This window comes from Adiantum capillus-veneris, chromosome 17 (genome assembly GCF_014529385.1).
Source record: "Adiantum capillus-veneris isolate H3 chromosome 17, ASM1452938v2, whole genome shotgun sequence".
In the NCBI taxonomy this organism is placed as follows: Eukaryota; Viridiplantae; Streptophyta; class Polypodiopsida; order Polypodiales; family Pteridaceae; genus Adiantum; species Adiantum capillus-veneris.
In genome coordinates this window covers 37,408,941-37,481,029 of record NC_140947.1, presented here as the reverse complement: position 1 = coordinate 37,481,029, position 72,089 = coordinate 37,408,941, and the positions used below count along the sequence as shown (strand labels likewise).

General features: G+C 42.2%; 1 protein-coding gene across 2 annotated transcripts; it reads right to left on the bottom strand.

The window, feature by feature from the left end:
* Window positions 1–13,932: 13,932 nt before the first annotated feature.
* Window positions 13,933–49,409, bottom strand: LOC147437078 (protein REPRESSOR OF SILENCING 3-like). Of its 2 annotated transcripts, none has more exons than XM_086486525.1 (4): window positions 49,129–49,409; window positions 15,792–15,988; window positions 15,085–15,392; window positions 13,933–14,887 (listed from the first exon to the last, which is right to left on the bottom strand). In XM_086486525.1, the coding sequence occupies exons 1-4, from the start codon at window positions 49,348–49,350 to the stop codon at window positions 14,385–14,387; spliced, it is 1,230 nt and encodes a 409-aa protein (XP_086342651.1). In that variant the 5' UTR covers window positions 49,351–49,409; the 3' UTR covers window positions 13,933–14,384. The 2 variants fall into 2 exon arrangements, with proteins under 2 accessions (XP_086342651.1, XP_086342652.1); XM_086486526.1 differs by having other exon boundaries at window positions 15,085–15,265; window positions 15,782–15,988; window positions 49,129–49,407.
* Between the last annotated feature and the right edge of the window lie 22,680 nt (window positions 49,410–72,089).

Sequence of the window (72,089 nt, the reverse complement as noted above, 5' to 3'; positions counted from 1 at the left end):
CATTGTATATACGCCCATCACTCTAGGGCTAACTTATCTTTCCATTGCAACTAAGTAATACACTCTCTGTTGTGTGCCTTGAGCTTCCTTCATCTTCTCCAAGCTATGTGTGTTTTCTTGCAACCCTAATTCCAACAGTTTAGCCATCCTTTCTTTGGCTTTTGCTTGTGCTTCTTCAACAATCCACTCCTTCTCTTTAGTTCATTGTTTTTCTGTGTGAATCTATTGTAGCACATCCTGGGTTAGTGGCATATGATACTTCTTGAGACTGCTTCCACTAATCCAGTTAGGCATTTCTTCTCCTTCTAATGTCGCAAGCTTGTTGGCACGACTTGACGATAGATCCTTAATCACAAAAGGATTTTTAGCATGTTGTTAGGGTATAAACCAAGACATAGTCGCCTATTTCAAATTCCTTTGACCACACTTGTGTGTTGAAGAACTCTTTTTGTCTTCTTTTACTAGCATAGATAGATACTACTACTTTAAATCGTAGCTCATCTACCTTTTCTAGGTCATCTAATCTAGAAGAAAATTCATGACTTGTCCACTCATTGTTTAGCTACTCTCAAGGTTGGGATTAACAACTCGATAGGCAGAATGGTGTTAAGACCAAACACCATATTGTACGGTGTTGCTCCAATGAATGTCTTATAAGCCACTATATATGCCCATAAAGCAGAATGTAACTTTTGCTCCCAATCTGATCTTGAATCTATCACAATTTAGTGCAAAGTGTTTTATTAGTAGCTTCTGCCTGACCATTGGCTTTTGAGTGATATCGAGCAGACTTGTGGATGATTATGAATTCCTCAAGAAGACTTTCAATAACTTCATTTATGAAATATGTGCCTCTATCATTGACAATTTCTATTGGTAATCCATATCTTGCAAAGACATTTTTGTATAGAAATTGTGCATTGGTTTTGGCATCAGCTTTTTGTGTGGCTTTTGCTTCAGCTCAGTTCGTGAGATAGTCTGTGGCAACAATGATATATTGGGCATGGGATTTGTATGTGGGCGGTGAGATAGGTCCCACAAAATCTAATCCCCACTTAACAAATGCCCTCGCTCCCATCATTGGTCGTTATGGCATCTCATCTCTTTTTATAGGTACCTTGGTACGCTCGCAATCATCACATTGTTTCACATATTCTTCTGTGTCCATGTGCAATGTTGGCCCCCATATTCTAGAAGTTAAGACAAGTTTAGTTGTCTTATCTCCTGAGAAATGGCCTCCACTAATTCCTCCATGTGATTGCTCTAGGATAGGTAGATATTCATTTTTCGTTGCACATATCCTGAGTTGGTAATCTTTTCCTCTTTTCTAGAGCTGGTTCTCAATTAAAGTGAAGTCTTTAGTCTCCGATTCAATGGCTCTTTGTACGGTCCTTGTTGTGTTTTCAGGGAATGTCCTCGTTCTTAAGTAGTCTATCATATATTGACTCCATTGAGGTGCAATGGTGGCATATTCCACAGGTGGATTGTTCTTGCATGTAGCACAATTCATGACATATCTATGTACATCAACATGCATATCTGGCCAATACACTCCAAGTTTCTTAGATGTTGGTGTTTCTTTTTTTGGGAGCAATGGAAGGGTATATCCTATACATGGGCTTCCATGACATAACATTCACATTACTCTAGACTTATGCATACTCACAATATTTTGTATGAAACCAGATGGTACAAGCGTCCTCATATAGGTTGAAAGTTTTTGGCTTGCCTAATTGTGTGTTGTTTAAGGTCCTATTCTCTCCTATCAAGTGTGCTTCCATAGGTCAAAAGTGTGACTTTAGGAACCATATCGATGTTGAAGAGGTATGCATCAGGCATGTCATCATCTACCTCTTCTAGTGCTTCTCCGCTTGGTAACCTAGAGAGGTGGTCCACTCTAAGGTTTGTTTTACCATTCTTTACCACTACCATAAAGTCAAACTCTAGCAATGTAATGAACCAACAAACGAATCTCCCCAATTGCATTGCAAGGTTTGTTTACTAGATACAAGAGGGCTTGATGGTCTGTAAAAAAAAACAAAATGCTTAAATTTCTTTACGGCATATATCATACCTAACCCTTCTCATTCTAAGGTTGTGTAGTTCTTCTCTACACTATTCAACTATCTACTAGCATAGCAGATCAGGAAACCCATTGTACCTTCTCCTAGTTGAGCCAAGATACAACCTACTGCAAATGTCGAGGCATCAATGGAACATGGAATATTTTATCCCAATCTGGTATTTAAGTATCGGTGTTAATACAAGTGCATCCTTAATTTTCTTGAATGAATCCTCACATTCTTTAGTCCAACCAACCAAAGACAACTATTAACCTATACAGGGGTTGTGCAATGACTGCATACATGTATATGAACCATCAGTAGTACCCACCACAATGTCCCATGAAGGATTACACTTGCTTGGCAGTAGTTGGTTGTGGCATTTCTACAATCACCTTGATCTTGTCAAGATCGATAGATATCCTATTTTTAGAGACAATATGTCCCAAGATTCTACCTTGTCTTACTATGAAGACACATTTTTCCAAATTTAGGCAGATTCTATAAGTCATGCACTTCTCGAATACCTTTCAAAAATGTTCAATGTGTTTTACCCTAAGATTAGAATGAACACAAAGATCATCCATGTATATCTTGAAGAATATCCACAAGTATTCTTTGAAGGTGTGTGTCATTAGCCTTTGGAATGTAGCAAGGGCATTGGTTAAGCCAAAAGACATCACTATATAAGCATATATTTCCCATCCTGTGGTGAATGTTGTCTTGTATTGATCTTCTATAGCGATAGCCAATTGGTTGTAACCTGAAAACCCTTCTAGGAATGAGTAGGCTTGCTTGCCAATCACTCGCTCGAGCACATGCTTCATGGTTGGTAAGGGATAGTTATCCCTTTTTTTTTCAACATTCACTTTCTTGAGATTTACACATACACGTAGTTTTCCACTTTTCTTGGGGACAACCACAAGGGGTGATCCTAGTATTTGTGTTCAATCTCATAAATGAACTCTGCCTCCTTAAGTTTGCGGATTTCCTCTTTAATTGGTTTTGCAAATGTATCACTATAGGTATAGGGACGTTGTCTACATGGTTTGGCATAGGGCTTCGAGGGGATCGTATGTTGACATATTGATGGATCCACTCCTTTTATGTCCTTATATGTCCATGCAAAAACATCTAGATTCCTTGAGGATTCTGATGAGCATCTATTCTTCTTATGTGCTCAAATATACTGCTATGTAGACTTGTCTCGCATCTTTCTAGGTTCTGCTAGGTTTTTTGTTTGGCATTTTCAGGGCCATTATATAATTCATTTCCTTTTTTCTCCCTTATTGGCTATGTCATCACTATTTTTTGATCTTGGATGGTGAATTTCTGATAGTAGGAAGGGACACTCATTTTTTCATTTCATGTGCTCTCTTCCCCTTTGCTTTCTATCTCCATCATCCATACTTCACTCAATGTTTTCTTGAATTCCTGGTATTTCTTCTTACGCTCCACTCTGGTCCATTTTGGTTCCCTAAACTCATCCCTTTTTGGTTCTCTTGAATTCTTATGTTTCTTCTCCTTTTCTGTCTTTTGAGCTTGTTTCCTCAAGCTCCTAACGCTTTCTTTTATTTTTGTGTCCTGAGCTTTTGTGAATTGACCTACGATTTTGTCTTTTACACAATCTTCAGCTTTTACAAGCATTAAAAACTATGTTTTCCCTTTCACTTTCTGCATTGGATTTTCTATGGCCATGTTTAAAGCTCTCTTCTTCATAGAGTGTTGTTGCCATCTAGGTTTTTGGTTTGGAAAGTCATAAAACCTGACATCCACTATGATCTTCTATTGATCACTAGGGTTGCAGAGCACTCATTGTTTGCATCATTGTCGCCTTCAAATGCTTGGTAGAGTCGTAGAATGGCTCTTCCTCCTCTTTTTCATAGTGTTCTATCATTTTGGATTCATTTGAGGTTTGATCTCCTCCTTTAATTGCAGTAATATGGTTTTACATCATAGCCATCCTTGTCATAGAACTTTGTCGTGGGACCATCTTCAATGGCACACACATCCAAGGTTGCCAGAATATGTTCCCATTCCAAAGGCTCTAGTGCTTCTTCTGGGAGGGGTTCTAGGATAGAGTCTTTGTCTTCTAAATCCCTTTCTAGGATACATTCCTCTCATTTTAAGCTACCCCAATTTAAAGCTCCACGCATCCATAGTTGTTTGGATTGACCTAACCATGCTAGAAGTTTAGATCCGGCTAATGTAGCTAAATCAAACTCTTCAATAGGGGTTATTGTCACATCCTTGTAATTATGGCCATTTAAACTTATTTTGGTTATGGTCTCCACATTTCTAAGGTAAATATGGTCATACTTGCAATCCTGGACCATTTTTAATTGTCTCATGAATGGTCTTCCAAGTATGATGTCATAGTCGTTCTTCTTGCCAAAATCAACAATGGCAAATGTATACTCATATCCAATTCTGCAAGAGGTGACAACTATTTTCTCTAGTATTCCTAGGGGTTCTCCATATATTCATCTGCGAGCTAAAGTTTCATTTTGGTTGCTCTCAATGCCGGTTTTCTCCATTTTTTCCACGATTCTTTTGCAACAATGGTTATCTAGCCCCACTGTCAAGAATTGCCATGGTGGTGACACCTTGAAATTCCACAGGAAGAGTCGTGTTGCTTCTCCTCCCTCGTACTATTCTCCGACTTGGTGTTTAGGTGAGGCTTTTCAAGTTCTCCGATTCCCTCTTGAATTTGTGATGAGGATCCTTCACACCAAACTTTTCTAGACAGTCTCCTACCATTGTCAACATGTTAGGTCATATACGTAATAGCTGAGCTAACGTTATTGTACATGTCAATGGTATTGACAAAATGCTTATTACACCCCTAGAGTCAATGAATTTCTTGGAAGAGAGTCTCTGTAATGGGACTGCAACAACATCTAATTTGGCCTCGTGCTCTCCCATATAAGACCGGTAGTGTTCTTAGAAAATGGGGTTGCATGTCTATAGATTGAACAGATCCTTGGTCTCCCCAATACGATTGCATTCTAGATTTATTTGAGATCCAGCCTCAAATTCCTCTATTGGTGGAAGAAACACTCCTCTCCCATTATTGGTCCCATTTATGCATTTGCTTAGCTCATTAGCTTCGTTGGCCTCTCTGACATGTTCCACAGTTCATCAAGACCATCTATTTCTCTACACTCCTCTAGTATGCCTGGGTGGAATTCATTGGAAGACTGATTCGTGGTATTCATCACTATCTTTGGCCCTTGTGCCATTTTTTTGGGCTCTAGTTCGTGCGTCTGACTAGTATCTGGCTCTATTCGCTCATGGTTTGGTGGAGTTACTAGTGCTTGTGGCACAATTTTCACCTCTTTTGGTTTCCCAATTGGAGGTTCTAGTTCGCATATGGATATGTCAACCATCTCTATTATTGAGTTTGATTGTCTTTGAGCCGTGTGTCATAGGCTTTAAGAAGGGCATCTAATGGTTCGATAACCTTTTCTACCAAAACCGATGGTCCGATGATCTGAAACTAGCATTTCTTCTTTCAACAGTAGCCGCAGAGATGACCTAGATGTCCATATTTAAGCATTTTAGCAGTATGCTGATCTAAAGGATATAGACAAAGATGATTGGGTGAGTATTTTCCACAAACCCTGAAAGATAATGCACAAAAATGATACTATCATTATCTAGCATAGAGGTTTAGAGCATACAATATGAAGAAAGCCTGCTAGAATACAGTGAAAAATCAAGGGGTTGAGAATATCATCTGTGACCTACATAAAATCAGGCAAGGTAAGCTTTTAGTTAGGAGTTATGTGGAGAAGATTAAAGAGTTGAATAGACAATTGAATGAGCCACCTTTAGAGAAATGTATGCACACTTGTTTTGCTAGGCAGGAACCTAATAGAAAAGTAAATGATGTGCCAAAAGCTGTGAAACTGGAACAACAAGCTAAGAAGGAGAAGGGTTGGAGAGGAAAAGCAAGCTCTAGTTCCAGTGAGTCAACAATGAAAGAGTCATCAACCAGCTTTAGTTCTTCGAATGATAAGGACTCAGAAGACACACCCAAAAGCAAGAATAAGGGATCATGGAGTAGAAAGATTGAAGACTTTTCCAAGTAGATCTCCAAGATCTCTAGGACCAGACATCTGGTGGGGGAAGTAGAGATGTGGTGCAAAATTTAAATCCAAAGAACATCAGTCCAAGGAATGTTTCTAGTGTGCCTACTATTGCAAAACTTTTGGGCACCTGAAAACTACAATGTTAGAATCCGTCACTTTAAGGATGGGAAGGATGTCTCCATGTTAACATTGACCAATCTAGAGCACGAGAAGATATTTGAAACTACGTAGAGCAGAGCCAATACCATGGGATGCCTAGAAGAGCATGTACCAATTATTTTTTTTGGTCGAGGACGGGGTAGGAGTGATTTTTTTGGACAAAATTTTAGTTGCTATACGTGTGGAAAGTACCAGAACTTTGCAACACAATGTCCAGACAATGTAAAAGCTGAAGTGGCCAAGGGAAAGGTGGCAGAGCCAGTAATGGTGCGTGTGATCACTAGGAGAACTCACATTGTCATCAAAGAGATATCAAATGAGTTGATTAGTGAAATGAATAAAAGTGAGGAGGATCAAAAGTGGAAGAAACAAAGGGCTGTTTGGAAAGCTAAGGGAAAGGCCAAGCAAGTGGATGAGTGACACACACAATGGTTACTAGTGACACAAATCAGTCAGGATCTGGAGTAGACTAGGCTAGAGACACCAGGGTGCTCAAAATCCCAACCTATTTAGAGGCTTTTGTCGATAATCTGAGAAGCTCAGAGAAAGGAAATCTCAACTTCTAGATCTAGTAAGAAGAATGTTGCAAATGCAGCTAGAGGGTCTGATGAGTACATTGAGAAAGAGGTACATCAATTCAAGGCTAATTTATCTGAGGTCGTTAAAAAGGATCAAGGAACAAAAAATGCTCAGAGGGAACAATCTAAATCTCCACTTAAGAATCCATCAGCTAGAAGACGTAGAGGGCCAATATAGGCATGGCATTGTGAGGAGAGCTTTCCAGAGGAAAGTCCATCCTGTTCAAATAGAATTTTTGGAAACAAGAAAAACGAGATTTATGTCAAAGTATGTAAAAGGATCCAAAAGGTGACTATTGAACTAGATGACAAAGAAGGATGTTACCTGAGGCTGCTAAGTTCATAAGAAAGCAAAGACAAAAGCAATCTAGAGTAATGGCAACAATGTGGCCTGATATTAAGGACAACGAGGTATCACTCATTCAAATTGACTACAAGGTGAGGAAACATTGGGAGCCACTGTTAGGAGTCCTTTTGAATGGGGGTATAAGAGTGAATATACTAGTTGACCATATCAAATAGAAGTTGAAATTGCTAAAATAAAACATGCCCCTTTCAAAATAAGGATGGTAGATCAAAGGATAGTACAAACTATTGGATTAGTTAAAAATTTGGAGATCAAGGCAGCTTTCTGGTACTGGACATGCAAGGTGCCTATAGCATGTTGCTGGATAGACCTTGGCTCACCTTGGCTCAAAAATGTAGGGGCCATACATGACTATGCTTGATACAAGGACCAAATAGAAGGATCCATGTCAAAACAAATAACAACAAAAATTAGAAATGAGCCATGCGACCATAGGAATTATGGAAGAAATATGGAACCAAAAAGATAAAAAGAATGCTAGGCTCAGTGAACATATTTTCTATTGTAGAAATAGATTTGAAGACAATACTACTAGATCAGAAGCAGACCGGAATTCAAACTAAGAAACAAGCTGAATCCTAGGCTAGAAAAGAAGGTGGGATGCCCAACTGGTTATTACCATATGACCAAGAAAAAGAAGAATGGAGCCCAGGCTCAGAGTCAACTCTCGGAGCCAGATCCAAAAGTCAAAAAAGCCAACAAACATTTGAAGACGGAGATCAAAGAGAAATCTAGGTAGTTATTCTAGAAATATAAAGATTTTTTTGCCCAAGAGCACATGGATTTAAAAGATGTCGACCCAAAAGTATGCCAACATCAAATACAACTGAAACTAGATGCTTGATCGGTCTGATTATAGAGATACTAGATGAACGCAAACTATGCAAAGAAGGTCAATAAGAAATTTATAACCTTCCGAAGGTGGGATTCATCATTGAAGTTTCTAGTACTGACGAGTTATTTTCAATTGTGGTGGTTTTGAAGAAGGATGGGAAACTTGGGGTATGTGTTGATTACAAGAAACTAAACGCTCAGACGATTAAAGACCCATTTCCAATACCCTTTACATACATGATTCTAGATGAGATAGTTGGACATGAGATGTGAAGCTTTCTTGATGGGTATAGTGGCTATACCAGTTGAAGATAGCCCCAGCTCATGTATATGGTAATGTCATTCGGTCTATGCAATGCTTTAGCAACTTTTCAATGATGTATAGTGGAGATTTTTAGTGGGTTCTTGCACAAGTTTGTGGCAATTTTTGCGGTTGACTTCACAACCTTCTCATTTGAAGACATCCATCTCCTATTTTTGAACATGGTATTCAAAAGATGCAAAGAGAAGAGGATCTTCTTGAAGCCAGTACTCATGGTTTAGAAGGGACAACTATTGGACATGTTGTGCCCAAAGATGATATCAAGATGGAAGATATCCTATCCAGAAGCATGGAAGGTATCTCATCAACTTCTTTAAGAGATGAACCAATAGATATTGAATTGTTGTAGAGAATGACTATGGAGGGTCTAGATCCAGAGTGGCTGGATGTGTATGATTTTTTGCAATATGGTGGAATACCATAGGAGTGGTCACAATCTAGTAAGAAGGCCCTCATTCTAAGAAGTCTGAAAGTTTACTCTCATTGCACGGTCTTTATAGAGACTGGGAATTGATGGAGTTATGAGAAGGTTCTGGAGATGTGCAAAATGACTACAGAAGTCAACTCAAGCTACCTTCCCTTGATGGTCATAGTAGTTGTGTCTGGGTTGAAGGTTTCTACCACTTGTTCAATTAGCAACATATCAATGGGGATTCATGCTACCTCTAGCAGAAGTGGCATACCCCAATTGTTTAGTAGTTGCTTCTCTTCATCTTTCTTAGCGTACTTTCCTATGGCATGATAAGAGATGTTTATTTGATGTTCTGTTGTTTTTTGTAAGTTGGAATACTTCTATGAGCTCCAATTGTTGTGCTGCCAATTTTACATGCATAGCCATGGCATTGTTAGCTCTTTTCACCATTTGAAATTTGAGAAGTGCCTTGCGTCGAGAATGAGAACTCACTAGAGAAGCTTGGTGATGGAAACTAGAAGTGAATAGGGTTGCTCACTTGGGCAGAGGACTCTTGTCCCACTCTTGTGCAGAGAAAGTGTGTCTACAAGAGGAGATGAAATGGTCTTGGTTGCACACTCTTCATATCCTAACTCTAATTTGGGCGATGAATGCCCCACTCCTATGGCACCTCGAGGATATAACCATTATTGACGTGTTGTGCATACATTCACCAATCCTTGTAATCATTTAAGTCAGATTCCCAAAATGATTTGGTCTTTAATACTTTGCTTGTTATCATTAGGCACTTCAGTCTCTGGTTCCCTATTTACTTTAGATATTGGTTCACTCTCCAAATGTTCTCAGTCCCATGCATGATGTGTTTTAAATTGGTACCACCCTAAAAATCCTTGTTGCCTTTGTTTAGATGAGATTCCATCATGAATAAATTCATGACCTTAGTTTTTGAACTTGATGTATTTGGTAATTGAGTTGGATGCGTGTTCTAGTGCTGAATTGTAAGGCTTTATCTTGGCCCCATTATACACATCACGTAGCATTAGTCCAGATAAATCCTTGAGTCTCATTATTCTGTTGGAAAATGCCCAATCCAATTCATAGGGTCGTGACCATGCTATTTTCAGTTTGAGTTTTGTGCGTTCTAACTTAGACTAATATAGAAAGACCTGATTTCCTTTCTGGAACTCCCTCACCTTCAACTTGCTACCATGAGAGTATTTCCTCCTTTGCTAGACTACATTATGTTTCGGCATTGCTTTCTACCTGATTTTATCTAGCTACAACATTCATCCAATCTCTTCTTCATATTTTAGTTATGGTTCATATCATGGGCTGTTGCAAGTCTAAAACCAAAAAAATTATCAAATTCCATTGGTGCGGTGACCTCCGTTCCATACACCATTCTGAACGGTGGCATACCACTAGTAATCTTGTATGCTGTTTCATATGCCCATAGCACTGTGTGAAGCTTCTTGTCCCAATTGTGGAATCTCTTTTGCACAATCTTAGTCAAAATATTCTTGAAAATCTTGTTGCTACTCAACTTGTCCATTGCATCTAGGATAATAACAGGTTGACTTTTGATGCTTGAAGGAAAATATTTCAGTCAAGATCTAAATAGTATCATTTATAAAATGAGTCCCCTGATCTGAAACTATCTCTAGAGGACAACCATACCAACATATGATATGCTTGTGTATAAATCAGGCTCTGTGGACTTGTCTATATTGTTAGGGATTGCTTTAGCTTCCACCCATTTATTGACATAGCATGTTGCCATGATTATATACTTATTATTTTTGGGTGTCACTTTCTTGAAAGGCCCCATGGAATCCAAAGACCAATTCATGAATATTCCCAAGGGTTGAATATTGATTAGAGGTGTGATGTCTTCTATTGTTGGCCTGCCCATTCTTTAGCAAATGTCACATGTCTTGCAAAAAGCTCTCATATATGATATCATAATCTATTCTTGTAGGCGATGTCATTAGAGAAGGGCCAACCCAAGCTCCTAGTGTGAGCTTCAGTAATTACTTGCATCTTACCTTGCATTGGAATCCTCAAACATGAAAGTTGACAATTTCGAATATACAAAGTCTAGGAATTCAACTAGAAGTCTTGTTGGGCAATAGACCAGCTTACAGGTGTATGTAGAATACTCAGATCAAAGTCAAAGGGACACTGTTGAAATTACAAATTGCTAGAAGGGTCTTGGACCACATAGTAACTACCCTGCTAAAAAAAATGTATCCATCAGCAAAGGAAAACTCACTAGAATGGCCATTAGAGAGTAAGAACAAGCCCTGAAAAGTTTATTCCATCTGGTCACTTAGAAAGATGATGTAGCAGGAGAATTAAATTGTGGTGAATTAGATTAAGGCTATGACAAATTTTCTTGTTCTGATTGTTCCCCCTAACTATCAAGGAGGATAATCTCTCAAGGTTTTATCTAGCTCTTTTACCCAATATATAATGAACCGACATATAAAAATGAGATATATCTAGATTGTAGATCATATCAGAGAATGGTATGAATAGAGCACTACCTTATGGGTGGCATGGAAGTCAGTGCTTAGTGACAATGAAAAGAAGGACATAGTCTCAGAGCTCAAAGATGACCTATAAACTTAAAAGGCATGATGACCCAATAGATATCCCCGGTCAACTAGTTGATAAGGCACACAAATGAATTACTTCAGTTGTCAGTTGAGGCTTTGAAAATCCACAAAACTAGCTTGCAAAGCTAGTTTAGAGCCACAATCAAAAGAAATGTCTGAAGTCCTATTTGAAGCTTGCATCAAAGATAATTAGTCAGACCTTGTTGGGTGAATCCAACTTGCATCCATCTACCATAAGTTGGCTAGGGCAAGAAGACATTTTATGATCCAAACATGAAGGCGTGGCATGCCCTAACATTCTATGAAGTGGAGATGTTGATAGAAAGGAAGGAGCAACTGGAGCAAGAACAAATTTATTGAATTATTCAAAAGGACAACACGACCTCCAACACTTCCTAGCAGCAGCTAATACTGGATAGATGTGTGCAACCACCTGTTAAACATGTCCAAATGCTCGTAATGAAGAAGGCTTGAGATAAGTGGAAGCCTAAGCAAAAGAGGGGCCACATCCAAATCTGAAATTCTGTACATTACAAAATTCAAGAAAGGAAAGGAGGATGTAGAAGGTGGGAACTAGTTCTTAGACATGCCTTGCACATGGGTTTACTCGAATGAGTTACCTGGCGGAGTTACCATTAGTTACCCAATTCTATGTGGCTATGTGACCAATCGTATTCCAGCGTAGAAATCTATAAATAGGATCCATTAATTCCATTTTGGGGATGCTAGACGCTCTTGACTCTTGACTCTTGACTCGAGGCTTTGTATTTCGTAGAGCTTAGGAGCACTCAGTACTGAACCTGGTAACATTTATACCTTCACATTAATCTTTGCAGAAACCTTGTATCTGAACCTAATTCTAAACTTAAATATATTTTTTCACTTGTCTCATTCCATGTATGTAATGTGAAGTCTTTCAATTAATTCCTTTTGTTCATCTGGTCTGATGTCAAGTCATCTAAAGTATGAAGCTTTCATCTAGTTATTTGAGAGTTTGAACTCATTCAGTACTCTAAGTCTAACTTTAGAATAGATGTCAAAGCAATCCAACTCATTCCAACATGTATAGCCGTTCTAATATAATGTACTAAAGGCAAAGCAGTACAAGAACTTCTACATGAAGGATTTGGGCAAAGTGAAGCATATCTTCGTATGTGCATTATGGGGACTGTTCTAAGAAGAGTCTTAACAAGTCAAACAAAGTATACTTATCGAGTTGCTCAAACATAGAGAGAGTAATAAGAGATGTACTCCATTGCCTCCATATGAAAATCTTAGCAAAGCAAGTTGTATGAGAAAAGGGATGCAATGGCCAAGGGTCTGTGATGTACGATACGAATGGGACTCATGTAGACCTTATGATGGGAGTTAAACAAATTCATGGTTGACCATTGCAAGAAGCATTAAGGTGTGATGAAATGCTTTGATGGTATAAATGAGTTGTACATTGTTTTAGGAGGCAAAGAAGCATGTGTCATTGCAAATGACAAGGAATGTGGACAACCAAAGGTGTACTTTAGGCTATTCTTGTATTCACTAGTGACAACGGATAACCGAAGGTCTACTTTAGGCTATCCTTGCATTCACTAGTGATGGTGCTATTTCATAATGATTTTGATTACAAGATCGCACATTACAGACTATCACAAAAGTTTACATCAAGCTGAGTATGTTGTTGCAAAAGAGCCTGTCAAGAAATGCTTATACATTTTGAATCCCAACCTGGCACTTGCATCTACAAAATGCAAGCCATTGCCACCAGCCAATCGAGTTGACCAAGGAAGAGGAATAGCTTTACCTTCACACCTTTATGGGATTGTTCTTTTGTTTACATAGCTACATGCAAAGCTTGTTTAGTATGACTGAATGACTTTTCATGAAGAATAGCTTTTGCAAGTATAAAGGCAATTGGTATTAATTGGACTTCAAAGGTATAAAATAAGCCACATGGTAGTTTAAATTGTTACAAAAGCTAGGCTTGTGCAAAAAGGTTATGCTTTAAAAAATGGATTCAATTGAAGAATTATGAGACATCTTTTTGTTCGATTTCTCATCGAAGATGTGGAGAGAAGGGGAGAGCACACGACAATGTTGTTGGAGCTACTTGCAGCAGAATCTTGATGACTTATTTCATTCATTTGTAAAGAATGAGCTAATTTGAGTTAGTGCGATCGATAAGAAAGTCAGCATCATATCCTTTATCCAATAACCTTCCAGTTAAAGCAATGTGCCTTTAAGCCAACTATGGACGTGATCAAAGTGTGTAGGTCAAGCACCTTCCCAATGACGTGATACTTGACAAAAGTGTGCTTTATATTTGCATAAAACACTCGACTCCAAGCCAGTTGAATAGCACTAACACTGTCACAATACCAACAGAATCTGTGGTATGTACTAGATGAGTGAGCCATATAGCATTGCCATGTATTTGCATGAAACCAACCAGACTAGATAGACAAGCTTGCTCAATTTTAAAACACAATAATGAAAGAACTAGACTAATTCATTAACTTGCATAATTCATCTTATCCTGCTGTCACCAATCGCAACTAATTTATACAAAGACAAAAGTTTTAAACAGGCCCCAATCGACATGCAATCTCATTGATATGCCAAAAATGCAGCTGCTTAATGTCCGGACCTCTTGAATAACTCTTAAGGGCCTCTTTTGGCTTGCAGTATATCCAATACAAAGCAACCAATAATACTCTATCGTAGCATTACGTAACTTTCCTTTTAGCTTGCTTCTATGGGAGGCTTCAGGAATTTCGAAAGCCTGAAAGATCCATATCCGGTACCGCAATCAAGGAGGTAAAATTCACTGCATCAGTCAAGAAGCAGGCTAAGCGGTCAACCTGTAGGCCAAGACATGAAATTTGAAGCTGCTCTGCAGGTCAATTGCAATTTTTTTCATGAGCTTCCAAAAGCCTCAATTTGTTAATGAACTCCATCCTTACGTGCTTGTTCCAGAACACTTCCCAAGCTAAAGGGAATTTGACCTGTTCCTCCGACTAGTGATTTCCACGGTGCCTTTTGGACCCAGCTCCTACCTACTGTGTTTCTAGAAAATCCAGTTAGCTCCTCTCCCTGCAGCATTTGATCTGTCCCCTCGTCAATTCCACCATGCCACCCATCTTCCTTCCCTCGTAAGGAGTCCTGTTCAACCTTTCGACGCTTCCTTTGTCCATGAATAGCTCTATCCACCTTCCTTAAGGCCTCCTCTTTGTGTGACGCTTGCTCATCTACATTCTTATCTCTTCCACTATTAGATTCCAATCCAGTTATATTGAAAATGGGAACTTCGTCACTGCCCCATTCATCCCCACCATTTGGCTGTCCTTTGAAGACCTTGTTTCCCTTCTTTCCAGATTCACTGTAGCTCAGCTGGCTTTGGAAGATCGCTTCATTCCTCGATGTTTTGACAGTGACACTTTCAGCATCTGAACAGCAATATGGCAATGGACATTAAATTTCCAGTATGTGAAATTGCCATACCAGCAAGACTACTTCACTGTACACAAGCAAAACAAGCATCACTAAACTCTCTATCCCTAAACATAAAGCCAAGCCCCCACCCTAGACATGCTGATTATATAGAACCACCTTAACACAAACAAGACCTTTTTCAATAGCTTACGTTGCCTGAATTCCTCCCTGTCCAGACCCGAGGGCTCTTTTTTTGCTAAGCTTTGGTAACTGCAGGTAGTCATGCACTCTTGATCGCAATTGCAAAGCCGTAGTAGAGAGTGCGGTAGTGATTCCACGCGCTGAAAGCTGCGTTTGTGCTTTCCAAGGCCTTTCTCTGGGATTTTCTTAACCTGCATCCGTAAGAGACCCATCACACAAACGGAGTGCCCAGCTTGTTTCAGTGCTAGTGTTAAGTTTTCATGCAATGACAGTTGCTCCTTGCCCATGAGCAAATGCAGCTTGTACTGGTCTCTGCACCTATAACACAACGTACATTCAATGAGTAGATTAACAACTGGGACAAGGGCAAGAGCTGCAGTATGGCTCGTTTAAAGCCGACACCCTCCAGCCCCCCCAATCTACCAATGCTTATTTCCTGTCAGAAGCACTTACCCACAGTATAGCTTATTTTAGTTCCTCTTTGGCGATTAAAACCTCCCCAGAATCATGTAGATGAAAAGTGTTAACAGAATACATAAACTTGCTAGATAAAAATCGAATCCTCTTCTGAACGCTTGCCAACTTGGCACTAGTCAGCTTAGAACTACCTTATCTCAACTGTCACTAAGAATCCCTAAATCAGTAAAGCGTTTTTGCAATAGGCAAAATCATTTCACAAAAGTGCGAAGGCAAAAAAACGAACAAACCTTTCTTAACCTTGGAAAATATATGTTGAATCCACTAGACTTTTTGAGATCTGGAGCAATTCTTGTTGGAGATGCTGAACCAAGTTTTGACTCATTCTGATCTTGTGGATGATCACGCTCTTCCCATTCACGATGGAGCTTATCCATGTAAAACTCTCGTGCTTTCTCAAGTTTGAGACAGCCTCCTTTCCACATGCAGCCATTGTACTGATATTACCAAAAAGAAGGATGAATCAAAACAAATATCCCATGTTAATTTGAAAAAAATTAAAAGCTAGTCAAAGATTGATTATCCAAAAGACTTTATAAGTATCACAAAGTAGCAATTCAAGGCATTCGTCCTTGAAAGGTTGCTGAAAAAACGTGATTTTGGGATCCCCAAATTTTGTAAGGTCTTTGACCTCTCTTTTTTGGCCTTAAGAGTAACCAGAGTTTTGGCCCAGTCTTTTGCAGGTTGTAGGTTTTGTGTGTGCAAAGCCTGAGTTCAGAGCACTGCTCTCTCTCCCTCTTGAATAACAGGTCTTGAGAGGGCGCTGTGCAGAAGTTGCATAGTTCCTAGAAAGGTTGCTGAAATGCAAAACGTGATTTTGGGATCCCCAAATTTTCTAAGGTCTTTGACCTCTCTTTTTTTGCCTTAAGAGTAACCGGAGTTTTGGCCCAGTCTTTTGCAGGTTGTAGGTTTTGTGTGTGCAAAGCCTGAGTTTAAAGAAGTTGCTCTCTCTCCCTCTTGAATAACAGGTCTTGAGTTCAACTCTCCTCGTCGAATAGATCTTTAAGGTCTCTTGGGATAGTTTCCTATGACGTTAGAATTCTCTTCTTCTCGTGGAGGGGGTGTGCGCGTGTGTGTGTGTGCGCTAATAAAAAGAGGAAAATGGTATAACCTTTCTATCACCCAAGAGGGGTAGATTGGTTATGCCATTTCCCTCTTGAATAACAGGTATCGAGTTCACCTCTCCTCGTTGGATAGATCTTTAAGGTCTCTTGGGATAGTTTCCTACGACGTTAAAACTCTCTTTCTGTGGAGGGCAAATTTCGTGGGAGAAGAATTTATTGTAGCTTTGTGGATTTCCGCAAAGCTTTAGATATAGTTCCAAGGGGCAAATTGATGCGCAAACTGCGCGAGCTTGGAGTGCCTGTAGAGTCATATGGGGGATCATGGCCTTGTACTGGACAGTTGAAAGACGAGTGTGTATGGCCCAACGTATGTGATTATTCACTCCACCATTGGGTAAAACAGAGTTGCCCACTATTCCCCACTCTTTCTGGCATGTATGTAGATGAGGCTTCAGACTACATAGTAAGGGAGGGCGTACTATTGTTACTTGTATGTGGATGATATTGTGCTTATTTCAGATTCTCCCCAAGGGAAGCAATGCCATCTTAATGCTTTTCACACATTTGCGCGAGATACTGGTATATCTGTTAACCTTGGGAAGACCAAGGTTACGGCAATCAAAATTGCAACGCAATGGGTGAGGCGATCAGCACCAAGGTTTACTCATGGAGAGGACCAAATATGCAAATATCACCTACCTTGGCGTGGTTCATAGTGGCCCGATTTTCCATGAGGAGATTAGAGTGACTAAAGCATACACAATTTTGCGAGGTTTGGAGAGGATGTGTTCACACGTTCAGTTCCATGAGCCTCACACCAAGCTATGGGTTTTTGATAGTTTGGTTGCCTCAAGTATGCTATATGGAGTGTAGATAAGGGGACCCTCAGTAGATCATCATAGTCGTCAACATAATCGTACATATGGATGGTGAGACATGGAGAGGCCACTTACCTCCATAATCTCCAGGATGATCAAGGCCAAGGCTTCAGTTCTTCGTGTGATTGTCCGAGCAGTGCTGGCTACTCCTCCTCTGATGGTGGAGGCTCTTACGAGATCAATGACATTCATACACAGCTTATGGGAGCTCCCACGAGATCATTATGCTTGGCTGGCTATAGAGTCCTCACGGCACTTAACAACATAGGGAGATACATCATGTTGGTATGCACATATGGCAGCAACATGGTTTGAGCTACATGGTTTCTCTATGGACGGGCTCCCCCCCCTTTCAGTATTCTCTAGATGCACCTTCTCTCTCTCTGACACAGAGGGAGGTCACGAGATTTGCACGACAGGATCTGCTTTAGTTGGATACCTAGAGGACATGGATATAGCCTATACAGGAGCTGGGCACAAAGATGACTATGTACAGAGAGCATTTTCTCCAACTCACATAGGATGGTTTCTTATCTAGGCCTACCTACATTGACACACACTTCTCCCACAGCTTACGATGTGCTCTGAAACAGATTCGAACACATCACACCAGTTGGAGATTAAGACTGGCCGATTTCGAAGCATCTCAACTGAGACTGATTTGTGCAAGTTATGCCAGAAAGAGCCCAAGATAGAGCTCCACTATATACGCCACTATATAGCATACTATGAGATACGTGGCCGCTTTCACTACCTCTTTAGAGAGGCTTTTGGGCCTCTATCTAGAGTTATGAGATACCAGGATCACAAATGTCTTGGACTCTTATCTATTGGAGATTACGAGAGAGAGAGAGAGAGAGAGAGAGAGAGAGAGAGAGAGAGAGAGAGAGAGAGAGAGAGGCCCACAGACCAGGAGACACACCCAAAGACAGATCACGGTGTTCTTCAATATACAAGAAATATGAGATAAACCTTGAAGAATATACAATGACATCATAGGGGAAAACACCCATACAACCACTCGATACATCAAGGATAAGATACAATCAATCGTGAAGATAGAGTAGAACCTAAACTGGCTGTAGGAAGCCTACAAAAATCTGCCACAAGCTATGTCTCCCTCTGGCGGTGTAACCAAACCGTGTAGTCCAAAAAACCAAAATGATCTAGCGGATCTACTAGGAAAAACCATTTTGTGGCAGCTCATAGGAATGAGAAGCCCCTTTCCTGTGCCTCCAAATTCATTTGCATCCACTCCATCAAGATAGGATGTGATACATGACGCGACAGGCACCACGTGCCAACGGAAAAGAGCAGGCTGAACAACTTTAAGCACTTCAAATAACAACTGGACTGAAAGAGATGGAGACGGGAAGTGGCGGAGTGTCACCCCGAGAGAGCATTGGCCCCAAACCCTGGCGCCCCTTTCGATAAAGCCCATGAGATTGAGTAACCAGCGGTGTCCATTGATCCAAAGAAATTTGCTTTACCTTACCAGGAACCGTTTGTGAATGGTCAAGGGAGTAATGAACACGCCATGCGTCAGACCCTTCCATTACCTACTTCATATCCTAGCTATTTTGGAGGTGGTTTAGTGTTTCAAGCTATGGTTGGACCTTCCATAGGTTTGCAAGGTTATATGCCAGGAAATGTGTTTGGGAAAATGCAACCAGGCATGGTTAAACCTATGTATGGGAACATAGGTGTCCAACCAAGTTTCTAGGGTGCCTATGGCCATTTTCGAATGCGTGGAGCACACTTTGGTATGGCTTGTTTTCACAGCCATATGCCCAAAATGCAGATATGACAGGTAAAACGGGTAATGCAAGTGTTGAGCACCACTTTTACGAGCACCTGTTTATGACAATTTGACTCCTTTGAGTCAACCTAAAGATTACAAGGAAGGTGGGCATGCAATGAAGTTTAAAACTTTCAGGGAAACAGAGAACCAATTGAAGGCTTTGACCTTCATAGAGCAGTTTGATGCAACTTATGCTGAAGGAAGCTTCATAAAGTCTTCAAAGACACGCAAGGCTGCCAATTTCTTGAAAGGAAAGGCGCTTCAATGGTGGACCGCACAGCTTTTCGCACTTGCGGGGCTTACAAACACTTTTAAAGTGGATGTGATGACAACATGGCACGAGTTAAACACGGCAAACTGTGCGAATCTTGAAGAGTACAATAAGCAGTTTTGGGCAACCCTGGTACTAGTAAGCTCCTACAGGTTTGTGCCATTTTCAGAACAAACTGAAAAGTACTATTGTGGATTGCCCAAGGGAATCAACGACTGCTGCACAAAGACTATTGTCATGAATATCGCACAGTTGATTGAGAATGTGAGAGAGGCCAGTAAGCTGGCGAAAGGAAATTCCGATGAATTTAAGGGCAACAAGTGAGAGTCCTAGGGCAAACAGTTTTCAGCCAAGGGCAATGTTATAACAAAGCCTTATGTGCCTCCCACAAAGAAACCCTCCACTAATGTAGCTGACACGTCCAAGGAGCAGTTTAAACCTTGTTTTGGGCAATGACAAGGACAGAAAAGGCATTTTTCTAGCAAATCTTTTGAAGAAAGGAAAGCTCTAAGAGAGGCCAAAAAATGCTTCGTTTGTGAACAAAAGGGACGTTTTGCAAATGAATGGCCACAAAGGAAGTCACAAGATAAGAATGACAAGTCAGAGCATAAAGGAAAGAAGCCAAAGCCCAGTGCAAGACTTGTCCCAGATTTAGTTGGTGATCAGCCAAACATAGATGCGACAGAATTGTGCAAAGCTTGGCGTAAAGTTAGGGACCAAACAACATTGGTTTTCTTTGATTTCTTTGATCCAGGAGCCCGTGCAAATTTCACATCACCAAAATTGGCATCAAAGTTGGGCAATCGTGCGAAGATGGGCATGATAGGTGAAGTGGGTTTGGTATGTCCAGGTCATTCGAGACCGGTTACTCCCATGTTAGGGAAGCTTTGTTTGCACATTTAGAGTTATGAGGATGCAAAAGAGTTTCATATTATGTCACTTGAAGGCTTTGATGTGTTATTGGGTATCCCATGGTGTTACAGGTTGCATGCTATGGTGAATACTTACAACAAAAAGATCACCGTTGTACATAGAGGAAAGCCTCGTGCTTGATGTAAAGCTTATAGGCGAGTCTGTTCTAGTTGTTTCTGCTTCTAATATTTCATCTATAATAAAGAATCGTCTTTCTACGTATTTGATCTTTGCAAAAGAAGCACATGAAGTTGTATCTAATTGGTCTACCTTAGATAAAAATAGAACAACTTTCTAAAGTGTTTTTTCAGACTCTTTGCCAGGGGAGTTACCTCCTGAGAGACCTGAGAATCATGACATAGATCTTGTGCCAAGTTGTAGTCCACCGAACATGCCACCGTACTGGGTTAATGCAGGCCAGTAGAAAAAGATTATGAGACAAATCAATGAGCTTTTAGAGAAGGGGCTGATTCAGCCCAGTTCATCCCCTTTTTGTTCGCCTATACTCCTAATGCAGAAGAAGGATGGTTCATGGTGCATGTGCATTGACTACCGCGCGGGTTGAATAAGAATACCATCAAGAACAGGTTCCCTATATCGAGGATAGATGACATTCTTGATCAGCTTGAGGGAGTGTCACTATTTAGCAAGATAGATTTAAAGACCGGTACCAGTACCATCAGATACACATTAGGCCAGAAGATGTTCATAAGATTGCTTTTTGGACAACATTTGATCTCCGAGTTTCTTGTCATGCCATTCGGTCTCACAGATGCTCCTTGCCACGTTCAATAGAATGATGGACAAAATATTTAGACCACGTAGAAACTTTGTGGGTACATTCTTTGATGACATGATTGTCTTTTCAAAGTTTGAAAAGGAGCATAAGGATCACTTAACCGTAGTTTTCAATGAGTTGCGCAAGAACAGGCTACTCGTTAATGCAAAGAAGAGTGAATTCGTTCTGGAAGACATTCATTTTCTTGAGCACATTGTTTCAAAGGATGGGGCACGTACGTCAAAGGTGGCAGCAGAAGATGCAATGAAGACAAGAACTGGCTCGTGATCGGATGGGTACCTAGACTCCCATCTAGAACACTTGCAACGCCAAACAAATGAGCAAGGCACACCTATGGAGAAGAGAGATCACTGAGGTAGAGAGAGGCAAGACATCCGAGAATGAGAGAGAGAGAGAGAGAGAGAGAGAGAGAGAGAGAGAGAGAGAGAGAGAGATCTGGGAAAGGCTCTCCATGCTGATAACAATCTGCTCATACAAGTGACCAAGGGTAGTCCGGCATAGAACTGACATGCCCAATGGATAGACCCGAGGACACACAACTACAACTGCTGTTGACACTGCCAACTGCTCCTACACTCGAGACCACTGCCACGGTCTCGACATGGGCTAGGCTCCCCAACACAAGTCCATCTCCTTGTAAAGTGTGAGCTTTGTCCGAAAGTGGGAGTCAAGGATAGAAGAGTGGAATTATCCCACATGCTGTGGTGCAAGGCTGTAGAGCTACTTAAAGCTCATTTCATGAATGAATAAACACAACTCTATTTTGCATTACATCTCCCTTGTTTACAGTGAGCTTGTGATGGGTTAGCAAATACACAAGATCGTGTTTACGAGTCCAAGTTAATTGATCTTGGAACCTAATTCACTTGAGTGATAATCTAGCCACACACTCACTTGTGTGCACGATGTTTCTCTTTCATCCACCCTAGCTAGCACGATCCCATTCCCATCAAAGTGGTATCAGACATAGTTACCCGGAACGCGGAACGGGAACGGCGACGGGATCCCCGCGGAACGGGGGAACGGCTAGGGGTTCGGAACGGGAACGGTGTGGAACGGGAGGTATAAAAAACACCCAAATAGTGCATTTTTTAGCTTCTTGTGTTTAAATACAAGGAGTATTAGAGTGCTTTGACTCTAATACTCACAAAAAACTCGTTTTGAAGACCATTCAATCTTGCTATGACTAGATGATGTGAGAGAGAGAGAGAGAGAGAGGGAGAGGGAGAGATTTGAGAGAGTGGGAGGGAGAGGAAGAGAGCTTGAAGGCTTAAAGCCTTGAGCCTTGAGAGAGTGAGTCTTGAGAGGGAGAGATCTTGAGAGTGTGAGAGGGAGAGAGCTTGAGCCTTGAGGATTAGCTTGTGGAGAGAAAGGGGGAGGGGGGTGCATTTTATGAGTCCTTGAGGCCTTGCACACTTCAAAAAGAAGCCCAAACATTTACTTCAATTTTTTCAATTTTTGCCAAATTTGTTTGTAGCCGTTGGCCGTTCCAAGGGCATTCCGGAACGTTTTGGGGGCGTTCGGAACATTTCGGAACGGCCGTTCCGGTTTGCACTGGCCACTCGAAACGTCAAACGTTTCAGGGCGTTTCGGAACGTTCGGGAAGGGAACTGCCCCCCCGGAACGCCGGAACGGGGGCTAGGGGGCGTTCCCTGGTAACTATGGTATCAGAGCTATGGTGTGCTAGCTAGGCTCATTGCTATGCATTTAGTTTGGATTAGTATCTCCCAATCTCATCTGATCCTTAGTATAGCATGCCTAATGAAGATTAGTGCTTCTCTAGTTAATGTGAGCATGTTCTTGGGTTCTTCCCCTTGAGCCACTACTCTCTTGGCTAGTAGAGGGATTAATACTTGATTAATGACATCTAATAATCTTGTGTGTGCGATTTTTCACTTTGTTTTGTATTCATTTTTAGCTTATTTTGCCTCACCATTACTCTCATAGAGGGTACCATTGGCTAGTGCAAGTTGTGTGTGTGCGAAGTGCTTTCTGCGGCCATTCCATAGAGCCCTCACGCGCCTAAATCCCACCTCATTTGGCTCCTCAATTAAGCTCTCAAAATTTCTGCTTTTTCAGCCTTTAGAAGCCTGCTTTACCTCTGGACTTGAGTCAATATTAACACCCTTTAAGCAGTTGACCATTATTAGGTGTGTGTGTGTGTGGTTGACCGTTTGTGGCTTGTGTATGTGTGTTTTAGACTTTCGTTTGCTATCACTTCGGTGGGACTGCCCTCTTTGAGGAAGTCAAGCCTCAAAGGGCACCGTCCACACACACAAGGGACCCTCCCAAATCGGGTGCCATTGGGCGGACCTCAGCCTGGCGGAAAACTGCCCTGAAGTTTTTTTTCGAGTCCATTTGGAAAGTGGCCGACCGCCTTGCCTTGCCCACGCCGTCTGGCAGCCTTGCTTGCCGACCAATCTGACGGCGACACAGGCGCTTAAAACTAGTCCGTCTAGCCGCAACCTACCCGAAGGCTGCCTGCTACCTAACGCTGTCACGTGACACATCCCACCCCTATGTGTCCATGGACAAGCTACACCATAGCAGGGTTTCCGTCAAGTCCAGTCAAGTTAGATTAGAAGTGATCTGGCACTTTTGTGAGTCTATTCGTAGACCGTGCATGCCTAGTCACTCAGTGTAGATGCATATCCTCTGGTTGCACACTGCATAAGAATAAGCATTTCCATCAGATTCCATCAGAGTCAGTTTGGGGATTTTTCAGATGACTTTATCCCATTTTTCCCTATTTTTAACATTTTTCACTTATTTATTAAGTGACTTTTGTTGGGTACTCAGTAGGGCAAATTGGGTAAGTTAATATATAAGCAAACCCAAGTTAGCACAAATTGGCAGATGAGCAAAGGCACAGCAAGCTTCCCCAAGCAACAGGTGTCCCTCCCTCTCTCAGCAAGACCCTCCTCAATATCCTTGGCGAGGCTATTCCATCCATTGGCGTTTTCCTCATTGCATGCATCTCCATCCATTGGCGTTTTCAGAACCAGCCATCGCCATCCCAAGTTCTCACTTGCCCTGGCGTTTTTACCTTCACTGGCAGCAGCTCCAAAGTCCTACTAACGCTAGCCAACAGTTGCAAATCCTCATCGATTTTAGCATCAAAACGCAGCAAGATTCAGCCCTTCAATCTGTATAAAAACCAGGGTTTATCCTCAGCGATTCAGCCATTAAAAACGCAGCAGACACTCAGCGTTTTCAGCCGGCAGCAGTTCCTTTAAAAACACAACAGTACCCTACACACATCAGCGTTTTTTATCTATCATTTCAGCCCCTACAAGAACAGTCAATTTCAGCCACAAGTCAACAGGGTAAAGCAGTCAATTCAGCCCCCAAAGTAGCACCGATTCTCAGCCTTGCCCCTTTGTGGACAGCAGATACAAGAAGATCCAGATCAGCCCTAAAGTCATCACCATCGTCGTCATCGGCATAGTCCAAATTGCATCAGTCCATTGCATTCGCATTGTACACCTTTGTGCAATCAAAGTTAGACCACTCTCGCCGACGAGAGTGGGGCCTTCGGAGGAGGGTTTTACAACCTCTTGGGTGTCGTACCTCTTCTCTCTCCTTCTCTCAGTCTCATTCACTTGCACGCACAATATCCACTCACTTTGTTCGTGATCACGACACTCTACAAGACGGAAGGCTCTCTCCTTCCCTAAGAACTAAAAGGAACCTCGGGCAGTAAAGATCACTAATCTTGAGAAAATACAACATTCATTCCGCTGCACCTTACATTGGTATCAGAGCTTTGGAAGTGTTCTACATTACTCATGGAAAGAACCACAAGAACCACAAGAATTTTTTTTGCTTGTTGCGGTCGCACGAACCCAAGGTTACTTGGGCGTGGCGATTCCTTATCGTGTTTTGTTGAAGAGTGACAAGAATCCCAAGAAAGAAGGGCTTGTCCAGCCTCCCCTTGTGTCTCTTTTCACTCATTGAGAGCGGACCGTGCACTAAGGGGCCGGCCAATCGACGTGAGGTGGGAAAAAGCAACCTTGGTGTGAGCGCAAGGCCGCCAAGGGGTGCGCCCGCAGAAAGGAGTAGAACTCGGGTGAAGAGAAGATCCTTCTCCAACGCGATTAGCAAGCGAAAGAACACCTCAAGAACCTTAAGATCCTCAAGAACCCAAGATTCTCCCGAATCAAGGACCTCAAGAACCTCAAGACCCTCAAGAACCCAAGTTCCTCGCAAGCTTAAGACCCCAAGATTATAGTGCATGGTCGTCACCCGAAGCGGAATGGATACTTCGCATACAGGTGATGAGCATGAGAGAGGCGACAACGACTCGTCCCCACCCGGAGATGAGTTCTTCAACCCTCCCCCTTCGCCATCTACGCTAAACCCTATGGAGGCAGTGGTCAAGCAGATGATGGCCATGATGGATAGACAAGAAGCAAATCGCCTTGCTCAGGACCGTGCGCCTTGCTCAGGAACGTGAGCGGATTGCTCTTGCCGCAAAACAAGAAGAAAATCAACTTGCTTTCGAACGCGAGCGCGATGAACGAGAAGCTCAAAGGGAGATTCGTCATCAAGAATTCATTTCCCACATGCTAGCCTCGAAGACCGAACCACCCAAAGATTGTGGAAGTTCGTCAAGTGGCGCAAGCCACGACGCGGATTCCAACCATCCAGTCACAGAAAAGTTGACTTTCAGTAAGTATGACTATAAGATGGATGCTACGGTGATTCATTCTTGGTTCCATCAATTTAATGCTTATTTTGCGACAACTAAGAAAACAGGAAATAGCAAAGTTTTGACGGTAGCTATGTACCTTGCCGGTGATGCCATCAATTGGTACCATGCATGGCAAGAGGCACAGCTAGCCGCGCACCTAGAGGCAGCCGATGATTTCACGCCCCTCTCTTTTAGTTGGGCTGATTTCCAAGACAAGCTCAAGGCGCAGTTTATGCCACCTCAGTACCTCGCACGCTTGAAAAAGGATTGGCGTAATCTCAAGCAACATGGTATGCCAGTCATGTTTTTTTCTAACCGTCTTTTGCAGCTAGGCACTCAATTACGCAAGTCGGATGATGAGCGCAAAGAGGCTTTTCTCTTTGGGTTAGACGAATACATCAAGTTTGATGTTGAAGTCTTTGACCCCGCGGATCTCAACAAGGCGGTAGCAATCGCTCTCGCCCAAGAGATGAAGCACAACAAGGGAAAGCCTAAGGAGAACAAGTCTTCTCAAGGGACATCTCAGAATTCTCAGAACACACAGAATGGTAAGAATGGTAATTCTTCTAGCCCTTCTTCCTCTAATTCCTCGGAAAAGAACTCTAACAATGAATCTAAGGGTAAAGCTAAAGCACCTGCAAAACCTAAGCTAACCCCTGATGAAAAAGCTTCACAAGGAATTATAGGAGGATACATCACGGCTGAAGAACAAGTGATTTTTGCTAAAGAAGGTAGATGTTTTCAATGTCACGTTAAGGGTCACATTAAGAAGAACTGTCCTAAGACAGTCCCACCTAAAGAGCCAAAGACACCCGCAACTACCACAAACTCTGTCACAACACAACCTGCATCTTCTCATGACTTTGACACACACATTGATGAATATCTCATGAAGTGTTATGGTCATGTAAAAGGACAGCGTTTTGTCATATTGTTTGATCCAGGCAGTATGCATGATGTGATTAGTCCCCCTCTTGTTGAGAGAGCCCGCTTAGAGGTTAGTCAGAAATCTTCTCTTGGCCTCGCTCTTGGTATGGACTCTCTTATCATGAAGGAGTGCCTTGATGTGATGTTTACCGTTCAGCAAGCTTCTTTTCATAGGAAATTTCTTGTGTCTCCTCTCTCAGGATGTGATATGATTTTAGGCATTAAATGGTTTCGTGAACTTGATCCTGACATTAAATTTAGTGCTAACGCGATCACTTTACATTCCGATATTAATTCCCCCCTCATCATTCATGCTGAGGAGGGCTTGCATTCTTTGCCTCTCATCTCGCATGTGCAAGTAAAGCGTGAATTACGACAAGGAGCACAAGCGGCATTCATCTATGCTGCCCCAGTTTCCCAGAGCATTCAGGCTCCAGGTAAGTATTCGGAGTTGTTTACGAAATTTAAACATCTCTTTTTGCAGGATGATCTTCCACCTCGTCTCCCACCGGAGCGGCCGGAGGACCATCGCATCGAGCTTATGGAGGGAGCGCAGCATGTCAGTAAGGCTCCCTACCGTTTGAACAAGTCACAGGAGGAAGAGTTAAGAGCGACAACTCACGGAGTTGGCGGCTAGAGGATTCATACGTCCTAGTGTAAGTCCTTTTGCTGCCCCTATTTTGTTCGTTCGCAAGAAGGATGGTTCGTCTCGTTTGTGTGTTGATTACAGGGCATTAAACAAGATGACCGTCAAGAACAAGTTTCCGATGCCTCGCATTGAGTATATTCTCGATAAGCTCAATGGGGCAAAGGTTTTCAACAAGGTCGATCTCAAAAGTGGATACCATCAGGTACGGGTATTCAAGACTGCCTTTCGCACCGAGCGAGGGCAATGGGAGTATATTGTTATGCCTTTTGGATTGACAAGAGCCGTGGGTACGTTCAATCGTCTCATGGTAGGTCGTTTCGGCGATATGGTAGGTGTATGTGTGTTCATCTTTTTAGATGATATTCTCATTTTTTTTGCATCGTCGGAGCAACATGAATTAGATGTTGAAAGGGTACTAACTCGTTTGGATGAGTGTCAGTTGTACATTGCAGCTAAGAAGTCTGGATTTTTTCTTACTGAAGTCACTTATTTGGGTTATATCATTTCTGCAAAAGGCGTCAAGCTAGACCCCGCGAAGGTGGAACAGGTTCGTAATTGGGATTTGCCCAAAACTCCATATGATGTGCGCTCTTTTCTTGGGTTATGTCAAGCATATAGTTCGCACATAGAGAATTTTGCACGCATTGCTGCACCTATGATTGATGTTTTGAAAGGGGTAAAGACTCGCCGTCAACACGTAGACTTGCCCGAGGCAGCCATTGAGGCTTTCGCAGCTCTTAAGGTTACGGTGACAGAAGCACCGTGTCTTATCCTTGCCTCTTGGGATGACCCCTTTGAGGTATGGACGGATGCGAGCAATGTCGCCATCGGCGCTGTGCTCCAGCAGCATGGTCGCCCAGTAGCTTTCCTTAGCCGAAAGCTCAATAGTGCAGAAAAGAATTATTCAGTTTATGATAAAGAACTTTTGTCTGTCGTTCACTCTCTTAAGCATTGGAAGCATTTTTTGTATGGTAGAGAGTTTACAGTGCGCACAGATCATCAAGCCCTCAAGTGGCTCCAATCTATGCCTAGTGCACATTGGAGTGATCGCCAAGCGCGGTGGTCATAATTTTTTGAGCAATTTGGCGGTTTGATTGAGTATGTGCCTGGAAAAGCTAACCCTGTTTTTGCAGATGCGTTGAGTCACAAAGGACAGATTTTGGCTCTTGAGTCAAGAACCACATTTTCTATACAGGGTGAGTCTTTTGACAGCATGAAGAATCAGTATGCAGATTCGGAGTTTGGTAAGTATTGATTGCAGGCTCTTGCTTCCCAAGGGCCCAGCAACTATCTCATTCGTGATGGATTGTTATTTTTTCGTCAGCGTCTTTGTGTGTTTCCCTCTCTCAGGCCAGCCATATTGCATGATGCACATGACTCTCTCACGGGTGGGCACAGGGGAATGAACACCACATTGGAAAAGATTGAACGATTTTTCTATTGGCCTAAAATGCGAAAAGATGTGTTTAGTTATGTCACACATTGCACTATATGTCAAAAAGTAAAGCTCCTCGAGGTAAGCAGCAAGGCCTCTTGCTTCCGCTGCCTATTCTCGAGGGACCTTCTCAGGATATCTCTATGGATTTTGTGACTAACTTACCACCAAGTCTACATTCAAGGAACACTCAATGTTTAACTATTGTTGATCGTTTCAGCAAATTTTGCATGTTGATTCCTTGTAAGGCCACAGTTACTGCACAAGATGTTGCACGATTGTTCGTAAAGATTGGTACCCCCTCTATGGTTTGCCAAAATCCATTGTTTCAGATAGGGATGTTAAGTTTACGTCCAACTTTTGGCGTGCACTCTTTGAAAATTTTGGCACAAAGTTGAATTTTTCATCCGCTTTTCATCAATACTCAGATGGTCAAATGGAAATTTATAATCAGTTGGCTTTTGATGTGTTGAAGTCTTATGTTCATGATCAGCAGTCTCAATGGGAGCTCTATCTCCCATCGGTTCAGGCTATCCTCAATGATTCCTTCTCTTCTGCTATTGGTCAAACTCCGTATGAGGCAGCTTTGGGCCGCCGATTCCAGTCACTGTTGACTCGATCGGTCAGTCAAATGCCTGATGCCAATGCTGAAAGTCAGTCCTTGGATGAGATTTCTGAGAGTGTGAAGCTTCGGCTAAGCAAAGCTCAAGAATCTTATTCTCGACAGGCCAACAAGCATCGTCAGGAGGTCTCGATCAAGGAAGGAGATTGGGTGTATCTACGAATCATGAAATAGCGTCTTAAGCAAGTTGGAAAGAAATGTCCTAAGTTATCTTTTCGTATGTATGGTCCATTTCCAGTCATCAAAAAGATTAATGAGGTTTCAATGAAATTGAAGTTGCCTAACTCATGGTCAATGCACAACGTTTTCCATGTTTCTTGGTTGAAAGAACTACTCCAAAGGACGTTTCGGAAGAAGAAGAACCGGAGATCATCGATGAAGCAGAAGTCATGGAGCTGGAGCAAGTCTTGTTGCATCGGTTTCGTCATGGTTCGAAGATACAAGTACGACAATATTTTTTGAAGTTCAAAGATCGAGGAACCCATGAAGCGGTGTGGGTAGACGAAGAGTTCTTCAAGGATTATCCAGAGTTGTTGGCAGACTACAAGGAAGCCATGCAGCTCGGTACCAGTACCTCACTTTAAAAAGGAGGGGATGTCACGTGACACATCCCAACCCTATGTGTCCGTGGACAAGCTACACCATAGCAGGGTTTCCGTCAAGTCCAGTCAAGTTAGATTAGAAGTGATCGGCACTTTTGTGAGTCTATTCGTAGACCATGCATGCCTAGTCACTCAGTGTAGATGCATATCCTCTGGTTGCACACTGCATAAGCATAAGCATTTCCATCAGATTCCATCAGAGTCAGTTTAGGGATTTTTCAGATGACTTTATCCCATTTTTCCCTATTTTTAACATTTTTCACTTATTTATTAAGTGACTTTTGTTGGGTACTCAGTAAGGCAAATTGGGTAAGTTAATATATAAGCAAACCCAAGTTAGCACAAATTGGCAGATGAGCAAAGGCACAGTAAGCTTCCCCAAGCAACAGGTGTCCCTCCCTCTCTCAGCAAGACCCTCCCCAATATCCTTGGCGAGGCTATTCCATCCATTGGCGTTTTCCTCATCGCATGCATCTCCATCCATTGGCGTTTTCAGAACCAGCCATCGCCATCCCAAGTTCTCACTTGCCCTGGCGTGTTTACCTTCACTGGCAACAACTCCAAAGTCCTACTAACGCTAGCCAACAGTTGCAAATCCTCATCGATTTTAGCATCAAAATGCAGCAAGATTCAGCCCTTCAATCTGTATAAAAACCAGGGTTTATCCTCAGCGATTCAGCCATTAAAAACGCAGCAGTACCCTACACACATCAGCGTTTTTTATCTATCATTTCAGCCCCTACAAGAACAGTCAATTTCAGCCACAAGTCAACAGGGTAAAGCAGTCAATTCAGCCCCCAAAGTAGCACCAATTCTCAGCCTTGCTGTAACCGGCCTGTTCAATCCAAAAAGGGCGGTAGACTTTACTTTAAACCTTGATTTAGCTTTCACCCATTATTAGTCGTCTATTTTACCTGTACTTTCAAGACACTGCAAAGGGGAGAGGGATACAGGCTGCTAGATTGCACCTGTATGAGTAGACGGACACCAGATTGACCCCTAACTTAGGCGCCCCTTTCGGTATTTCTTTATTATTCAAAAGAGGGAATAAACGCTGTGGTTCCTACAAGCTGCCCCGCACAAACTCGGATGAATTTCCACTGTTCCAGCCCGATTTCGGCAGCATAACTGTACTAGAACCCTTCACGGTCAGTATTCCCACGCATTGACTAACTTTCCCGACGCATACGGGCACTTTGCAAAACCTGGCGAGAATCTGCAGCACGCTGAATTCTCTGTTTTCAGCCCTGAAAATGCTCCAGATCGCCTGTACAGCGGTCCCCTTGCGTCCCCGAACCTCCTGGGGGTATTAGGGTCCGTTTAGGGCCAAAACCCTAAACCTGCAAAAATACACAGCAGGCTGTAATTCACTGTTTCGGGCTCCGTTTCGCGTGCCGGTCGCATCCCTAGCAAGTCCTCGAGCTCCCGCACCTGTAGGGCTACTTGCCCTTTGAATCGGACGAGATTTCTGGCGTGAAACCTCTCCGAATTCACCTGTACCTGCGGGGGGATTAGCCGCTAGCTAATCCAGTACCTGTGCAAGAGGCTCTTGCCTCGGCAATCGCGCATGAACCCACACAACTGTACATTGGTCAAATGAAGAGCCCACTAGAGGGGCATAACATACTGCCAAAGGGGAGAGAGAGGGCAGTGCGTAGCGTGCAGGGCATCACTCTTGGCACCGCACTGTGCATAAGAGGGAAAGCAAGCACTCCATAGCTCTTAACCTGTGACAAAATCAGCAAATGAGCCCTTCTTCCCTTCAAATTCAGCGCCAACTCTCTCTTGCATTAGAAACTGCACCAGAATGTGCCACTTGGCACATTTACAAGCATTTTCCCGTTTCGGGGTTGCCACCTAAAAATATCCCAACCGGTTGCCCAGTTGACTTCACGGCAGAGTAAGAAAATGTTCCCTTTGTCATTCCGGAGGTAATGACGCCAACACATTTTCAGGTCCCAAAATAGCAGTTCCCTAAATTTTAGGAGATGCTGCCATTATATCTTTCTAGGTCATCCGACCCTCTTTGTACACTGTGGCCACATCCAAAACTGAAATGTAGCCTCTGTAGCAAAGGATTCCACTTTGGCTAGTCAATGACCCCACTTGGCTAACCATAGTCCTTGTCCAACCTTAGTGCTCTCTTGCCCTCAGGCCTGGACTCCCTCTGGACAGTTCCACACTAGCTATGCAATGCAGGGCAGTTAGATTTCCCGAGGAGTGTTTCCAAAAAGTGAAAGTAAATAGATAATAAGAAAGAAATCAACAAAAAGGATAGATAGTAGTCACACGCTGGTGACATACCCCCCTCTTGAAATCTCAAACGTCCTCGTTTGCATCTATGTCGTACATGCTCACTGTCAACACTGATGTATTCAACACCTGTTGACACATATACGACACATACATGCTCATTGTCAACCCTGGTGTATTCAACACCTCGTCGACTCATGTATTGCTTGCGTGTGAACCCTGTCCCAATGACATAGTGGTAGCTGCACACTGTGCCATTGCTTTGAGTCACTAACTTTCCAATGACAAAATGGTAGCTGCACATTTTGCCACTGTCTTATAGTACACGTTGGATCCCGTAACACTTTCGAGCATATCCAAACCGACAGTTTAAGAATGCAGTTACACATGTACTCTTCAATAGAAGCAATCACTGTATCCTTGACAAACTGACAAGAAATACTCACTTCTATAGCACTAATCAAACTTTTGGACATTCCATAAGAGCAATTGCCAAACTGACAATCTGTACAGCTCTAACATTCATGTAACAGGTATTTGATTTGAGCTCACTTTAAATACCATGTACATCATTTGTTTCAGAAGCCATTGTCACACTGACAATCCATTTAGCTTTGAAACTCAAGGGGTCAAGGTAGGTTGCAAATCGAAGGCTTCCAGGTAAAGTGATAACACAGTTGGTGACTCTGCAAGTTCACCTTCTTCCATCCACTTAGCATCCATTGGTGGATAGTTTCTGAACTTTACCAAGTAACGCCTGGCAACCTTGCCTTTCACTTTCCTTTCTTTGTGTGCCAAAATCTGTTCAGGGAGCAAGATCTCGTCAAGTTCCTCGACTTCCGGCTGATCTTCAGCTGGCATATCTTCTGGCACATCACCCACATAGGGTCTGAGAAGACTCACATGAAACGCATTGTGAATCTTCCAACTGTCAGGCAATTTCAGCCTATATGCAACATCATTGATTATGTCGCACACTTGAAAAGGCCCATAGTAACGCATGCTGAGCTTTGGAAACAGTCTTTCCTTGCCCTTCATCTTCTTTAACCTTGCCTTTTCAAACCGTAGAAGCACCCAATCACCAAGTGAATATACCACTTCACGACGGTGACGATCAGCTGCTTTCTTTTGCTTTGCCTGAGTCCTTTCTAAGGCCACTTTGACCTTCTTGTACATTTCATCCATGTCTTGAACATACTTATCTGCTTCAAATATCTTGTCCTTTGTATGCAGTATGGGAGGAACTTTCTTGCCACCTTCAACTATCTCAAAAGGTGCCTTGCCAGTTGATGAATGCACTGTATTATTGTATGCATACTCCACCAATGGCAAATACTGCTCCCATTTTCCTTTATGCTCTGACACATAGCACTTCAGCAGATCTAGGACAGTAGAATTTGCCTCTTCTGACTGCCCATCTGTTTGAGGATGAAATGACGAAGAGAATTTGAGCGTTGTGCCCATATTCTCAAACAAGCCTCTCCAGAACAAACTTGTCATGCGTGGATCACGGTCGCTAACAATCGACTGTGGCATGCCATGATACTTGAAAATATTGCTCATAAACAAGCGTGCCATCTGATCTGGCTTTATCTTCTTCCTGACAGGAATAAAATGAGCCTGTTTGCTGAATCTGCAAATAATGGTCCAAATACCATCGTTTCCTGTCTGCGTTCTCGGAAGATCAAAGATAAAATCCATAGCAATACTTTCCCATGGTTTATCTGGAATAGGTAGTGGTTGCAATAACCCTCGTGCCTTTTGCCTGTCAAACTTGACCTTTTGGCATATTAGGCATTCTCGCACAAAGGCATCCACATCCCTTCTCAATGTAGGCCAATAGAAGAATGTCTGAACCGCTTTAACTGTAGCATCGATACCACGATGCCCTGTATACGGTGGGACATGACTCTCTTCCATAACTTTGCGTCGCAATGGCTTTGTGACACACAATCTGCCATGCATCATCATGAACCCGTCTTTAAGAAGATAGTGTTCATGACGTTGTCCTTGCATTAGCTGCTCAAAGACCCTTGCAAAATCTTCATCATTTGCATACTGTTCTCTCATATCATCAAGTTCATGATGATAAGGAATCGACACAGCTGAAATTTGTGGCTTCCTTGACAAGGCATCAGCCACAACGTTCTTCTTGCCTTCCACATGCACAATCTGAAAATGGAACATGGACAAAATATTTGCCCATCGCATATGCTTCTCAGATAACTTTGTCTGTGTCAAGAAGTATCGCAAGGTCTGATGATCCGTTTGGACAACGAAATCTGCACCTAGCAGGTAGTGTTTCCAACTTAAGAGCGCATGAATCACAGCCAGTAACTCTTTCTCATAGACCTGCATAGTCATCTCTGGCCCTTGCAAAATTCTGCTCTCATAGGCTACTACCCTGCCATCTTGCATTAGCACTGCACCAATGCTACTACCGCAGGCGTCACACTGGACCACAAATGACTTCCTAAGATCTGGCAACACAATGACTGGATCTGAAGTCATCTTTTCCTTTAAGAGATTAAAAGCTGAAATCTCTTTCTGTGTCCATCTAAAGGTGACTGCCTTCTTTTGAAGAGCATGTAAAGGTGAAGCAATCTCAGCGAAATTTCGGATAAGCCTTCTGTAATAGGAGCATAGTCCCAAAAAGCTTCGGACATCATGCACCGTCTTCAAATTTGGCCATGACTTGATCGCTTCGACTTTTGCAGGATCCATTCTGACACCATCCTTTGAGACAATGTGTCCCAGAAAGTGAATCTCTTCCAGAAAAAACTCACTTTTCTTTGCATTGATGAGCAACCTATGACTGCGTAGCTCTTTGAACACAATGGCCAAGTGATGCCTATGCTCCTCTTCATTCTTTGAGTAGACTATCATGTCATCAAAGAATGTACCAACAAACTGCTGGTGTGGACGGAAAATTCTGTCCATCATCCTATTGAACGTAGCAGGAGCATTTGTGAGACCAAAGGGCATCACTAAAAATTCGTAAAGGCCAAACGTTGTTCTAAAAGCAGTCTTGTGCACATCCTCTGATCTAATGCGGATCTGATGGTACCCACTCTTTAGATCTATCCTGCTAAACATAGTTGCTCCTTCTAATTTGTCCATAATATCATCAATTCTAGGTATAGGGAACCTATTCTTGATGGTATTCTTGTTCAGTGCACGGTAGTCGATGCACATACGCCATGAGCCATCCTTTTTCTGCACCAACAACACTGGAGAACAGAATGGAGATGAACTGGGCTGAATCAGCCCCTTTTCTAACAACTCCTGTACTTGGCCCATTATCTCTTTCTGCTGAGCCGCACTAACCCTGTACGGAGGCTTATTTGGTGGGCTACTGCCTGGCACCAAATCTATCGCATGGTCCTCGGGTCTCTCTGGCGGTAATTGAGACGGTAATGAATCGGAAAAACAGTCACTATACTGTTGTAAAAACATTGACCTTTCTTTATCTAGCACAGATAAATTTGATTCATCACAATCTGACACTTCACGTGCAAAAACCAAGTACGCAGAAAGATGCTTTTTCATTACAGAAGTAATAGCAGAAGCTGATACAGTAGGAATAGACTCTCCTTTAAGCTTTACATCCAGAATGTGAGTCTTTCCCCTGCTCTGTACAGTGATCTTTTTGTTGTAGGCATCCATGATTCCCTGTACACGAAACAACCAAGGAATACCTAACAACACATCACATCCGTCCAGTGGCATGATGTAAAATTCTTCAGCATCTACATAGGACTGGATATGTAGACGCAACTTTCCAATGATGGGTGTCACAGCCTCTGTATGGCCAGGACATGCCAAACCTGCCTCTGCTGTATACCCCATCTCTTCAGGTCTGATTCCCAACTTTGAAGCCAATTCTGGGGAAATGAAGTTGGCTTTGGCACTTGGATCAAAGAAGATAAGCACTGTTTGATCCCTGACCTTTCCCCATGCTCTGCAAAGCTCACTTGCATCTGAATTTGGCTTGTCGCCCACCATATCTGGCACTAGACCAGCCATGGGCTTCTTTCCTTTCCTGTCCTCCTTGTCTTCAGAATCAGCTGGCCTTTTCTTTGTAGGACAGTTGTAAGCAATGTGGCCAGGCTGCTCACATATAAAGCATTTGTTCTCTGTCCTCAGGACCTTCTTTTGCTCTTCTGACTTGCGAGGAAAACGTCTTTTCCATTTCTTTGCTGGTCCCTTTTCTGATTCAGCCGTAGCTTTGTCTTTCCCTGCGTTGGCTGACTCCTGAGTCCCTTTAGGAGCCTCATTGGGAACGTGCTTCTTGGCTGAATTTTTCTTGCCTGATCCTGCCTTGACGCCAGTGTTAAATTCACAATCTTCTCCCTTGAGCAAACCATTGCCAGTGTTTGCTACCTCGATGAGCTGCGTCAAAGTAGTGACTTTTGTCTTCGTGCAGTATTTTCTCAATCCTTTGGGTAGGCCACAACAGTATTTTTCAATCTGTTCTGTCAATGGCACAAACCTATAGGAAGTTACTGGAAGTAGAGCTTTCTAAAACTTCCGATTGTAATCATCCAGATTTCTGCAAGTGGCAGCATTAAGCTGGTGCCATTCTGTCATGACATCTGCTTCGAAATCATCAGATAACCATGCTGCTGCAAAAATCTGCTTGAAGTAAATCCATGTGGACGGAGCTTGCCCTTGAAGCAATAAAGTTGTCCACCATTGTCCCGCATTCCCTGTCAAGAAAGTGGCTGCCTTGCGGACCTTTGAAGCCTCTGTAAAATTTCCCCCTGCATAGGCCTTGTCAAACTGCTGGAGGAATGAGAGAGCCTTCTTCCTGTCATCAAACCCTGTAAAGGTCGTGAATGACACTCCTTTGCCACCTTCTTTGTACGGAGTTGGCCTCTCCAGCGGCGTTAAATTGTCATATGGAAGTGACTGAAACATGGGAACACTATTAGGGTTCATCTGTGTTCCTTGGCCGCTATTAACTTGACCTGGAAATGCCATATTTGGCTGCTGATTTATAATTCCAGCCATACCAAAATTTGCTTGTGGCATCCCAAATTGTCCCTGAGTGCTTTGAAACCCTGGTTGCATACCCATGACACTGTACATGGGGTTAGGCATCATCGTTTGAGCACCCGCAAACACTGTTCCTGGCGTATAAAACTGGTTTCCAGGTGCATGACCAGCCATGCTTTGGAATACGGATCCACCTCCAAAATAGCCAGGGTGTACTGAAGGTGGTGGGAAGACCTGTTGCATAGCCTGTAGGTTGCTTCCCTGCCCATTAGAACCAGCTATAGGCTGTTGAAAGGTGGCGGGCTGAACTGGTACAGTTTGAAAGACTGGCATCTCAGCCACCTGTTCTTGCACCTTAGGCATAAGTTGTGGAGACTGCATATTCTCCGTCAAGTGTACAGGTGTTTCCATTGACTGTGCGGTATGAATCACCTGTGCTCGAGCCTTAACAGGCTTTTGAATATGATCCAATGACCCAACTTGCTGAGACGTAACAGGAGGTTGCAGAAAGGCTAAAAACCTCGGCATCTGCATTACTTGTGTGAACATAGCCACAGCAGTAGCCAACTGGGTCCTGAATATATCGTCATCTGTCTGTGGTGGTCTTGACGACTCACCCACTTCATGTGTCTGTTGACCCTGTGAAGAGGAAACCTCTTCAGTCACATCATCTGGTCTGTCAGCCATAATTGCAATTCCCTGTGTCTGGTCTATGATCCCCTGTGTGTTCAAGTCCAAAACTGACCAAGGCTCACTTCTATGGGAAAAAGTGATTTTATCCCGTCGATGGAACCATGTAACCGGCCTGTTCAATCCAAAAAGGGCGGTAGACTTTACTTTAAACCTTGATTTAGCTTTCACCCATTATTAGTCGTCTATTTTACCTGTACTTTCAAGACACTGCAAAGGGGAGAGGGATACAGGCTGCTAGATTGCACCTGTATGAGTAGACGGACACCAGATTGGCCCCTAACTTAGGCGCCCCTTTCGGTATTTCTTTATTATTCAAAAGAGGGAATAAACGCTGTGGTTCCTACAAGCTGCCCCGCACAAACTCGGATGAATTTCCACTGTTCCAGCCCGATTTCGGCAGCATAACTGTACTAGAACCCTTCACGGTCAGTATTCCCACGCATTGACTAACTTTCCCGACGCATACGGGCACTTTGCAAAACCTGGCGAGAATCTGCAGCACGCTGAATTCTCTGTTTTCAGCCCTGAAAATGCTCCAGATCGCCTGTACAGCGGTCCCCTTGCGTCCCCGAACCTCCTGGGGGTATTAGGGTCCGTTTAGGGCCAAAACCCTAAACCTGCAAAAATACACAGCAGGCTGTAATTCACTGTTTCGGGCTCCGTTTCGCGTGCCGGTCGCATCCCTAGCAAGTCCTCGAGCTCCCGCACCTGTAGGGCTACTTGCCCTTTGAATCGGACGAGATTTCTGGCGTGAAACCTCTCCGAATTCACCTGTACCTGCGGGGGGATTAGCCGCTAGCTAATCCAGTACCTGTGCAAGAGGCTCTTGCCTCGGCAATCGCGCATGAACCCACACAACTGTACATTGGTCAAATGAAGAGCCCACTAGAGGGGCATAACATACTGCCAAAGGGGAGAGAGAGGGCAGTGCGTAGCGTGCAGGGCATCACTCTTGGCACCGCACTGTGCATAAGAGGGAAAGCAAGCACTCCATAGCTCTTAACCTGTGACAAAATCAGCAAATGAGCCCTTCTTCCCTTCAAATTCAGCGCCAACTCTCTCTTGCATTAGAAACTGCACCAGAATGTGCCACTTGGCACATTTACAAGCATTTTCCCGTTTCGGGGTTGCCACCTAAAAATATCCCAACCGGTTGCCCAGTTGACTTCACGGCAGAGTAAGAAAATGTTCCCTTTGTCATTCCGGAGGTAATGACGCCAACACATTTTCAGGTCCCAAAATAGCAGTTCCCTAAATTTTAGGAGATGCTGCCATTATATCTTTCTAGGTCATCCGACCCTCTTTGTACACTGTGGCCACATCCAAAACTGAAATGTAGCCTCTGTAGCAAAGGATTCCACTTTGGCTAGTCAATGACCCCACTTGGCTAACCATAGTCCTTGTCCAACCTTAGTGCTCTCTTGCCCTCAGGCCTGGACTCCCTCTGGACACTTCCACACTAGCTATGCAATGCAGGGCAGTTAGATTTCCCGAGGGGTGTTTCCAAAAAGTGAAAGTAAATAGATAATAAGAAAGAAATCAACAAAAAGGATAGATAGTAGTCACACGCTGGTGACACTTGCCCCTTTGTGGACAGCAGATACAAGAAGATCCAGATCAGCCCTAAAGTCATCACCATCGTCGTCATCGGCATAGTCCAAATTGCATCAATCCATTGCATTCGCATTGTACACCTTTGTGCAATCAAAGTTAGACTACTCTCGCCGATGAGAGTGGGGCCTTCGGAGGAGGGTTTTACAACCTCTCGGGTGTCGTATCTCTTCTCTCTCCTTCTCTCAGTCTCATTCACTTGCACGCACAATATCCACACTTTGTTCGTGATCACAACACTCTACAAGAGGGAAGGCTCTCTCCTTCCCTAAGAACTAAAAGGAACCTTGAGCAGTAAAGATCACTAATCTTGAGAAAATACAACATTCATTCCGCTGCACCTTACAGGCGCCGTGCCCACGCTTGCCCGAGGCCTTGCTCGGTTGCCCGCGCTACCCGACTCAACCAAAGGCCCCTTCCTACAGCCATTGGCCCTACACTTTGATCTACTGAACTCCAAAGGCCTAACTTGGAGTGCAGTCCCACGCCAACAGAAGAGAATATACATAAGCATCAAGCCCTTGAAAGAGGCAATTCTCACGAGCTCCAACCCGTCGCTCCATTGCTTCAAAGGCTCAACCGCATAAGGGCTCTCAAGCTCTCCATAAGGGGACATTCCACCGGCACTATTGTTGAGTCCTCCAAACATCAAAGCTACCAAGGCTTTCAAAAGGGAATAATCAAGTAAGGATTCCCCACCATCAAGTGTTTTATTCCATTTGTAAAGAGAAGCTTCACTCCAGTGAAGAGGAGCTTCACAAAAAGGGATCTCTCTCTCTCTCTCTCTCTCTCTCTCTCTCTCTCTCTCTCAATGAACCCTAAAAGTTTGCAACCAAGCAAAATAATTTACAAATAAATTTTCTATCATCTCCTAAGGGGAATTTGTGCTCGTGTAAAGAGGTAGACACTAGCTAGGAGAGTCTCCTAAGCTAAGACCTCTCTATTAGCACAATGGAGGAAAAGGGAATTGAGAAGTAAAACAGGGAGGATTTCACACCTGGCAAACAAAGTTAAGGGGTTACCTAATGAAAAAATGTTTATGGTCTGTCATCAACATTGCCTTAGAGCAACAAGCCGAACCCGATGGAGTGCACACTAGGGCATCTACACTCATAGCAAGTGCACTGAATTTGGCAAAGACGAACAAGCAATAGGAATCGTCATCACCTCCTTGCATGACAACTACTATGTGCATTTCATAAACGAATGTAAGCATGCACATGAAGCTTGGCATGTCCTAGAAAGTAATTTTGGAGCAAGGGCCAAAAGAAGTAAAGTTAGTCTCAAAAGACAACTTTACAAGATCATTATGACTAAAGAGGAGAACATTGTTAGCCTAGTAAATAGGCTTAAGAGCATTGTCACGCAGCTCACTTACATCCAAGTCAAAGTACCAGAAGACAACAAAGTAGCCGTACTATTAAGTGCACTTCTACCTTCTTATGACCACTTAGTCACAATTCTTGAAGAAAAAGAACCGGCTCCACCTTCCAAGATGTCATCAACTCAATCCAAGCAGAAGAAAGAAAGCAAAAAGATTCATTATCATCCGGAGGGGCTTTTGTCACGACATCCTCACGGGGAAGAAATTCACCATCAACTCCATCAACTCGAAGAAAGTGTTATGAATGTGGAAGATTGGGACGCGTAGCGAAAGACTGCTACACAAACAAACCTTGCAACAAATGCAGTAAGAAGGGACACCCTACTTCTCAATGCTACTCAAATGGAGGCAATAGCAGTGGAGAAAACAGCAGTAGTAGAAGCAACAACAGAAGCTACGAAGGAAAGAGACCTAACAAAGGATCAACTCACATGGTAGAGAACGAAGAAGAAGACGAAGGCGAGAAAAACGTCTTATATGACGACATACTTTGATGATGCAGCCTCTCTACTTGTAGGGGAGGACTTTCATTTTCCTGTGTGATTATCATCCTGTGTGGATTTTGTCAACCTGTATGGATACCAACTTATCATCCTGTGTAAATTTTGTCAACCTGTGTGGATACCAACTTATCATCCTGTGTGGATATTACATCTTCAGTATTTTGTCATAGTCCAAACCTCTAGGGGAGGATTGTAAAGTGTGAGTTTTGTCCTAAAGTGTGAGTCAAGGAGAGAAGAGTGGAATTATACCACATGTTGTGGTGCAAGGCTGTAGAGCTACTTAAAGCTCATTTCATGAATGAATCAACACAGCTCTATTTTGCATTACATATCCCTTTTTTATGGTGAGCTTGTGATGGCTTAGCAAATACTCAAGATCGTGTCTATGAGTCCAAGTTAATTGATCTTGGAACCTAATTCGCTTGAGTGATAATCTAGCCACACACTCACTTGTGCACGATATTTCTCTTTTATTCACCCTAGCTAGCACGACCGAATCCCATCACTCCTGGCAAAGGAAGAACTGGAGAGAGAGAGAGAGAGAGAGAGAGAGAGAGAGAGAGAGAGAGAGAGAGAGGAACGAAGGACTCAAGGCAGCCGGTGTGGCTGTCGTCTAGAGGAAATAGGAATCTCTACTCTCCTTTGCATCTGACTGCTATGCCCATCAAATGGGCTGCCCTGAGGGGAAGAAGTGAAAGGGGAGAACCTGCTGCCCCAGCCCCTAGAGAAGAAGCGACTGTGAGTAGTACCCCTAGCTACCACCAAACTCCTCCATGGCTGCCCAACAGAAAACGCTAGGAGGCTGCCTGAGAAAAACGCCAAGATAAGGGGGCTGCTGGAAACGTTGCTCCATCTCCTACTATTGGTGGCCAAAAACGCCAGTAAGGGCTGCACCCTTGGGCGCCCTGCAGGGCTGAGAACAATGCTCTAAGTACCCCTCCCAGAGGCCTATATATAGGCCTTTGCTAGCTGCTGCTGACCACACATCTAGGACCCCACGACCAAGCCAATATATCCATAAATGGGAAATAAGGGGAGAAATGGCCTAGAGGGTGACTAGACTGACTAGACTGACTGAACCCTTGTCGTGCTGTAGCTTGTCCACGGACACATAGGGTTGGATGTGTCACGTGACATCCCCTCCTTTTCAAAGTGAGGTACTGATACCGAACTGTATGGCGTCGAGGGAGATCGCCAATAGCATCCGGAATCCTGGAAGGGACTCTGATGTGTGGGTCGTGCGGTACTTGAACTTTATAAAGGTCTGCAACGCTTGCTTCTTTGGGCCGCGCCGAAAGCGACACAAAGTCTTCTGTGGCTCCTTCAATGCTTCAACTTCGTCGAGAGTCATGCTTCTTTCTTCTTCAAGAATCTCCATGGCTAAAAATTCCTGAAACCATTTCCAACACAAAACCATGAACATACCTATTCCATGTAAAGTGAGTGGAAAAAATCTTGTCTTCCTCAAAGATTGTGCATGCAATGTAGATTCCTATCACTCTTCAAAAACACGATTAGGAATCGATACACCCAAGCGAACTTGGGTTCGTGCGACCGCAACAAGCAAAAAAAATTCTTGCAATTCTTGTGGTTCTTTCCTTGAGTGATACAGAACACTGCCAAAGCTCTAATACCAATGTTAGGTGCAGCGGATTCGCGGAATGAATGTTTGCGCTTTGCTCAAGATGAGTGCTGCGAACTGTGCTCAAGGTTCCTTTTGTTCTTATGGAAGAGAGAGCCTTCCGTTCTTAATGAGAGAGTGCTATGATCACAAACAAAGTGAATGGACACTGTGCGTGCAAGTGTATGAGACTAAGAGATAGAGAGAGAAGAGAGATACGACACCAGAGACGTAAAACCCTCCTCCGAAGGCCCCACTCTCGTCGGCGAGAGTGGTCTACTTATGATTGCACAATCTGGTACAAATGGTATGCATGAGTGATGCAAGTCTAGGCTATGTCGACGATGACGACGGTGATGACGAAGTTGACCTAAGGCTGAAATCTGTAATCTTTCTACTGCTGTGTAAAAACGCTATGGGCTGAAATACGCGACTAGTCCAAAAACGCTGATTCTGGGACTGTTTTTGTAGATCTTTGACGCTGAAAATCTGCAAGTCTTATGGCTGAAACCAGAGGTCTTTCTGGGGCTGAATCTGCTGCTCTTCGAGGCCTGAAAAACGCAGGTGGTAGCTGAGGAAAAACGCTGAGATGGGCTGCGTTTTGGGGCTGAAACTAAGGCTTATCTGTTGAAAAACGCCAAGGCAAAGTGGAGGCTGGCGATGGAGCAAAAATGCTAGGGCTGAGGGATGGGGAGGATCTGCTGCTTGGAGGGAATCCACCAAGGCTTGGTCTTGCTGAGAAGTTGCTTGCTGAGCTTGGCTCCTGTTGCCTCTTCTACCATTTAGTGCTAACTTTGGTTTGCTTATATATTTTCTTACCCAAATTGCCCTACCTACTTTTGTTGGAAAGTCACTTAAATTAATAAGTGAAAATTGTCAAAAATAGGTAAAATAGGCTAAATGCACTGGAAAAATCCCTTAACTGATTCTAATGGATTCTGATGGGAATGCTTATGATCATGTTGTGTGCAACCAGAGGATATGCATCTATACTAAGTGACTGGGCATGCATGGTCTACGAATAGACTCACAAAAGTGCCAGATCACTTCTAAATCTAGACTGACTGGACTGACTGAACCCTTGTCGTGTTGTAGCTTGTCCACGTACACATAGGGTTGGATGTGTCATGTGACAACAACCGAACACTGGCCGGGCATAGTTAATGCACATTCTCCAAGATCCATCTTTCATTAGTACTAGCAATACCGGTGAACAGAAAGGTGGAGTCCTAGGTTGGATGAGACCCTTTTCAAGAAGTTCGTTCAATCATGTGATCCTCAGGACGAGGAGGTGACTCACCTGGTAGGCCTTCAAAGAAACAGTCAGCTTGTGCGTGTAGAGATTCTTGTCGTTCCTTTTCTAGATCAGACATATTTGACCTTTGTTCATCATTCAATTCTTTCAAGAAAATCGAGTAAACAAAAAGACTAGATTTCATTAATTTGGAAACGGCCGAAGCCAATACAAGTGGAACGGACTCGCCTTTCAACTGTACATCAAGTATAATCTCTCGGCCCTCCTCATTCTTCAAAGTAGCTTTCCTGGCCCTATAATCGACCACAACGCTTTCTTGCCGAACCAAGAAATTCCTAGGAGGACGTCACACCCTTCCAAAGGCATGATGTAAAAGTCCTTGTGCACTAAATAGCCAATGACATGTGTAAAGGTAATATCCCGTCTACCTGTGGTCCCATTTGCTCAGGCGTAGCAAGGGCCCCATCGAACGCGAGGGTGCACGCTTTTGGAGACCCAATGCTTTTGGACTCTATGCTTTCCATGTATTGCTTTTGGATAGGCCTAGGGCCTTTAAATATGAAGGGTGGGCTCTTTCTCTGGCATCCTTGCGGGAGCAAATACAAAGTAGAGCCACCGCTGTTGTACTGAGTTGAAGCAATATAAAGAAACAAGAAAGGGGCGCCATATTTTGGGGCTAGTGCTCTCTTGGCGTGGAACTCCACCACTTTGAGTCTTCTGTGTCGTGCATCTCTCTCCGTTCATTTGTTTCAAAGTTTGTTCTGTCTGTTCTTTCCCATTGGCACGTGGTGTCCTCTCGTTACAGATATTATGGTGCCTTTTAGATTTTGGATAAGATCGGCCATATAGCCTTGTGAAGCGTAAAAAATAAAGAAATACCAAAAGGGGCGCCAGTCTTTAGGGCCAATCTCTCTAGGCACAGAACTTTGTCGTGTCGTGTTGTCTCTCTCAATTATGTTTGGTTCTTTCACTCTCTCTCAAGTGTGTTGCATTAGATTCTCACCTTGGAGTGATTAAGTCTATTAACACAACCTCTTGTATCCAAGAGTAGCAACCTTCAAATGTGGAACCTCCAAGAGCAACCCCATCGTGGTGATGTCCTAGATCTGCAAGAACACTGTAGTTGGAGTTGCCTAGGGCACGAGAGGACATGGAAGGAGAGGAACCTGCAAAAATGAAAGGGATGCAAAGAAAGTGAGTGCGATTTGGGAGAAAACGCTAGAGAAGAGAAATGCTCGAGAGGAATTCTAGAGAGAGAGAGAGAGAGAGAGAGAGAGAGAGCCTGGGAGATACTGGGACACTAGCAGCTCCGCCATGAATTGCCAGAGAGGTGACAACCTCTAACATAAACCTGTCTAAGATTCTGATTGGCTGCACCTTTGTCGTCCACTACGCCTCCTCCTCCTCCTTATGGCCTCACTCCTCTAAGCTCTCTCAGCCTCTTAACTTCCTAGACACTGACCCTTCTGTCTCTCCCCAAACTCTATATGTTCTCTACTCTAGACAATCTATCCTTCTAGTGCATCCAACTTCCACATATCCTATTGTCCCTGTAAGCCAATAAAGAAAATACATTGATGTATATCACCTCCATGTGTAGCAAGAAGAGAGATGAAGCGAAAAGGATCCTTCACAAGAGGGGTGAAGGATCATGGTAAGGGTGGGGGTGTATACACAATCAAACGGTGCAACTCCCTCACTCAAAATGACCCCCAAAAAATTATCTATCTCTGCTAGATGCGGATGGAACTCTCAGCAGAAATCTTGGAATCTCATTACAACTCCTAGACCCTCACCAAGGCTAGCTAGATCCATCCCTTGCTGCCTCCATCTATACAAATAACAATATGATCTGTTGAAGGGGACTCTAAAAATGCTAGACTAGCCTGGTCCGATGTCTCAAACTAAACTTTGTAGAAATCTCTCCCTAAAGGAGAGACCATCACAATCCTCAGAATGGGCATCATGCCACAACTTAGTGACATGGTGTGTAGAAAAGTTGAGACAATCTGCCAAAGAAAATCAAAGAACCAAGTTACAGCTTGAGGGGCCTGTAAATTCTATCACAAATTGCAGGATGTTGTTTATTATTGCTGATGTGGCAGCTCTTATGCTTTGACTTTTATAGGGCACCAATTTCATAAAAGCATTGAGCAAAAGCTTTTACAAGCTATTTTTCGAGTTGGTTTTCAAAGGCTAAGTGCCTTTAAATATGAGGCTCTGCCTAAATTGCAATGATCAGAATTTGGGAGTGCATGATCACAAAATCTCTTTATCAATATAAAATAAATACTCACACAGTGCTTGACTCAAGCCTTGAAGGCCAATACTCTCTAGAGAGGAACTCCGTTTGATCTCATTTTTGTCTACAAAGTGCGAGTGTGATCTTTTCAGGTCTTTCAATTGCAGTTTGATAAGTTTTCATGAGTCATCCGTCCGGTGAGTAATTATACATCGCACAGAAGCAAGTTACGAGCAAATCCAAACACACTAAAAGTGAACCTTTCTCTGACAAAAGGACGCCCAATGCAATAAACCCAACATAATAAAACTAAAGTTTGCTCACACAGGGAAAAACCCTTGTCTAGCTAAGGCAAAAAGTAGACTTTGTGTACAATGTGATCATTCAACTTCATCTTCCTCGTCGGAGGAAGAAGATGAACATGAAAACATGTTTCATCCCCTCGAAACGAAATAAACACGAAATGCTTGAAACTTTCCAAACAAGGGGACGAAACGTGTTTCCAAGCTTTCAAAAATAGTGAGTGATGTGCAACACATTTTACCACTTGCGTGATTGTGTATAAGATATATCCACCTACTAGAATCCTAAATATTAGGTTTTCTATAACCTCTAGAAACTCGTGTGTTTCGTCTTGGCATTCTTAAAACGAAGTGAAACGACTTGAAACGTTTATTGTTACATTGTTAATCTCTACAATGTTAGTTTCATCCTATTTAATAAAAAAAATTCCAGCTACATGCATGTCCTCTGCTTCCCATCCTCCACAGAATCGCTAGCTTCTTGAACAACAACGAGTCTCTTATCATCTCTCTTTTTATTGATCATTTCCAAAGTTACCTCCAGTTTCTCAAAGACACTTGCCTAATTTTGAGAGCAAGTCGAAGATTGGTGTGTATGTCTACCAATTTCTCCTTGTTTGAAGGTTTCAGCTTGTTCCATTGTTGATATGTATAAGTGAGAAAGTGCTCCATTTACTCTTACATGGGGAGGAAGTAGTCTTGAGAAGCACCCAAATGGCAAGTTGCTACAAATTCAAGTGTGCTTGCGCCATAAAAGTCCCACCACTGCAACCCTCCATACATTTTGCTTTCATCTAGAGTAAGTGGGCGAGAAGAAGTACCCTTCAAGGACCTATAATCATCCAGTTCATTAAGCCCTTTGCTCATAGGATCTCTGCGTGTATAGCGCTCAATGAGTATCATCCATCCATTCTCAACCTTTTCATTTGTCTCTTATTCCTTGCCTCTCCAAGTTGGATGTAATACATAGCTTGCAACATGAAGAGGAGAGTGCATCATGTAGTAAATGCATAAACCCTTTACCTGGTTCAGTTTACTTTCATCAACACCTTTACTTTTGTATATAGTCTCCACCATCCTGTCTGTGAGCTCATAAATTAATTCCATGGTGGCTCCTTCCCTATTAATGTGCAAAAAATCTTCAAGATAGGCACCATGATTTTCACTCTCCTGCTTCTTGCCAAAAGCTTGTCTCCAACACCTTGCATGTAATCTGCAAGCCAAGGATTTTGTTCTTCACATGTTTGCATTTGTCCGTTCATCACTTACAACCATCTTCCTTAAGCCAATGAAGACTCTTTCATCCAACGAGTTTGACGATACGATCAAAGTGTAAGCAAACCTCTCATTTGACATGCCTGCTTAGCAAAACTAAAGTTTATTTTCACAAAACTTTTCTATGGTATGCAAAAATAGGATTAGTATAGTCTTCAAACATGCCTTCCTTACGTAATTGTGAATGATAGTTTTTGAAAACTCAACAAATGGAAAACACTCCCCATTGAGCTTGTGATCATGTACATAACACTTTGTAACATATATAACAAGACACTTGACAACCTCTAACTGTTGATCTTTTGGGCAAATATATTACCAAGTTCAAAGAGTCAGCTTTAGAAATAGCCATCAGCAGATGAATCCGGTGACAAGTTTTCGTGGGGGAAAAACAATTGCCAGCCTTAAAACACAGTATAATGCACTAAAATAATCTCTCTTGCACAAGATGATTAATATCACACTAAGGCATGTTTTGTGAAAACCAAAGATAGATTAGGTGAATAACTAGACTTTTCAGCAGGGAAATCCACAAAATAAGATCCTCTAAATATCATAATTTGGTCTGGCTTGAAACTTCAAACTTTCACATGTAGCCCTAAAGTTGTGCAGCAACACAGAGCCGCCATGATGACTCTCAAGCACCTACAGCATAATTAGCAGAATGATTAAGATTCATATCCTCGCCTTGGAGCGTTGCAGCCCACATCGCCCATACACATGCCTTCCATGTGCCTAATCTAGATTAGAGGGCTAGCACAACAACCAGCTTCTGAAAGAGGCTTACCAGACTGAAGAGGCGATTGATATCATGTGGCGCAGCTTGGATGGTGACGTAGGCAAAGCTGCGACCTTTGCTACGCACGACATCGACCGAAGAGACATGTACGAGCCTTGAGAAGGTCTGAAGGAGGTCGCTGCTGATGACTGCTGGCCCGAGGCCACCCACGTGCAGCCTCACTAGGCTCGACCCTTCTCCTCCCTGGAGGCTCCCGTCTACCCCCTGCATTTCAAAACTGCAGTCTAAGAATTCAGGCGATTTTAGAGACTAGAAGTCCTAGACCTGACTAGGCTACTATGTTCTCACATTGGTCAACTACTAAGAGCGAGTCCCCCTATGCCTTATAATTTTGGTGGCATTTATTTTTGTTTAGTGGTCACATTACAAAAATGTACAAAGGAATTCTAAGGAGCTCTACTTAAAATTAGACTAAAAGCTTTTACATAATGCGAACATGCCCCTCTTTTTGAAATAGGGTCCCATCAAATCAAATTTCCATTGGTTAGTGTTGCTCAAAAGCCCTTAACACAAAAGAAAATGTGTGTATCTGTGAGTTTACGACTTTTAAGGATTCTATGTCCTACATACCACTAAAATAAAATGTGTGATGTGTGACCACAATTATGCAACTTGTACTTCATCCCACTAATATTATTAACACATAGTGAGACCCAAATCTAAAACAACCTCACTGAGCTTTTTCCGTGGAAGCTCCAAAACTAAAGGACTCAAGGTATAGATCTCCACTTCCTACTGTCGGTGGTGCCTCATCAATCTGTTTTGTACATCCTAATTTTTTTAGACCATGGAATTGTGCAAAGCTTAGTTGAGGGTTAGCATTTGGAGACCCAAAGACTTTTTGTGGCATGTAATAGGGATACTTATTCTTCTTATATGGAATCACTAGCAAATGGATAATTTCTTGAAGGAGGCAATGGATAAAGAAGAATGAGACCAAATATAATGCAGCTTTTCTAAATGTCCTCGTTGTCTTTCTTTGTATACAAGGGAGTGGGCTATTGATTATTTGAGAAGACATAAAAGAAGGAAATTAAATGAGTGGAGAAGGATATAGTGCTTGAATATTCAAAATATATGATATTAGGTTCCAAAAAAGAAGAGGGGAGAGATGGTTTCATGCATAAAAAGAAAGATCGCCCGAGGGACTCGAAAAATGTTGTACCACAAGTGGTTGTAGTTTCATGGGTATCTCCTACATCTTAGAAAACATAACAAAGTCAAATAGGTCAGTCACAAATATAATTTTAAAGCAAGATGAGGGGAATTGTACTGTTTAGAGTTAAAAGACACGGTGAGAAAATTTTATTTCTCATAAAACTGATCCTTCAGGTGGTTGATGTCATTGTAGTTCAAATCTTCCTTAGTACAAGGAGAAGATTACAATTGAATCACACAAGGATAGAGTACCTTGTAGTTTATTCCCTTGCCAATAGCATTACCTTTCAACACTTCTCCAGTTTGACGAGTAGAGGAATCGAGAGAGATTTTTAAGGGAGCTTTTTTGGAAAACTGGACTGGTTGGCAAATTTATTGAAAAAGCTCTCTCTATGAACTATGTGTGCTAGTTTCCCCAATCTTATGCAAAAAGCTCCCTCCGCCAAACCATGAATTATGATGTTGCAGGCCATCACCCAGCATCGTGCCGCCACATTAAAAGGCATTGCTATGGAGTGGTGATTGGTTGGTTGGTGGTTTTATTTGCACTTTCAACAATGTGCCTGCACACAAGATATAGTAAATGTGAAGACAGGTGCATAAGTTCAACTTGCGAGAGCTTTATATGACTCCTCACTCCACAAAATAAGCGATAGATTCTTCACCTTAAAATACAACCAACTTAAAATATGAGGATCAGGGTGTTGGACAAAACTTCTCTAATGCAATGCACGTTGCGTGGGGGGAGGGGAGAGAGAAAGAGAGAGATGTAATAAAAAATTCAAGAGAGACAATCAAACACCTCAATCGGCATGTTGTAGTAGGTGCGAGTGTCAAAAAGACCCTTCATACTTCATTTGCAAATGTTTTTCTACTAATTTCTCAAATATCAATTCTCGACAATGACGAGAGAGAGAGAGAGAGAGAGAGAGAGAGAGAGAGAGAGAGAGAGAGAGAGAGAGAGAGAGAGAGAGAGAGAGAGAGAGAGAGAGAGAGAGTATACAAGAAAGGATGAATCATGACTTTAGAGCTACAAACTTGTGATTGTAAGCTCAACTACAAACAAAGTAGAAACACAATGACTGCTAGCCCATTGACAAGTTCTACAAGAACACGAAAACTTATATATGAAAGACTATAAGAAGCAATTTTTCATAGCGATTACAAAGATTATCAATCCCTACACTATGCAAGTAGAAATTTGAAATGTTTATTCCCATTCACTGTTGGGAGGATGTAATTCCACAATTTTTGGATGTGGCTCCCAATCAATGATGCTTCCTGTAATGCACGATCAACCTCCTCAACAAGTTTTCTATCTCTCTCTTGAATCTCTCTCAATCGCTAGGCTTGCATTTTAAGAAGTGAGCGCACTTTGTTGGAGAACTCCTTGTTGCTGTACAACAATGTTGTCTCATTTGTATACTGGGCAAGCAGTTACCAACAGAAACCAATTCCATACCTCTGGGCAACAAACGATGGTCAAAGACAACAGAGAAACTTTACTTTGATATAGGGGTGTCAAAGTGTACCTCGCATAGGTGTCCCATCAATCTCCTTTGGCCAATCACTCTAGCCCATTGAACCAGGCATCGTCCAATGGTATGTCAATCGCCTCCTAAGTCCAGGTGTGCTCTTTTCTCATTGCAGACACCAATAGTGTGTGCACAGTCCTATTATCCTTCTTGATAATCGTTGTCTTGCAGACAACCACGTTTACGTGATCTTCACATCATCCAGCTGCAATGGCAATATCATGCACCATTCCATAATTATCGGACAGGTATACGACTACGAACACACCTCTGTCATGTGATTTAGGTAGCACTAGACGGGCAAGATGTCCAAACTTGCACACCTCCATGTTGTTCCATTCAGGCACTTCAGAATTTGACAGCCCATACACAGATGTAATGCAAGGCAAAAAAACAATGGAAGCATTCAATGCAGAATCCATGGCTGATCCATCACGCAACGAACAAAGCAAGTTTTCCACAATGTGTGGCCTCACAGAGCTTAGCAAGGCCATCTTCAATTCATCCTCTGTCTTGTCTGAGCCGAAATGAACAATCTAAATATGGTCACCATCGCTTCCTACATATACCTCAATTAGTAAAAGATAGATCTCAAAACGCAACGCAACTTTCAATCAAGATTGCCACTTATCGATCGATGGGTATGTAACCATTGGCAGGTCTGAGACATGCAATATCTCTGTTTCTAAACTCATTGCAAAGTCCACCACCTCCTTTGTTGACATTCCACTTCTCTTTCCTGATCACCAAGAAAAGCACAAATTTCAAAGCGTATAAAAATATGTTCACCATTTAGATGTTAGTAAGCATACTCATGTTTCTCCCTTGCACGAGCTGCCCCCTATGAACCCGAAGCCTCTCCGAACTGCTCCATCTGCAAAGAATTATCGACGATTAGCTAATTTAAAACTAACTCCAACGATGTGGACATGTACTATACAATTATGAAGGCCTCAACTTCAATACCTGAGATGTTGTATCATACCCCTCCATTTGAGGTCTTTGGACACTTGACTCTGCTATCGTTGATATTTGTTTGCCTCCACGTGCTCTTTCCTCTCTATCTTTCACAACATCGTTGTGTGCCTTCTTCTTGTTCAAAGGGAAGTATCCCTCACCATACTCCAAGAAACAGGGCAAATCCTGATAGACTCTGCTCCTAAAGTTGCGTGATATCTGCATTGGGTTAAAAACATGCTCCAATTTTCCAATTTCAAGCATTGCTTGCAAACTCCTGACCCCTTTTATGTTAAACTTGGGAGCCCGCAACCATCTAATACGAGGAAGAAAATTGTTAGCATCATATTATAGTTCATGGAATGCAAGGCAATTGTCTGTTGTGCATACTTGCTAACACACCATTTTCTTGCATTCGCCAATGCCTTGCTCACCTAAAACTATGTTCCCTTTTTCATCAGACCTAGCTCATAAGCGAAGGTCTTTCTCTTATGTACGAACTTAGCATCTTTGATGAATGACTTCAGGTCTAAACCAGGCATCGATTGCAGATGTATACTGCGGGTACAACTGTATACATTCTCTATCTCTCTAACAATGGAAGACCAGAATACTTTGATTTTCAACTACTCTAAAAAAATAGCAGACTATCCTGTGGCAATGAACACAATGAATATGTCAAAATGACTCACTCTATCTCCATGACTCGACAGTCCAACAATGAGGCAATCAAATGTACACGGATGTCTAAACATCTCCCGAATCACCGGAGCCCATCACAGGAAGGATGAATGTTTTTTTGTCTAATGGAAGAGTTGCACATGCCAACCCATATAATCCTTCCTCCGTTATCCACTTTGGTCGACTAGTCCTTTCGATTGCGTGCCATGTCCTACACAAAAGTCCAAAGGAGTCACTGGTAACGTGCAATATAAATATTTATTCTGCCTCTGAAAGAGAATCAAGACCAACCCGCCACCACCATTCATCTACTAATGTAGGGTCAACAATCACCAATGCATATCTTGTCTTTTTTTTTACTGCATGTCTGCTTCAAAGAATGCCTTTTTGAATCGAGCTTGAAATTCGATCGGCAACATGCTATTTTTCTCTGTCACAATTTTTTTCAAGGCAAGCGTATATTTTTCCCATAGACATGACCACAATGATCAAATAAACTTATGGACCTAAAAATTCTGGCACTCAACAATTGAACAATCTCAAAACACAAAAGCTGAGACATTAGAGCTACATGCACATTATACTAGGATGTCTTTCCCACCCTTTTATCTATGTCTGTCCGCATCCAGTTGTATACAACACATGGAAGTTTCTCTATGATTGCTTCCTTTGAAGCAAGACCCATTGCTTGCACCATCCATAACATGTCTGTGTATGATGTGGCACATATCTTGTCTCATTCAATCTACAAGAGATTGATGCAATGTAAAGTATTAGTCAATCTTACACTAATTCCAATCAACTGCACACTTGAATACACCAGAGAGATATTACTTGTTCATACACATCACTATGCTCAACATGTAGGCCTCATGTGACGAATCTACTTTGACTAATTCCACTCAAACTCGAGGGTGCAAATCTACATCTTTTTTGTAAGCAACACCTAACATCATAAAGATGGATATTCAATGCATTTCTTAACATACCCGCAAATTAATACCATCAACAACATAGCTTACTCTCTTTTAGTACTCCCATCCAGGCGTCGAGCCTATGGTTGCATCACAGGTATACAACATTTTACCGCATAGATCGCTCCAACAAGTGTTCTAAATTTCAGCCTCGAACTCCTTGTTTACTCCACGCCACAAGGGATCCCATGTCTTCTTGATGTCATCGTCTACATCGATATCCCGGTGCATCAAGAGAGCATATGAAGCTTCCCTTGGGTTCATAGTACCCCTCCAGTAAGCAGCCGCTTGGTGTCCTAGCTAACTTGTCTTGCTTTTTCTAGCTTTACCAAACGACTTAGAAGAACCCAAGGTAGTGGAGATTCATGTTCTACCTACAAACAACAATATATGTTCAACCTATTACCCACGGCTTAATATTTCCCTCGCCATCCCTCATGCTCACAAAACTCATGCGTTCTGAGCACTAGTGCTCACTCACCTATATGCCCAAGAGAGAAGAGCAGAGGGGGGGAGAGAGAGAGGAAGACAAAGACAATGATGGAGAGAAAAAGAGTGAGAGAGGACGATGATACCTCGACAATGTTGGACTTTGTAACCTTAGCAAAATTAATGATTAAAAAAACAATCACATACACCTATTTATATAGGCTTCAGGACCTACCTTTGTCCAGGATCTTTTAAAGCTTCTTTTCACCCCCTCTCTCTCTCTCTCTCTCTCTCTCTCTCTCTCTCTCTCTCTCTCTCTCTAAGGCGAGCACTAGCACTCACCCCATTACATGCGCATGATAGCAAGCACAGGAGGGAGAAAATTAAGATACCATGTTAAAGAAAATACAAATTTCTATTATCTCTCCCCCTCTATCACCATCTATTCACCACCCTCTCTCTCATGCGTTCTAAGCGCTAGCGCTCACCATATTTCCCATGATCACCCCATCTCTTATGCATATCGAGCCACGATTACCCTCTCTCTCATGCATTTTGAGCACTAGCACTCACCCTATTTCCTCCTCACTTAATATTTCCCATGCTCATTTAAAAAAACCCAAGCGAGAGAGAGAGAGAGAGAGAGAGAGAGAGAGAGAGAGAGAGAGAGAGAGATGCCTTGCGTTGTATGTGAACGATGTGAGGGGGAGAGCGAGAGCGAGAGCGATAAAGAGGGAAAGAAAGAGAGAGGGTGAAAGGGAAGGATAGATGTAGAGAGGGAAATTTCCGAGAGAGCGCATGAGAGAGAGAGAGAGAGGGCGATAGAAAAGAAGGGGAGATAGGAATATATATATATATATATATATATATATATAGAGAGAGAGAGAGAGAGAGAGAGAGAGAGAGAGAGAGAGAGAGAGAGGGAGAGAGTGGGAGATTGATAAATAAGAAGTATGGTTAGAGATATAGGAAGGGAGGAAAAAATGTTGACAGGGAGATAGAGAGTGTCTAGATGAATAGAGAATAAGGGGAACTTCTAGCTCTAGAGAGAAGGGGAGTATTAGAGGTAGAATAAGGCCAAGAGAGAGCACGATAATAAGGCAAAGTTAGAGAGATATAGAGGGTGATAGGTAGAGAGTGAGCTTGCAAGATAGGATAGAAACAAGATAAGAGATGAAGAGTGAAAGAAATATCATAGGTGAAACGATAGAGATAATGAAAAGTAGGGTTAGAGACAGAGGAAGGGAGAGAAAAAGGGTAAGAGAGAGAGAGAGAGATGAAGAAAGGGTATGATAGAGAGAGAGAGAGAGCTATAGATATAGAAGATGTTTAATAGAGAAAAATAAGAATGATGGTATAGAGTAATAGTGAAGGGGGAGAATTACGGTTTGAAATTGAGAGAGAGATATGGAGATTGTGATAGAAAGAGTAAGAGAGACAAACTTGGGTGAGAGGAGAGAGTTGAAAATGGCATTTGAAAAAAACTAATGGAGAGAAGGGAGAGGTAGGTATGGATAGACATACAAATATAAATAGAGGTGGGATTAATAATAATTTGGACTTTAACCACATGATTTTCAAAGTATGTTTGATGGTAGATCTGCATAGTAGGGCCTTCATATGTTGTCTTTGAGTGCAAGATATGGAGAAAGATAGTCAGATATTTAGAGAGGAGAGATTGGAGAAGAGGTATTGCAACTAAATTGGGCAGTTAACCAACCAACATACTATACTTCAAGATATTTTTGAAGATATGAATTGAGGTGGGATTAATGATAATTTGGCCTTTAGCCACATGATTTTCAAGATAAGATTGATGGTAGATTTGCATAGTGGGGGCTTTGTATGTTGTCTTAAGTGCAAGACATGGTGAAAGATAGTCAAATATTTAGAGTGGAGAGATTAGAGAGGAGGTGTTAGAACTAATTGGGCAGTTAACCAACATATATTACTTCAAGATATTTTTGAAGATAAACTGCCAAAGATATTCATATTGTTGTATTTGAGTGTGCCGTTTGCCTATAAATATAGGATAGGGGGTAGGCTAAAATGTATCTTGATATCTAGCTCCTCGACTGATTTGTCGAGCAATGGCTTCATCTTCATCGTGCAAGGTGAGTTTGTTCTTGAATATTACAAGCGGTGTCCTATGATGCTTGATTGCCCAACAAGATTTGCCATGGTGAACCCGGGGGATTACGGGGGTTGTGGTGACAACAAGATGTTCGCCATCATTTCCACTCCAGACATTGATATCTAGACTGAGGTGAAAGATGGTGTGACAATAAGTCATCAATTTCAATTCGTTTTAGATTCAACCTTGTCTACAAGGTTTTTGTTGGTCACAAACAAGCGAGTGGATATGTCTCCGAAGTCAAATTGGCAATAGTTGAGTTGTCGGATAGCTCCACTCAGGAACAAGAAGGTATTGCGGTTAAAAACTTAACCAACAAAAAAATGGATCTTTTTCTGTTTGTCATCAAGAAAAGCTAGATGGTTCAGTGGAGGAAGAAAAAGAATACATAAATAAGTCTACGGATGCGGACCAAGTGGAACAAACTCAGAGTATGTTGGAGTACATTGCTTTAAATAGCCATAAGTATTCCAAGTTGAGTCGGATGATTTCTAGATGTTCAATTAAGAAGCGCGTTGATGAAGTGCCGCAAGTGCACAATGCAGATTGCGTTTATGAGCTGGAGGACATGCCAAATGGTGTCCCAAAACTGTTAGGAATGGAACAAAAGTATGATGGTGATTGTTGGGTAAAGCCTGTTCATTCTAGAATGAGGTATCCAAAAGAAGTAAATCTGGCGGACACCTTGTCTGCAAAAAATAGCTCATGTTCGATCAATGCAATGAACGGGCAACCAAATGAGACTTCGTGGACAAGGAAGTTGCTAACGTCAATAGCATTAGTTGGTATGTTCAGCTTTGGAAATGGAACACTTCGTTGCTTCCACTATGGTAATAGTCCAATTCTAGTGCAAGAGTGTCCCTCCACTGTGTACTATGTGCTCAATGAATTCAATTGGACCCGGTTGTTCATCCACATCGGAAGGCATAATCACCCCATTGCAAAAGGAGTTTTGTTATCGACAATAAAAAGGATGAGAGAGCTCGTGTCTCGTGTGGTGTCTGAAACGCCAATCGCTGGACCTAGGCATTTATAATTGAATCTAGCAAAGCAGATGGTAATGGGGGTAGTGGTTTGAGAAAATGGGGAGGAGCTAAGTAGCAAAGAGCTACTCTCTGTGCTAGAGGAGATGCGACCATTGATTCATGCGCAAAGGTATTGATTTATGTTTCTGGCTGCCAAACAATCCTCGTCCTCCTAGAGGCTAATCTATAAATATATTTTATAAAACTCAGATTCAAACATTAGAGAAGCAACTACCTCACGAATTGGTATTGGTGCCGAGTCTAGTTGTTGTGGCTAAAAAAAGCTTTTTTCGGGTCAAAATCCATAGATCATAACAAAAGATGTCATGTGTTCAAAATGTCAATCAATGGCCCGAGTTCTGGTGTGGAGCTTGTGAGTAGGATGCGACAAGATGGATGTGGAGACTTGCGAAAAAGCTAGGTTTTCTTTGGTCACGTGCGTAGAGTTGTGGGATGGACAACAATGGAAACACATGTCTACGATTTTGCATAAGTCCTACTTGCATAGTGTGCTTGTTTTTCGGCGTTCCATTGTAGCATTCAATAATCTTCAAACTCTGCAGGATTTAAGGAAATGCAAACAATTGCAATATGCAAGATGAAGGAAGAGGACACACAAGCGCATGTCATGTTTTGGAAAATGTTGACTTTGGTGCTGTTGGAAAGTGGGCACCGACCATGTGATTTTAGAGGGTTCATGGCAGATGAAGCAGGTGCAAATCGGAAAGCTATCCAAACTATGTTCAATGGAGGACCTGGCAATGTTATGGACGGAAGAGAACGGTCGTGCTTGTGTCATTGGGAGCAAAGCTTGCACATTCATACCATGCAATATGTGCATAAAAAATCCCAGGACGAGCACAAGCGTATGTGTAAATTGTGGCGATGTGCAAGGAGCGAGGAGAAGGCAACAAGCTTGGATTGGACTATTCGAACTTGGTGGGCTTTTGGAAAAGGGTTCGACTGTAACTTGTCGCAAATGGATTGTTGGCAAAGTTGGTGGCACGTGCGCTACCCTCATTGGAGAAAGTTCTTCGTTGGGGTAAAACAATGGAATAATTTCTTTTAATGGAGATCAATATTATGTTGCTCCACTACAATTCCTCGATTACAATATGTTGTAAGAGGTGGATGACCTGTCATACATTCCTACTACAAACCTTGCCAAAACAAAGCACGCAAGTTGGCTAGGTGGGGAGGGAAACAAATAAATGATGAGCTTATACGATGCCTACGTTTTTAATCTTTCAAGATGCTTGCTTTTGTCGAAGGTAGATATCATGGAGCTGGACCTTTAGCTGAAAAACTTGGTCGTTGGGCTCAGCATCGGGTCCAACTGCTATTGCTAGAGAGATTGAGGATGAGCTACAAGGTACACCATTCTATCGTCAACCGACAATGGAGGAAGATAATATTACAGTTGCCAGTAAGCGAAAACATACTGCAACAGTGAGTTGTGAGAAAAAGAATACGTTGCATCGACCAAAACATCTCACATAGAACATCCCACGAAGTCGTAGAGGGCCCCAAACAACATTTGTACGAGCAAATAACATGGTCTAAGAACAAGAAGGTGGGATGATGGTTGAGGAGACATATATTCATAAAACAATGTGGGCAATCTGGCGTATTCTGAAGGGAAGCATGGTTCAATGCCAGGGGTGGTAAGTTCTAGATTTGGTAAATGAAAAAAAAAAAAAAACAAGTGCGAGTGCAGTTGCACTATCCTTTTGGGGGATTTGCACTTGGGAGAGAGGAGATGGTGCTGGTCAAGGGACTGGTACAGAGGCACAATTCATGTGGTTCTACCATAGTAGCGTGGATCACACATGGAGGATTTGAAACACAAACACAATCACCCAATGCCCTGCAAGAGTCTCCAACACTTGGCCAATGGAAAGGGGAACAAACTTGAATGCTTCAGAGCTATTGGAATTGGAGACACGAGGCTTCACAGTCAGGAAAATTGCAGCAAAGGAAACCATCAACGTGCATTATTGGACCAGAGTGTCAATTCAAGCCTCAAAAAAATTGAATCATTCGCAACCATCGAAGCACAGATTGTTCAACACATTGTCGTGAAGGCATGCATGCATGAAAAATTCACGGTGGAGACATCTTCTTCCCAAGTTCGGGGAGAGAGATATGAAGTTCATGTTGCTAATAGCCCGATGTATACATGTGGAGACTTTGCCAAACGAGTGGCACAAAGCAAACCAAATATGGCCTTCAATCATATTTACTACATCTTCCTTCGCTATTTCAGCTTGGCTTTGAACCACAATAAGTAGCCATCAGAGCAAGCTAACAAATAAGGATCTACTATATGTGTTCACCTGTCGATGAACGACATAGAAGATAATTTTAACTGAATTATTTTGTTCCGATTCCATAATGTGCATACGTTTGTATGGCACAAGCTGTAACTCCTAACTTAATATTGTAATTCTTTTTGTGGAAATTCATCGTTTGAGGAGATGACTTATGTCTTGCTCTTGGTCCGATGTGTGCATGGTGTGCTGTATGGGTTGCAGATGATATAAGCTGACACCAAATTGTTATGTTTGATGAATGTGGGGAAAAATGTCAGGAACAAAAATGGGTTTGATTTTGTAACTAGGGATCACCATCACCACTTGTTGTCCAAATCATGTTATTCATTGCTATATAGTGGAGCATAACATTGATCCACGTCCACATCCTCCATCAAGAATGTGGCCAATAGCTCTTGGGACAAATTTGATAGAGAAAGGAGTCAAGTCCTTACATGAGGGCCGATACATTATAGAAATTATGGAGGATCAAGAAATGCACCCACAACACTAACGTCCAATGCAAGTCCCTCTATAGAAAGAGATAAAAAGAACACCGGTGCAGGGGTACGGAATGGTATCTGAGTAAGAGACGGGTCTTCCATAAGAAGCATTCAAGAGGATTAATAAATCACTAGAGATGAAACTCTTTCATATATACTAATACCATTAATGGTCATATATGTATAGTGTGGAGATCCAAAGAGCACCCTCCTATAGTTGCCCTAATTTTTTTCAATGGAAAGAGAAAATGAAAGACATATCTTGCTTGCAAGCACTTGTACTTTGTGTTTCTCTACATTTTTTGTTTGAGCACATGTTCATTCACCAATCGCTTCTTCATGAGATAAGGAGGTTCATAATGCTCTAGGCCGCATTCGAACTTACCCAATTGAAGTATTGTGCAACATGCTACTCAGGTTTCTATTATGTATTTTCCCAACTGGTTTAAAGAGACTTCACAAATTAGCATCTATCTATCTTGCTATTTTCCTATGGATTGCCCTAAACTTATGCTATCCATTTGGATGTGCTTTATTTTGTGTAAGCTTTTGCAATTTTGTATTAACAAGCATTTGCTCTTCACCAATCAATGATTTAAAGTTATGCTAGCAAAGGGCCATTTTATTCTATATGCAAGTGTCTTTTTCACAAATGTACTGAATATATCAAATTTGGGCACCTTAATCTTACACTTCACTGTCACTCTCCCTCTCTTGTCTGTGGCGCACTATAACTCTCTCTCACCCCCCCCCCCCCCCCCCTTCTCAAGCAACACCATCATGTTTGACATCAACATGACTTATAGCCTGGAGATGACCCTAAATCCGTTGCGCCTAAAGACCTTAGGGTTAGCTTCATTGAAGACCTCCAAAGGACTGTGCTTGAGTGGGAATTTGGCCCAAGCTTGAGGTGCTTGTCGTGCTTGATTAAGATGCTTGAGGTGCTTGTTATGCTTGCCAACAAGGGAACTTGAGGTGCTTGTGGGAACACTACCCAAGCTTGAGGTGCTTTGTCGTGCTTGCTGACTAAGGTGCAAAAGTCAACAACATCCCTACGCAGGAGGAGGTGAGCCCTAAAGCTAGGGGGGATGAGAGAGAACACACACACACACACACACCCACACATACACAAGGGGAGCCCAAGCCTCAAGAGTTAGCAAGGACACATGTCAAGTCCCTACCCATGTTGCCCTCAAGGTGTGCCTGAATCCTATTGGATAGGCTTAAAAGGGTCCAATGAGCATTTAGATTAATTAAATAATTATCTAAGCAATTATCAAGCCTCTCTCCCTCAAAGGGGAAAGAAATACACTTGTCCAAAACCTACCCTTGTTGCTTGATATGCCTCTTACATGTGATTGGCTAGGCCTGGAGGGGTCCAATGAGCTTCAAGCATAAGCTACAAGGGGGGGTCGACCAAAGCAAGAAGGGGCGTTGCTTGGGGGGTGTACTCTCCCACACACACTCTCATTCTGTGAAGTGCAAAGTGCAAGACATCCATCTCCTTCTCCAAGCTAGTAGAGAAGTTGAGAGCCTACACCAACACTCTTGGCTATGGAATGCAAATCCAACCAAGAGCCATGCTTCAATGCGTAAGCTTGCCATCTTCTCTATCTTCATTACTATGATATTATGTATGCTAGCAAGAAGAGTGATGATAAGTGAGGAACTATTCTTTCTCCTATAAATGTTTCTTCTTCAACTTCCCTACCCTCATTCCCCGCTATCTCTTTCCACCTTTGAAGGTGTTTGAGGCCTTGAGACTGAGGCTTGGGATAGTTAATGCTTTTTGCAAAGTCTATGTTATACTTGTGATGCATGAAACTTTCCATCTTCATTGCATCACCTAGGTCACAAGGAACACAAAGATTGTGTTGTACCAAGTCTCTCTTGATGGGAGAATCTATAATACAAATGCCTATTGGAGGGGGGACCGCGGCTCTACATAAATCAGGTCCTCAACTGTTGTCAAGTTCTCTAAACTCTCTCTGTCTCTCTTGCAAAATTGTTGTTCATGCCAAGTTAATTAAGTACCATGATTATGTTGCTACCATCAATTAAGTTCACCCTCTATGCTCTCAAAGTAGTCTCACAAAAATGCTCTCTTTAATTCTCCTAATTCCGGTATTCTCAAAGTTCATAGGCCATTTCCATTACATTGGTATTAGAGAATTTGGTTTCTCTTTTTTGTGAGGTCCTTAAGTAGCCTATTAGTGGTTGATTTTGTTAATTATATTAGGGTAAGTGGGACTAGGATCTATTATTGGTTTTGTTGAGCCCACTATGTGTGATATGGTGCACACCTTGGAAGCTTTGGTCTTAATAATGGGTTCTTTTTAGACTTGCCTACAACTTTACCATTATTGAGCCATCAAAAGTCTAAAAGGAGCTATCCCTCAACAATTCTGCAATATTAGACCCACTCCACTACTCTCTATAATTAACCAATTCGAGCCGTGGGTGTAGATGCCCAAGTGCTAATTTTCAAAGGCTAAGAGGAGTAGCAACTAAGGTTTTGAATTGCCAAAGAATACACTAAGTAAACACACAAATTCTATTAACATGGCTGACAATAACCAAGAGAGTAGAAAAAACATTGATAACTTTGATTTTGCACATGAAGGTGCTAATGATGATGCCCCCATGTTTGTCAATTATATTGTTACTAGGCTGCGACAAGCTATGGGCAACCCTGCTTTGCAAGCCAAAGTTAACAACTTTGCGCTTATGGGATTTCCTTTCCTCTCCAAGAGGAGAGAGATCTTAGGAGGGCTCTTGACGAGACCCCCAAAAGAAGACTCTCTCCCATACGAGAGGAGGAATCCAAAGAAAGAGAAAGTAATGAATCCCTAAGTTCCTTTGAAGATGTGGCTCCACGAAGACGGCGGTCTAGATGATCGCCAACTCCTCCCAAGAGGAAATGGTCAACCCACATGCCTTCTCCTCATCACTCCAAAAGGGAAGAAGGGAAACAAAGGAAGAAAATGGCAAAAAAGAGGTCACCCTCTTCTCCTTCTTTTTCACCTTCCACCTCTTCCGACGAAAGCTATGGCTATTCTCCTAGAGAATACAAGACAGGAGGAGATGACAAATCTTACCGTGCATGGCAAAGGTCACAAAAGCTCAAGAAGTTCAAAGAGGGAGGAAAGAGTATCTCTTTTCTCACCTATGATGGCACCTTTGGTGCTACCAACAAAGTATTGGCCTTCATCCAGCAATTTGATGTGGCCTTTGGAGACGAGGGCTTCATGGAGTCCTCCAAGCTACACCATGTAGCTATGCACTTCCAGAAATTTACTCGTCAATGGTGGGCTAGCCTTTGTGGCAACGGTGAAGTCCCAAAGACATGGAAAACTCTGCGAGTTTCCATCATGAAGTAATTCCTTGCAAGCGATGCAAAGGACAAAGTGCTTATTAAATGGCGCAATTTGAAGCTTCTCTCTCATGAGTCTATCCACAAATATATAGACAAGATTTGAGATGTACATCTCAAGGCTACTGTCTTTCAAAAGATAGACGTTGTCGAGAAAAAGCAACAATTTTGTTCGTGATTACCTGAAGAGATGGCTGTGTACGTCAACTCCCAACGGCTTGGTTCTAATACTGAAGTAATCCACCACACCATGGTTGCTTCACGCATCAATTTCCAACAAGGGCCTAGATGGAATGTCAAGCCCATGGAAAACAAAGACAAAAGTGATGCAAAGGGAAAACCAATGTCCAAAATTCTTCCCAAGGCAATTCCAACAACAACAATCAGTCCAAGGAGAAGAGAGTTTACAAAGGTAAAAACAAACTCTCTCCTAAAGAGCTTGAAGCTTTTTGCAAGGACCATAAATATGTTAAGAGTGGGGAGCAAGGACATGGCTATCGTTCTTGCCCCAAAGGAAATGCCTGCAATGAAACTCCTAGAGCTTCCACCATCGAAGCTCGAAAAGAGGATACTCATTGCAAAGGATCACCTCTCCTATGCTTGGGGAAAGGTAAGCAAGCATGATGCCTTCATCTTGTTTGACCCTGGCTCTACTCACAACTTCATATCAACGGAGTTTTCCACCAAGTTGGACATTCAAGATTTTGAGATGGGAGATACTGTAATTGTCGATACCGTTTTCAAGGGACAACAAGCCTCTGTTACTTCCTTGATTGGGAAGTTGAGGCTGCTAAGGTCGAGGCTATGGAGGGTGCAAGTGGGAAACCATGGCTGCACTAGCTTGCAGAGGAGCACGAGAGAGAGAGAGAGAGAGAGAGAGAGAGAGAGAGAGAGAGAGAGAGAGAGAGAGAGAGAGAGAGAGAGAGAGAGAGAGAGAGAGAGAGAGAGAGAGAGAGAGAGAGAGAGAGAGAGAGAGAGAGAGAGAACTCGGTACTGCTTGCAAGAAAAGATCGCGCTATATTTTGGATTAAAGTATAGCCTTACATATAAAAGAGGATTGAGATAGCCATGCAAAAAACACTTGGCTTCTAACTGAACTTTCCCTTGCATGCTATAAAGGGAGTTTCCCATAGCAGGCTAGACACCATTATCGGGCTTGCATACCCAACAACCACCCCCTCAAGCCCAAACTACTGACAATGGACTCAAGACAGACCATGGAAGAGTTCATTCACCTGAAACCACTGAGTAGAAGTCCCCCCTTGACAATAACATAGGTGTGTGTGTGTACTTCCCTCAAACAACTATCAGTGTGAGACATACCAGAACTCGACCAAACAAAAAGGGTGGTCTTACTATTTTATTTTATGGTAGTGTCTATAACCCATACAATTATTGAGAAATAACTGACATAATGGAAACATAAAAAAACAGCCTAAAGAAGAAAAAAACTACAGGACATCACTTTCTACGAAAAGCATTGGTGCTGCATCGTCTTCATCACCTTCAACCATATTGATTTGTCGCTTGTTCTTCTTAAAGCATTTGTCCGATGGATGATTAGTCTTTCCACAATGGGTGCAAGGATTTTTGCTGAAACAATCCTTGGTTTGATGATTGCTACGTCCGCATATAGCTAGTGATAGTAGTAGAGCTAGTGGAATTGGTAGTTGAAGTGCAACCACGGGCTACATATGCAGTTGGTACAAAAGAGCTGATTCGTGGTACTCGTTTCTCTTCTTCCTGCAATGAGTTAACAATACCATCCAAAGAAGGCAGAGGATCCTTCACCTTTAAAATAGTGACAATTTGACAAAATTCTGCAAGGAGGTCATTTAAAAAAACGGCTATAAGGTCTTCATCTGGCACAGGGGCTTCAACATAAACTAGTTGTAATTTGATGCTCTTCAGTCTATTAGCTAAAGCTGCAATATTTTCATCTTCACGCATGCGAATAGAATATAATTCCATTTTTAAACTCATTTTTGAATACTTAGCTTTGGCACCGAAAAGCTTCTCTAACTCTATCCAAGAGCACTTGAAGAATCAACATCATCCAAATAATGAATAAAGTCGTCTTCTAAGGAAGTTAGAATGATACCAAAAGCTTGTTTGTCTTTCCTCTGTTGCTCGGTAGATAATGCTCTTGTAACTACAGCGGATGTGCCATATTCGTCGGCTGATAGCGGCTTGGCGACGTTCCACAAAATTTTTCGCATCAAATAGCCTTTAACTTTGATCTGCCAAGTGTGGAAGCCGGATCCATTAAACTTATCCACCTTCGATGCCATCCTTGATATGCTTTGTGATATGCCACAAAAATCCTCTCAATCTCTCAAGCGGTATTTTGAAGCTCTTTGGGAATCCCAACTATGTCTTGAACAACCAATTTCACCACCAAAGAAAAAAAAAGAAAAAGCTTACTTTGTCGGAAGTGTTTGAAAATTGCTCATGTAAAGCGATACTTTGCAATAGCAGTTTGAAAAGTGCTTTCAATTATTTTAATGCTGAGTACTGTACTGCGAGGTCGAGGATGCCCGAGGTGGGAATGCTCACTTGACAGAGTAAAGGAGTGGCCAATTTTTAAAGGTGTGAACACAAATATAAGAGAAAAAAAACCGAGTTTTTCTACTGCAATCGAAATTGGCGATGGCGTGGATGATGAACTCGCTTGCAGCAGGCTGAGAAGGCCAAATAAGGAGGCACTGATGAATCGAGTTCTTACCAGCAAGCCAGGGTGAAGTTTTTTCTGGTAGTTAGAGTTGAAATTGTGCAGGTTGATGCCATGCTTGCACCTTCTCTAAGCGGTTGTACCTGCATAGCTTGTGTCGAGAGTCGAGGTTGAGCCAAAGCTCTGATACCAGTTGCTAAGGTTGAGGCTATGGCGGGTGCAGGTGGGAAACCATGGTTGCACCAGCTTGCAGAGGAGCACGAGAGAGAGAGAGAGAGAGAGAGAGAGAGAGAGAGAGAGAGAGAGAGAGAGAGAGAGAGAGAGAGAGAGAGAGAGAGAGAGAGAGAGAGAGAGAGAGAGAGAGAGAGAGAACTCGGTACGGCTTGCAAGAAAAGATCACGCTATATTTTTGATTGAAGTATAGCCTTACATATAAAAGAGGCTTGAGATAGCCATGCAAAAAACGCTTGACTTCTAACTGAACTTTCCCTTGCATGCTATAAAGGGAGTTTCCCATAGCATGCAAGACACCATTACCGGGCTTGCATACCCAACAGATGCTTCATGTCTAAAGCTATGACAACAAAGAAGAATTTTTTATCTCTCCTCTCCAACATCAGGATGCTATCCTAGGGGCACCATGGTTCAACCGCATGGCTGCCAACATGAAGCTCCCTGAAAGGAGAATCTACTTCAGCTTCAGTGAAAGAACATGTATATAGATGCTAGTGAATCTAGTCATACTATACCACTTGTAAATCCTCCTGCTTCTCAATTTTTGCGTACATGATTTTTGTCAAAGAGTCCCTAAAAGATCCTAATGTTTCATCAAAAGTAAATGGTAGGAATCAAGAAGAGTTAGACTTCTCTATTTTCTAAAAGGATTCCACAATGTGTTCATCGATGATATCCCTATGGACTTACCTCGAAAACGAGGAATGCTGACCATCAAGTTGAGCTCCTACCAAGAAGCTCATCACCTAACAAGCCTCCTTATCGAGTTTCCCAAGCTCAACAAGAGGATATCATGAGGCAAGTACAAGAATTGGTAGACAAAGAATTGGTATAAGACTTATGTTATAGAAGTAGATCAACACTCACAATGGAAGAAGTACTTACCTCTATCCATACTTCTACAGGAAAAGCACCTTTTGAAATCATAGAGGGAAGACCTAAAAGTCCATTGCTACTTAAAGTACATGGGAAGATCTTCGTTGATCTTCTGTGACCTTCAAGAATCTTTTCAAAAGATTAAGGAGGCTATATCCATCTTACAACAAAGGCAAAAAGCTGCTGTTGACAAGCACAGAAGGGCCTTAACGTGTAAAGTAAATGATTGGGTCTTACTTAAGTTTCCCAAGGTTCGATCGAGGCAACCGACGGGCAAAAATCCTATGGGCCATCAAAAGTATTATGCTAAACTAGCAAAAAGATACTGTGGTCCTTTTCAAATTTTGAAGCCAATCAATGAGATGGATTATCAACTCAAGTTTCTCAATTGGCTCATACACAATGATTTTCATTTGTGCCTATTTAAGCCCTACAAAGGAGAGCCACCAAGTGAACCAATTATTGAAGACTCTCCCAAAATCGAAGACCAAGAAGAGGTACTACAATCCGAAGCTATCCTTCAGCATGAAGAAAAGGTACTATGACTTGGTAAGATTATCTAGCGGTATCTTATTAAATTCAAAAATTATCCTTTTGAAGATGCTAGATGGATGCAAGGAATACAACTTAAGGATAATATGAACCTTGTCAATGCTTACAATGCTACATTAGAGTAAGCAAATGTACAAATTTCTTTCAAATGACCAATGATTTTGTCTTATAAGACTAATTCTCTTTTTATTGTACACAAAATTAAATAGTATGCATGCTTAGAATCATGTTTGTGATGATGACATCTCTCAAACACCAGGTAGAATCTGTCTCTCTACTTTGGGAGAATGAAATGGACTAAAGAGTAGACATGCTTGCGGCAACTATGTCTCCCAAGCACCACATGGATTAGTCATCCAGCTTGGAAAATATCGTAGGGTAAAAAGGGATCCTCTACCCACTAAGAAAGCTTGACTAATAACTAAGGCTTTATCTCTTCTACCTCATAGTCGAGGACGAATATGAGTTCAAGAGAGAGGTAATGTCATAAAATCTAATATCGAACCAACCCAAATGATTTTATCATTTTAAACTGATCATTTAATGTGGGAGAATAAACGGGAACAAGGGTTAGAATATAGACATGTGCTTATAGATCTATCTCAAAACGGGGCCAATTGTAAAGGGGTCCAAATGAGAGATGGTCTATCAAAGAGTAAGGCTAGCCAATAGAATGGAGCTTAAAGGCCTAAGGGTTAGATTCATTGAAGACCTACAAAGGTTCGTGTTAAAATTCCTTTGACCTTAGGTAAGTAGGGACCATGCTTGAGGTCGGAACCCGGCCAAGTTTGAGGTGCTTGTTGTGCTTGCTAACTAAGATGCTTGAGGTAGTTGTCATGCTTGATGATTAAGATGCTTGAGGTGCTTGTCGTGCTTGCTGACTAAGATGCTTGAGGTTCTTGTCATGTTTGCCGACTAGGGACTTGAGGTGCTTGTGTAAACACTACCCAAGATTGAGGTGCTTTGTCGTGCTTGCTGACTAAGGTGCTTGCATTCCAAAAGTCAACAACATCTCTACAAAAGAGGGAGCGAGGCCTAAAGCTAGGGGGATGAGAGAGAACACACACACACACACACACACACACACACACACACACACACACACACACAAGGTAAGCCCAAGCCTCAAGAGGCAGCAATGACACATGTCAAGTCCCTACCCATATTGCCCTCAAGGTGTGCCTGAATCCTATTGGATAGGTTTAAAAGGGGTCCAATGAGCATTTGTATTAATTAAATAATTATCTAAGCAATTATCGAGCCTCTCTCCCTCAAAGGGGAAAGAAGGACACTTGTCCAAAACCTACCCTTGTTGCTTGATATGCCTCTTACATGTGATTGGCTAGGCTTGGAGGGGTCCAATGAGCTTCAAGCATGAGCTACAAGGGGGGGTTGACCAAAGCAAGAAGAGGGGTTTCTTGGGGGGTATAATCTCCCACACACACACACACTCTCATTGTGTGAAGTGCTAAGTGCAAGAGCTCCATCTCCTTCTCCAAGCTAGTAGATAAGTTGAGAGCCTACACCAACACTCATGGCTATTGAATGCAAATTAAACCAAGAGCCATGCTTCAATGCTTAAGCTTTCCATCTTCATTACTATGCTATTATGTATGCTAGCAAGAAGAGTTATGATAAGTGAGGAACTATACTTTCTCCTATGAATGTTTCTTCTTCCTCTTCCTCATCCTCATTCCCTGCTAGCTCTCTCCACCTTTGAAGGTATTTGAGGCCTTTGGACTGACACTTGGGATAGTTAATTCTTTTTTCAAAGTTTATGTTATGCTTGTGATGCATGAAGCTTCCATCTTCATTGCATCACCTAGGCCACAAGGAACACAAAAGTTGTATTGTCCCAAGTTTTTCTTGATGGAGAATCTATAATACAAATGCCTAATGGAGGGGGGATCGACTCCACATAAATGTGGTCCTCAACTATTGTCAAGTTCTCTCAACTCTCTCTCTTACAAAAAAATTATTTCATGCCAAGTTACTTAAGTACTATGTTTATGTTGCTACCATCACTTAAGTTCACCCTTTATGTTCTCAAAGTAATCTCACAAAAATGCTCTCTTTAATTCTCCTAATTCCACTATTCTCAAGTTCATAGGCCATTACCATTACATCCCCACTATTGTAAATGAGAGTTACAAATTGAATTGTATAATTTAGTATACAAATATAAAGACAAGTTGAGTCAGACTCAAAAATACATTTATGCCGAGACTTTTTTTTGCAAGAAAATTTATATTTCATTTGTGTGTGAATAACAATTACAACCGTGCTCTAATGCTTCATCATCACAGAATTGGGATTCAAAACATCATGATGCTTTGTGTGAGTTGCCTTCTTCAATTCGGGATTCCAATGCACTCGAAACAATCGGTCATTGTTAACCTTTGCATAGATTATGTCCATCTCCTTTCTTAGAGGGACCTATACAACAATTAATCCAAAAATTAATTTAAGCCAAATTCTTTTGACAATGACAAACAAGGAAGTAGTATCTACAAAACATACTACCTTTTGCATGTTGCACTGGAAAAGAAATTTTGGAGGCACGTTGAGGTCAACCTCATTCTCCAAGTCCTCACACACTTGTCGCAGCGTCACATTGCCTTGAATGCTAAGAACGATCAACATGTTAGGTCTACACCAAACCTCAAGCATCCTTGAAGGATTAGTCATGTCATCATGCAAATCCTGATGAATAGCTACCCAGACACTCGATGCCACCTTATGTAGTGAAAGGAAGCTATAAAGTTCTAGTAGGCTATCATGCAGTTACACACAATAGACTTCTTAACTACCTTGCACAAGATGCCATCAAAATCATGAACATCCCAACACTCACCCAAAAAATTGAGGCATTTCTTAGATTTGCAGATAAACATAGTTGCAGTCTTCCTAAGCTCCTCCTCATCATGGAAGAAGTTGATGAACACATGCATGGGCATGAAGATCGAAACATGTAACACCATCCTTGTAATATTTGTCCTTAAGAAAATTTTTACTTCTTGATGAAGCTTTATTCTAAAACACTCTGAGGTTTGAGAGGCAAGTATTGGCCATTGTGGACTCTCCTTTGGAGGAAACGAGAGCTATTGAAGATTGAAAAAGCCAAGCACAAAACATGGTGCATTGTAAAGAGGTCAAAGGAAAATACCCTCCTCTCAACCATCACTCTTCTAGCACTAGTGTTGTATAGTAGTTCGCCCATTGATGCATGGAATGCATCAAAAATGCCTATAATGCAATCCACCGACTACTAGTCTTTTTTGTCCGAGGGATAGGTATATTAACAGATAAGTTGAACATTAGTTGAACGATGAACAAAAAAGTACTTAGTGGAGGTTAGTAAACGCATAATTTGGTTGGTGGACTGGAAACCCTCTTGGTATTGCTCTCAAACGTGCATATATGCATGTTCAATGAGCAACTCTTTGACTGTTTTGCTCTTTTGTGACAAGCGAATGTGTTTCACCCTGCCTTTGTAATTGTTCACAAATTCATTTCTCGTGCTTTCTGTTTCTTG

Bases quoted from the DNA above. Each gene is read 5' to 3' on its own strand.
- LOC147437078 (XM_086486525.1), bottom strand. From the start codon at position 49,350: ATGCAGGGGGTAGACGGGAGCCTCCAGGGAGGAGAAGGGTCGAGCCTA. The intron at 15,989-49,128 runs GTAAGCCTCTTT...TGGTAATATCAG, and splicing joins TCAATCGCCTCTTCAGTCTG to TACAATGGCTGCATGTGGAA. The intron at 15,393-15,791 runs GTTAAGAAAGGT...GTTGTGTTATAG, and splicing joins TTCAACATATATTTTCCAAG to GTGCAGAGACCAGTACAAGC.